Genomic DNA, 72,089 nt, shown 5'->3' with positions numbered 1-72,089 from the left:
CTTGCCAGGCGCGGTGGCTCACGCCTGTAATCCCAGCATTTTGGGAGGCCGAGGCGGGTGGATCACGAGGTCAAGAGATCGAGACCATCCTGGCCAACATGGTGAAACCCCGTCTCTACTAAAAATACAAAAAATTAGCCGGGCATGGTGGCACATGCCTGTAATCCCAGCTACTTGGGTGGCTGAGGCAGGAGAATCGCTTGAACCCAGGAGGCGGAGGTTGTGGTGAGCCAAGATTGCGCCATTGCACTCCAGGCTGGGCAACAAGAGCAAAAACTCCGTCTCAAAAAAAAAAAAAAAAAAAAAAGAATTATCCCATCTCTGAAGTCCTTGACCTGGGAAACATGGTGAATTGAAGGATCCTTACACATTCTATGTGACCAGCTATTAAACAGTATGAGAACTAGGTCTCTCTGTAACCGACTTGGAAGTTAATGAAATGTTGAGGCAGCCAGTACTGACACCTTGCAGCTTTTGCTCCTGATTTTGTTTGTTTCCAGGTGAATTAATTGCCTTTTTTACTCATGATTACATAATGCCTTCTCTTTTCACCAGCAAAGAGTGAAAGAATGAGAATGAGAACCCTAGACTCATCTGGATTTTAATGTCTTCTTGTAAGTGGGATATAGTGTTAAAAGCTTTACAGACATTCTCATTTAATCCTCATAGCAGCTCTGTGACTTAATGTAAGTGAAATTATGGACACTTTCTTTCCATTCAGGTTTTCAATATAAGCATGCAGTACTTTTATAATCAGAAAAACAACAAATATATGCACAAAAAATTATTTCTCTACAAAATTAAGGCCACAATATTGTTTCAATATTTTACTTTTTCAAACATTCTTCTCATCTCATGTGCAGATCTCCGGGTTATTAAATATTCTTTGAAAAAATTGTTTAGACTATAAATAATCCATATATGAAGGTAAAATCTTTTTATTTATTCTTATGTTATAGATCATGTAGGATAGTGGATCAACAAAAGGAATATTACAAAAGAATACTATGGAACCATTAAAAATCATGTTTTCAGAGTACTTAATCACTTTGGAAAATGTTCATGATATACATGAAAAACTCAAGTTATAAAAGTATAAAATATGCTTGCAATTTTATAAAATACAAGCACAGGTTTATTAACAGGAGAAAAAGCAGCATTGTTGACATTTTGGTGCAGTCTGGATGGCAAACTTAATGGTAGTTTTTTCTTTCATTTCACTGAATTTTAGATCTCCACAATGTCAGTACATGACATTTACATTCTGACCAAAAAAAAATTTTTTAAATATAATTGCCAGAAACGATCAGGTAGAAAATATAAAAGATTTTGGATTAAGATGGTGGACTGTGAATTTTACACAGGCTTTTTATTCTCATCTTAAATATCTTAAACTGAAAGAAAATAATTTGTATGCACAAACTCTGTGTGTGCGTGTCTTACTTTCTTTTTTTTTTTTTAAGTGAGGAATTCCTGGAAGACAGAAAGCAGATGGAGCCACTGTGTAGGAGGCTGGCGGGCAGCCGACCGCCAGAAAGGAGGAGGAGGGGAGTCGGCCTGTCTGGCTAGGGTTTGAGGAAAACGGTCGAGGGGCGGAGGAGGAAATGAGAGAGCGCGTGTGTCAATACAAACTGAACGCGGGCACGCGCGCTGACCAGCCAGGCTGCAGCCCGCGGAGCGGAAGGCGGGATGGCCGGGGGCGGAGCCCAGGAGCAGGCGGGCTCGGAGGGGGCGGGTTCCCAGGGCGGCAAAAACCCGGTCGCCAGAGTGAAGCCAAGCCAACTAGCGCAGCAAAGCCTAGGCCGCGCGGACTCCTCAGAGACTTGCCGCCGCCTCCGCCTTTGCCGCTTCAGCCATCCTTCTTACGCCTTGTCTGTCTTCCCCGTCGTCTCCTCTGTCGCCGTGCCGCAGTCGCACCAGCATCGACAACAGCTAAGTGGCCGATTCCGGGACTTGGGGTCGGGGTTGGGGAGGGCGCAAGGCACGAACAGCACACGCGAGCCCGCCATCTCTTGCGGCAGCCGCCACTGCTGCAGTAACCCTTTCTAAGGGCGAGAGAGGAAAGCGCTGTGGAGAGGCACACCCTGTCCCAGTGCTCACGGTTAGAGTTCGAGCGTTTCTGCCAAAACCTTGTGGAGAGCCTTGCACTTGGAGAAGGGAGCACAGACCAGGTCTTTGAGATCGCGAAAAAAAATAAATATCACATTACATACTGTTGACTTTTTGTCAGTTTAATCGACCAGGGCAGAGCTTTCTCCAAGCCCTCTGAATCCCTGAGCTATGTCTCCTCCGACTGTGCCTCCGATAGGGGTAGATGGCGTGTCCGCATACCTGATGAAGAAAAGGCACACCCACAGGAAGCAACGGCGCAAGCCCACTTTCCTCACTCGTAGGAACATCGTGGGCTGCCGCATTCAACACGGCTGGAAGGAAGGCAACGAGCCAGTGGAGCAGTGGAAGGGCACTGTGCTCGAGCAGGTTTCCGTGAAGCCCACTCTCTATATCATTAAATACGATGGCAAAGATAGTGTGTATGGACTAGAACTGCACCGCGATAAGAGAGTTTTAGCGCTAGAGATCCTTCCTGAGAGAGTGCCAACTCCTCGAATCGATTCGCGACTGGCAGATTCCCTGATTGGCAAGGCAGTGGGGCATGTGTTTGAAGGCGAGCACGGTACAAAAGATGAATGGAAGGGTATGGTCCTGGCGCGAGCGCCTGTGATGGATACTTGGTTTTACATCACCTACGAGAAAGATCCTGTTCTCTATATGTACACGCTGCTTGATGACTACAAAGATGGTGACCTACGCATCATTCCAGATTCCAACTACTATTTCCCTACAGCAGAACGGGAGCCTGGAGAGGTGCTCGACAGTCTCGTGGGCAAGCAGGTGGAGCATGCCAAAGATGACGGGTCCAAGAGAACTGGCATTTTTATACATCAAGTGGTGGCAAAGCCATCTGTCTACTTCATTAAGTTTGATGATGATATTCACATTTATGTCTATGGTTTGGTGAAAACTCCCTAAATTCTTTGTGCTCCTTACAGAAGTTGTGGAACTTTTATATGTAAATTATTTTGTGTCCTCGTAATTGTGAACGTAGAGAACAGGTTAGGTGTCAGAAATTTAGGAAAGTGGATAAATTGTATTGTGCCTCCAAATCTTACCTTGACTAGTTTCACAATTTTGCCTCAAGTGTACTCTGGTACTTTTGATATTGCCTAGTTCTGTAATTTAACATTTAATTTGGGTGCCAATAGAAAATTAAAAAGTGTTTGCAACCATTGAAACAATGCAAAAATCGATTAAGAAAAATTAATGGTGTAAAACCACGCCCTGTCCTTCCCACTTCCTTTCTTTACTTTGTTTCTTCCCAGGTAACAAGTGTTGAGGACACGAAGTACATCCTTCTACCTGTTTTCCCCATCTCCTTACAGAAAGTATCTTCCGATAGTTTCTGTAAAATGGCAAGCCACATACTTTTCTTTCTTGACATGTAGATGATATCTCTTCTGATCAGCAGCTTCAGTCTTTCTTGCTATTCTGGCTCCCTGGCCCTCACTCTCACTCTCTTGCACTCTTGCTCTCCCCTGCACGCCCTTCCTCTAACAGCTGAATACACAGTACATGTTGATATGCCAAAGGAGCATTCAAACATTTCATTATTGATCGTCTTTTATTTCCTTTTTTTCAAAATAACGCTGCTGTAATACGTACTGGTGCTTTTATTTTTTTTTATTTTATTTTTTTTTTTTTGGTGCTTTTATTTCTATAGGTTGGGTTCCCAGAAATGCTATGTAGGCGTATGTTTCAGAAATGTTACAAGATTACTATCCAAAATGAAAGCGCTCATTCCAGCATCCTCTCCAGCACTCTTCAATGCTTGAAAATATGAAAAGCTAAAAATTACATTGTATTGCTTGTTACTTTAATTGCCTTTTATCTGACTTAAAAGAGGTTTGTTGTTGTTGTCCTTGTTTCTATTTGGATTTTTCTCTGATTCGGCTTTTCTTATCCTTTGCTCATGTATCTATCGATGTTTTTCATTATAAATTTGTAAGAATTCTTACTACACAGTGCATATTAATCATTTGTAGCTCTAATGTTTTATAATTTTTTTTCATTTTATTGTTAATCTTGACTTTATTGATGATATCTTTTCCTTTATAATTTTTAAACTTTTTAGGTGGACCACTATCTCTTTTATAGATTTTTGTTTCCTTTCTTTATCACATGGATGCCCCCACCTAAAGTCATCCAAATATTCACCTACATTTTCTTCTAATAACTTTATTATTTTTAACGTTTAAATCTTTGATCCATCTGAAATTTATTTTTGTATATGGTGTAAGACGGGGATCCAGCTATAACGTTTTGTTCACATTGGATACCTGATTGTGACATTTATTTAAAATATTACCCATTTTCAAATTTCTGGGCCAATGTCATGATTTATTTATAGTGGCTTCACCGTAGGTTTTAGAATCTGGTAAAACAAGTCCCACTTAATTACTTTTGTTTTTTTCTTTTATATAATCTGTCCTAGACATTCATTCTTTCACGTGAAAAAATGAAATGCAGGATTTTAATACAACTCTAATTATGACAGCTGACATCACAATTAGAATTATATTATATTATATTAAAATCCTGCATTTTTGTTTAGAGAATTCTTTAATAATATTAAGCTTTAGCACTTAAGAGTTTTAGTACATCATTGAAATCTTTTGGCCTTATTATTGTAATACTCTTCACGTAAGTCCACCATAACTAATGGAATTTATTTCTAAGTATTTTTACAGTTTGATTTCGTATTTTGACATTGTGAATTGATTATTTTTTCTCCTCATTTGTAACTTGCTATTTTTGGCAATATAGACAGCCTATAGATTTTCGTATTTTTATCTTCTATCTAATAAGCTTATTTAATTATTGGAATTACAGTGGATTTTTAAGAATATATATTTTGGGTTTTCTAGATATGAAATTGCTTCACCTGCAAATATAGATAATTTTATTTCCTCTAATGTTTATTCTGATTACTATTACATTAGCTGGATTTTCCAAAGCAATGTTGAATAGTGATGATGACAGACATGACTGTCTTGATCTTAATTTTCATGGAAATGTAAGAATGCAAAATATTAATAAGGAATAGCATCCCCTATTAGTATGACATTTACTTTTGATTATTAGTAGATAGTCATTAACATGTTTAAGAGTTTCTGCTGTTCCTGTTTTACACTGCTATTACTAGAAGTGGCTCCTGGATTTTATAAAATGTCTTTTCGGCATCTATTGATAAAATTGTGTGATTTTTGTTTTCTCTTTAATTTGTTGATGTAATGAATTAGAATGGTAGGTATTTGATGTGGAGCCAAACTTGTATTTCTGGAATAAATGCTACTTGGTCATGCTGAAATAATCATTTGCTGCATTACTGGATTTTATTTACCAGAATTTAATATAGAATTATTACATTTGCATTCCAAAGTAAAATTGTATTTTGTCTTTCTTAAGCTATCTTTATCAAGTTTTGTTATTGAAGTTGTGCTAGCTTTAAAAAATACGAATTTGTGAGTTTTCAATTTTTTTCATGTGGTGTGACATAGTTTAAATAGCACTAGGATTATTTGTTTGTTAAAAGTTAGCTAGGACAAAATGTAAAACAGTCTAATCCTGATGACACTTTCGATGGTAGATTTTTAATCAGCTTTGTGATTTCTTCAATAGTTATTGGTTTATTCAAGCTTTTTATTAAAAAGGTATATACATTCTCTGTGACATACAAAGTTAAAAGTTGTCTCTCTCTTATTGCTGATTGTACTGGTTGTTGCTTGTTGATTGTACTATTCAGCTGCTTTATGCTTTTGTATACTTTATATTACCTAGATCTGTCTAACTCTGAAAACAGTGTAATAAAATCATCAGCTATAATGATGTTTTCAATTATCTTTGTATTTTATTTATTTTTCAAAATTAAATAAAAATATAGGAAAGCATGAAAGATATGACAAACATTTGTTCACCTCCACCCAAAAATAACAAGTGTCAACATTTTGGCTTATTTGATTTACACAGAGATTTATATTGTTAAACAATCAGAACATTACAAATAATAAATCTCTTCCCAGTACCATCCCACTTCCATTCTTTGAATAGGCAAACACTGTAATTAATTTGATATGATTATTGCCCATATTTTATATATGTATATATTATGTATTTACTATAAATGTCATCATAACTGATAATAGTATTGATTTTTATGTGGTTTTTAAAATTCCCCCGTGAATGATGAACTTTAAACCGTGTGGAGATTATTTTGTGTTTTGTTGTAAGTATCTGTGTTTTACCAGTTGGAAAACAGATTGTAACAACACGACCAATAGGACTGACCTTAGAATGCTAGTTACTGTTTGGGCATTTTACCATTCGATACTCAGAGAGGCTTAGCCATAACTGAGGCCCTGAGATTTAATTAAAATAAAAATGACAGAAATCTCAGTTCTCACAGAGCTTGCTTCCTGGTTATGGGAGACATATACCCACCACCCACCCCTAACGTTTAGGCCAGGCATAGGCCTTATGCTGTCTTATGGTGATTTTGGTGTTATCCCACGTTCTGACACTCAGAGGGAGGCTAGCCCTAATCCTGCCGTGGTTTCAAGTGTTTGGGGCATAGCAGGAGATCAAACAAAAATCTTCCTTTCTTAGACAATGATAACAAAAACACAGATAAATATTATTGCTTCCTAGTTCCTGTTCTCACACTAGACCCTAAGTCCTAAACCATGCATTATATTGTTCCCATGGTGACAGGGCTTGGAGATAGAACAGTGAACTATCTAGACAAAATCACTGCTGCCTTAGAGCAGACATTCTAAAGGAGAAAGGAAGACAGCCATCACTATACTTACATCCCTGGCCCTTAGGTTTTATATTGTCTTATAGTAATTGGATGTCCCACAACGTGTCATTCAGAGCACGATTTGACCCTAGTTCTAACTATGAGAGATTGCGGATGCAAAAGTGAGCTAGATGAAATCAAAATGAACATTCAAGCCTTCGTAGCTTCAGAATTCCACTGTGTGTTCTGAAATGATGTGGCATAAATGTCAGAGTCTAGAGCAAAGAATCCTGGCTGGAAGATTACAGGAGTAATTCAGACAGAAATTTTTAAGCTAATAATTTTAGAAATGAATGTCAAGGTGCATTGTGGGGGGAAGTAATATTGTAGCTGATTAATTTTGTAAGGAAAGTATGTAATAATCAAAGGCCTTCAGGATTATGAGTTATCTGCAAAAATCAGAGTTAATGTATTGGAATGGACAAGATTTTAAGAGTCAGTTTTTGTTTTTTTTTTTTTTTCTTTTATCCTTTTACCATTATGTAATGTCCCTCTTTGTCTCTTAAAGAGTCAGTTTTTAAAAAAAACAAGAATAAGGGCTAAATGAGTTAAGTATAGGTGTAAAATAGTCCTTTTTCTCTATGTTCGTCTGTATCTAAATAGGCTCAAACAAGTGAATGAAGTGTGAAATGTCTACATTGTCTATTTTTTGGGCAAAATATTTCCTTTAAAGAGAAAAATGTTTGCTACTGTAAATGCCACTGAACTAATTAATTCTAAGTATGGATTTCTTCTTTTTTTTTTTTTTAAACAGGGTCTTGCTGTGCCACCCAGGTTGAAGTGCAGTGGGCGATCATAGCACACTGTAGCCTCGACCTCCCGGGATCAAGCAGTCCTTCCAGTTCAGCCTCCTGAGTAGTTGGGAGTACAGGCACGAACCACCATGCCCACCTAATTTTTGATATTTTATAAAGATGAGGTTTCACCATGTTGCCCAGGCTGGTCTCGAACTCGAGCCCAGAGTGATCCACCAGCCTCAGCCTCTCAAAGTGTTGGTATTATAGGTGTGAGCAACCGTGCCTAGCCCTGGATTTACTTTTAACTGTATGAACTATATTCAGGACTTTTGAAAATGTAAGAAATCCATGTTTTCTTTCCGTCACAAATTTTCCACATGCATCCTTCATTCTCTTGTTAAGTGTTCATACCATAAAAGATTTAGGTTCATTTTTAAAGACATCTGGATAACTGCAAAAGGAAGCAACATAAGAGCTTCTCATAAATCAGGGTTTCTGCTGTGGTTACTTTGATTAGTACTTGTTTATTTAATCAATTATTCATGAAATAATAGCCCAAGATCCTCTGATAAAATGTGTAAGAAATTTTTCTAGGTGCCATGCTGGGAAAATAAGATGAATAACATGTGGTCTTTTATATAGTAGCCTTCAAACCAATAGCAGAGACAAAAAGTAGCCTTTAAAGCAATAGCAGAGGCAAAAAAATGGATATACAACCATGTAGAACACAGTAAAAAGAATGTGATAAATGTTATTTAAATAGTTAGAGGGGTACATATGTGCTGTTAATTCGGGTGACAAAAAGAGAGCTCATTTCATAGAAGTTGATATTCATCTTCATTATGCTACACAAGCAAGTTTCTAAGTTGATGATTTCATAGTACCAACATAGCAAATTATATATATATGTGTATATATATATATATAATTTTATTGAGGTATAATTACATAGAGCCAAAGACACAGTATCTTGAATGTATAACACACTTAAGTTTTCAGTTTTCTGTCATTGATTTACAGCAACATTCCATTGTAATCAGAAAAGACACCTTGTATTATTTTAATCTTTCAAAAAAATTTTTTTATTTACTAATGAATTTATTTGTTTATTATTATTTTTTAATTGCATTTTAGGTTTTGGGGTACATGTGAAGAACATGCAAGATTGTTGCATAGGTACACACATGGCAGTGTGATTTGCTGCCTTCCTCCCCTTCACCTATATCTGGCATTTCTCCCCATGCTATCTCTCCCCAACTCCCCATCCCCTGCTGTCCCTCCCTTATTTCCCCCCAACAGACCCCAGTGTGTAGTGCTCCCCTCCCTGTGTCCATGTGTTCTCATTGTTCAACACCCGCCTATGAGTGAGAACATGCCATGTTTGATTTTCTGCTCTTGTGTCAGTTTGCTGAGAATGATGGTTTCCAGGTTCATCCATGTCCCTACAAAGGACACGAACTCATCGTTTTTGATGGCTGCATAATATTCCATGGTGTATATGTGCCACATTTTCCCTGTCCAGTCTATCATCGATGGGCATTTGGGTTGGTTCCAGGTCTTTGCTCTTGTGAGCAGTGCTGCAATGAACATTCGTGTGCATGTGTCTTTATAGTAGAACGATTTATAATCCTTTGAATATATTGAGAATTGTTCTGTAGCCTAACATGTTTTCTATCCTAGAGAATGTTCTATGTGCACTTGAGAAGATTATGTATTCTCCTGTTGTTGGATGAGGTGTTATAAGTTTGTCAGGTCTAGTTTGTTTGTAGAATTCAAATCCTGTTTTCTATCGACCTTATTCCTACATGCTCTATCCATTTTTGAATATTTTCAGCTGAAGTCTCCAACTATTGTGTGACTGTCTATTGTTCCCGTCAATTCTTTAATCTTGGGTATCTGTTGTTAGTATATTTATGTTTATAATTTTGATATCTTCTTGATGAGCTATCCATTTACTAATAAGTAATGAGATTTCTTGTCTTTTTTGTTTTTTTGATTTAATGCATACTTTGATACTGTTACAGTGGCTGTAGGTTTCTTTTTGTTACTGTTTGTAAGAAAAATCCTTTTCCTTTTTTTTTTTTTGCTTCAAGCTGTGTCTTTTATGTCTAAAGTTAATCTCTTGTAGACAGCACTTAGTTGGATCACATTTTTAAAAATTCATTCTGCCAATCAATATCTTTTGATTGTGGAGATAATTCCATTGATATTTAAAGTAATGACTGATAAGGAAAGATTTACCTCTGCCATTTTGCTGTTTAAATATATCTTATAAACTTTTTGTCCTTCTTTCCCTCCCTTAATGTTTTGTTTTCCCTCCCTATCAAAAATCAATAGTTGATTTTTTGTTATGAAGTGATTTCCTTCTTATATTTTTGTATACATATTTTTAGACATTTTCTTTTTGGTTAATATGGGGATTAATATGTGACATCCTAAATTTGTAACAATTTAGTTGAATTGATGCCCACATAACTTTAATAACATAGAAAATCTCGGCTCCTTTACAGCTCCATTCTCCATCCTTTATGTTGTTATTACAAATTACAACTTATTCAATGTGCATCCAATAATAGAGACTCATAATTATTCTTCATAAATTTGTCGTCTTAATCCTGTGGGAAGTAAAAAGCTCTCCTCAGATTTTTGCCTTAGCAATGTACTGTTTGTTTCTATTGTAGTCTTTTGCTTCAGACGTGTGAGGATTGTATGGCTTTTAGTATTTTTAAGCAATGCTTATTCTTTTCTTGGCCTGAGTTTGACTTAGGTAAAAGAAAGATGAAAGCCTTGTGTCAGTCATCCAGTAGGGCCCAGAAAAATTAGAACAACCATATAAAATAATTCTGCTCTTCTTACTCTTGAGCCAGGGAAAGGGTGCCACACTGGGAATTCAGGCTGTGCTTGCTTCTGAACCAAGAATACTATCGTGCCAGGAAGAGGGTGGGAAAAAAGTAAGTAAAATAATCACATACTTCCCACTGTTTTGAGGAGGTTTTTTCTGTCTTCAGATTTCATTTGGTTATTGTAAATTTTGACTGTTTTTCAGAATTCTGAAAAAACTGGTTCCAAAAGAATCCACTTGTTCTATGTTTCTATGAGGGACAAGAGCCTGGAGCTGCTTACTCTTTCATTTTGCTGATGTCACATTTCTTGTCAGATACATGTATAAGTATACATATGTGGATACATACAAATTATATGTATTTACATACATACATACAAATTATACTTCATGTATGTACATATATATACATATATATATATACATATATATACATATATATATACATATATATATATACATATATATATACACACATATATATATATATATAGAGAGAGAGAGAGAGAGAGAGAGTAAACGGTTTCTCCTTGTCTGTGTGTTGCCTATTTATTTTTGTAATCTTGCAATTCAATGAGCAAACATTTTAAATGATAAAGTCCAGTGTGTGTGTCTGTGTGTGTGTGTGTGTGTGTCTGTGTGTGTGGGTTTTTTTTTTTTTTTGCATTTTAATATTCGTTTCCTAATCCAAAGGTGCAAAGATATTTTTCTATTTGTGTTATATGAACGTTATGGCTTTACCTTTCATAATGTTCTGATCCACTTTCAGTTAATTTTTGTTTATGGTGTGAGGTGTGTGTCCATATAAATAGGTAGATCAGTCAATAGACATATACATAAAAACAGTTTATTTTTCAATAGAGAATTTTAGTTATTCCAGCCCATTTGAAAAATCTTTCATTTAATCGCTGAATTTTATTAGTGCTTTTTACAAAAATTAATTTACCACATATGTGGTTTTATTTCTGTACTCTTTTCTGTTTTAATGGTCTATCTTTCTATACTTATGATAACGGCATTCTGTCTTGACTAATGTAGCTTCATACTACATTTTATAATCTGAAAATGCAAGTACTTCAACATTGTTCTTACATTTTTCCAGTTTTTGCACCAGTGTCCTTTTTTGTTTTGGATTCAAGACTCAAATCAGTACTACATTTCATTTATTCTTCATATCCCCTTAGTCTCCTCCAGTCAGTGACAGCTTTTTAGGCTTTAAGGTCTTTTATGACCTTGACACTTTTAAGAAGTATTCATTAGTTATTTTTTATAATGTCTCTTGATTTCAAGTTTGATGGTTTTCTCATGACTAGAGGGGAGTTACAGATTTTTTTTAAAAGAGTACCAGAGAAGTGATGTGTCTTTCTCATTGCATAATAACAGGGGTTGCAGTATGTCAGCATAATTTATTGGTGATATTAACATTGATCATTTTTTGTTGAGGTGGTTTCTCCTCTTTAAAGTTAGGTGAGCTTTTTCTCCCTTTTCATAGTCTATTATCTGGAATTCAGTAACTAAGTCCAGCTGACACTCAATGAGACTAGAATTAAGCTCTACTTCTTGTGAGAAGGAGTATTATATAGCTTTTAAAACTTCACACTGGGGTCAGTTGGGGGGAAATAGGGGAGGGACGGTGGGGGGTGGGAAGCTGGGGAGAGATAGCAAGGGGAGAAATGCCAGATGTAGATGATGGGGAGGAAGGCAGCAAATCACACTGCCACGTGTATTCCTATGCAACAATTTTGCATGTTCTTCACATGTACCCCAAAACCTAAAATGCAATAAAATAAATAAATGGGAAAAAAAAAAAAACTTCACAGCAATTAGTAAATATTTTGGAGGCAATATTTTGAGGCTTTGCAAATTTCTTAAATTAGCCAATGACTAAATGTAAGTTTCCAACTATTATTGTAGAATTGTCTATTTCTCCCTTCAATTCAATCAATTTTTGTTTCACATATTAGATTTGGGGGCTTTGAAGTTAAGTGTGATATATTTTCCTAAATGTTACATTTTCCGGATTGACTGTTTTATCATTATACCATGCCCTTCATTATCTAAAAGAACAATTTTTGTCTTAAGTCTATTTTGTCTGTTATAAATATTAGACAAAATAAAACAACTCTCTTTTGGGTACTATATCCCTATTATCTTTTTCCATCCTGTTACTTCCAACCTATTTATGTCTTTTAATGTAAATTGTGTCTCCTGTAGGTCACATATAGTTGTATCTTTTTAAAAAATCCATTCCACTAATATTGCCTTTTAATTAGGGTGTTTAATCCAGTTACAATTATTTTAGTAATTTATAAATTGGTATATACTGCTATTTTTCTACTGGATTCTTATATGTCTTATTTTTCGCTTTATCTATTCTTCCATCACTGCTTTTTTGTATTAAATAGATATTTTCTGGTATACTTCACCCAGCCTGGAGTGCAGTGGCATGATCTTGGCTTACTGCAACCTCCACCTCCTGGGTACAAGTGATTTTCCTGCCTCAGCCTTTGGAGTAGCTGGGATTTCAGGTGCACCACGATGACTGCCTAATTTTTTTTTTTTTTTTTTTTTTTTTTTTTTAGTAAAAATGGGGTTTTGCATTGTTGGCCAGGCTGGTCTCGAAACCTGACATCAAGTGATCCATCCACCTCAGCATCCCAAAGTGTTGGAATTACAGGCATCAGCCACTCACCCAGCCCCTAGTATACCTTTTTAATTCCTTGACATTTTATTTACTATTTAAGTTAATTTCTTCTGTGTCACTCTGGTGATTACAATTAAATTATAACAATCTAGTTCAGATTCATTTCTATTTAATTTCAGTAGTATACAAAATTGTTGATTCTATATATTTCCATTCTCTTCCCCATCCTCTATGATTTTATCATAACAATTTTTTTATGCATTGTTTTTCCATCAATGCAGATTTATAATTGTTATTTTTTGCATTTGTCTTTTAAATCAGGTAGGATGAAACACAGAGGTACAAACAAAAATTACACTTCTTTCATTTTGTGTATTTCCTTATGCAGGTACCTTTATCAGTGTTCTTTATTTCTTCATGGTCTTCAAATTACAGTTAGTGATTTTTCATTTCAGCATAAAAGTCTCTTTTTAGTCTCTCTTGTCAGGCAGACCTAGTAAAAAATTCTGTCCGTTCTTGTTTATCTGGACATACCTTTATTTCTCTTTCATTTGTAAGTTTTGCTTACAAACATTTTGATATAAAATGTTTGGTTCACATGTTTTTTCTTCCAACATTTTGAATATGGTATCCCATTGTCATCCATAATATTGGGTGAGAAATCAGTTGTTAATCTTATGGAGGATCTTTTGTATATGATCAGTTACTTCTTTTTCTGCATTCAAAATTTTCTCTTTATGTTTGTCTTTTGAGAGTTTAATTATAATGCTGTGTTGGTGTGCTTCTCATTGAGATTCCTGAATGTATGTATTAATAGACTCTGTGAAGTTTTCAGCCATTATTTTTTCAAATATTCTTTCTGCCTCTTTCACTCTCTACTTTTTCTCAAACTTCCATTGTGCATATTTTGGTATACTTGATGGTGTTCACAGGTCTCTGGAATTTTGTGCATTTTTCTTCACTCTGTTACCTTTCTGTTCCTTAGACTGGGTAATCTCAATTGACCAACCTTCCAGTTCACTAATTATTTCTTCTGCCGGCTTATATCTGCTGTGGAGCTCCTTCAGTGAATTTTTAATTTCAGTTCTTAATATTTTTCAACTCCAGAATTTCTGTTTGGTTTCTTCTTATGTCTTTATACTGATATACTACTTGATGTTATTCTCGTACATTTCTATAATTCTTTAGATAATTCTTTAGATTTATAATAGCAGATTTAAAGACACCTACTAAATTTAGAATTCATCTAAAGATCTTGCCTACAGCAATCATTACTTTGGTGTTGTAATGATTTGTTTTTTATAAAAGAATTTCCTCTTTCTTTATTAATTGAAATTCTTTGGTAAGGAATAGCTGACCTCTTCGCTCATTTATTCGTTTATTCAATCAATTATGTGTTTATATCAGTATGGACTTATGGATACTTACTTTACTATTTAAGTTATAATCCATTAGCAGCAGTATTTTAAAGATTTTAGTTTTTATTTTTGATTCAGGTGTACATGTGCAGGTTTTTATATAAGGAAACTCAAAATTTGGAGGTTTGGTGTACAGTTTGTTTTGTCACTTAGGTACTAAGCATAGTGCTCAAAATGTTTTTTTTGAACCTCTCCCTCCTCTCAGCCTCCTCTCTCAAGTAGGCTCCAGTGTCTGTTGTTCCTCTCTTTCTAGCAATGTGTTCTCCTTATTTAGCTTCCACTTATAAGCGAGAACATGGATTATTTTGTATTCTTTTTCTGCATTAGTTTGCTAAAGATAATGGCCTCCAGTTCTATCTGTTACAAAAATGTAAACCAAAACCACAATATTATATTTATTTATTTTACTCTTAGATTATTTTGGGTTTGACCATTGGTAGTTCTTTCATGTTGGCTTCCATAACATTTTTAATTCCTTTTATTTATTGTGCAGCCTTTATTGGTCATTGATCTTTCAGCAAAGTGCTGAAAGATCAATTACTTTATAGTAATACAGTTTAACTCTGGTACCCTACACTGTTGACCCAGGTGAGATGTAATGCTTCTTTAGGTTAATGCTTGTAATGTAATTCTTTTTCAGGTTAAAATGCTCCCAAACGTCATTATTGCCTGAATATTAAGTGCTGAAAAACAGCAGATACTTAATACACTAGCTTTAGGAAAAGGTTTCTGTTATCTGCATTAGCTTTTCAGTGGAGGAAAACCAAGATCTTTGCCTTTTATGTCATCCCACTTCTTCAAACATCATTCTTTAACACAGTTAAAAGATATTTAATGAAGAACTATAGATATTCTGTGCTTACAGTTTTGGATGAATATACATATAAATGACATGAAATAAAACATACCTTAAAATATACATATGGTTTTTAATAGTTAAAAATGTTTCAGCTGGGCATGGTGGCTCACACCTGTAATCATGGCACTTTGGGAGGCTGAGATGAGTGGATCACATGAGGCCAGGAGTTCAAGACCAGCCTGAGCAACAAGGTGAAACTCCATCTGTACTAAAAATGCAAAATTAGCCGTGTAGGGTGGCGCATGCCTGTAATCCCAGCTACTCAAGAGGTTCAGACAGGAGAATGGCATAAACCTGGGAGGCGGAGGTTTCAGTGAGCTGAGATCGCACAATTGCATTCAAGCCTGGGAAACAAGAGCAAAATTCCTCAAAAAAAAAAAAAAAAAAAAAAAAACCTTTCAATATTTATGGAAGTCAATCTTAGAAAAATACTAATGCCCAAATATATGTGGTGAAGTAAACCATAACTGTTTGTACAATTTGAGATTTTAGGATATCAGCAGGAAGAATTATAGAGATTTTCATATTAGCAGCTTCTCTCATGCTCCCAAATAGGTTACCATATCTTCTTTTTTTTTTTTTTTTAATACTTTAAGGTCTGGGATGTGCAGCAAACCACCATCTACATTAGGTATTTCTCCTAATGTTATCCCTCCCCTACCCCCGACAACCTGACAGGCTCCAGTGTATGATGTTCCCTTCCCTGTGTCCATGTGTTCTCATTGTTCAGCTCCCACTTATGAATGAGAACGTGTGGTGTCTGGTATAATGTTCCTATGTTAGTTTGCTGAGAATTATGGTTTCCAGCTTCATCCATGTCCCTGCAAATGACATGAACTCACAGTTTTTTGTGACTGCATAGTATTCCATGGTGTATATGTGCCACATTTTCTTTATCTAATCTATCATTGATGGGCATTTCAGTTGGTTCCAAGTATTTTCTATTGTGAATAGTGCTGCAATAAACATACATGTGCATATGTCTTTAGGGTAGAATGATTTATAATCCTTTGGGTATATACCCAGTAATGGGATCGCTGGGTCAAATGGTATTTCTGGTTCTAGAACATTGATGAATCGCCACACTGTCTTCCACAATGGTTGAATTAATTTACACTCCCACCAACAGTGTAAAAGCATTCCTATTTCTCCAAATCCTCTGCAGCATCTGTTGTTTCCTGACTTCTAATGATCGCCATTCTAACTGGCATGAGATGGTATCTTGTTGTGGTTTTGATTTGCATTTATCTAATGACCGGTGATGATCAGCTTTTTTCATATGTTTGTTGGCTGCATAAATGTCTTCTTTGAGAAATGTCTATTCATATCCTTCACCCACTTTTTGATGGGGTTGTTTTTTTTTCTTGTAAATTTCTTTAAGTTTCTTGTAGATTCTGGATATTAGCCCTTTGTCAGATGGATAGATGACAAAGATTTTCTCCCATTCTGTAGGTTACCTGTTCACTCTGATGATAGTTTATTTTGCTGTGCAGAAGTTCTTTAGTTTCCTTAGATCCCAGTGGTCAATTTTGGATTTTGTTGCCATTGCTTTTGGTATTTTAGCCATGAAGTCTTTGCCCATGACTATGTCCTGAGTGGTATTGCCTAGGTTCTCTTCTAGAGTTTTTATGGTTTTAGGTCTTGCATTTAAATTTTTAATCCACCTTGAGTTAATTTTTTTATAAAGTGTAAGGGAGGGATTCAGTTTCAGTTTTCTGCTTATGGCTAGCCAGTTTTCCCAACACCACTTACTAAATAGGGAATCCTTTCCCCATTTCTTGTTTTTGTCAGGTTTGTCAAAGATCAGAGGGTTGTAGATGTGTGGCATTATTTTTGAGTCTTTTGTTCCATTGGTCTATATATCTGTTATGGTACCAGTATCATGCTAATTTGGTTGCTGTAGCCTTGTGGTATGCTTTGAAGTCACATAGCCTGATGACTCCAGCTATGTTCTTTTTGCTTAAGATTGTCTTGGCTGTACAGGCTCTTTTTTGGCTCCATATGAAATTTAAAGTAGTTTTTTTCTAATTCTATGAAGAAATTCAATGGTAGCTTTATGGGGATAGCATTGAATCTATAAATTACTTTGAGCAGTATGGCCATTTTCACGATATTGATTTTGCTTATCCATGATTACCGAATGTTTTTCCATTTGTTTGTCTCTTATTTCCTTGAGCAGTGATTTGTAGTTCTCCTTGAAGAGGTCCTTCACATTCCTTGTAAGTTGTATTCCTAGGTATTTTATTTTCTTTGCAACAATTTTGAATGGGAGTTCACTCATGATTTGACTCTCTGTTTGTCTATTATTGGTGTATAGGAATGGTTGCAATTTTTACACATTGATTTTGTATCACGAGATTTTGCTGAAGTTGTTTATCACCTTAAGGGGATTTTGGGCTGAGACAATGGGGTTTTCTAAATATACAATCATGCCATCTGCAAACGGAGACAGTTTGACTTCCTCTCTTCCTATTTGAATACACTTTATTTCTTTTCTTGCCTGATTGCCCTGGCCAGAACGTCCAATACTATGTTGAGTAGGAGTGGAAAGAGAGGTCATCCTTGTCTTGTGCCAGTTTTCAAAGGGAATGCTTCCAGCTTTTGCCCATTCCATATGATATTGGCTGTGGGTTTGTTATAAATAGCTCTTATTATTTTTAGTTACATTCCATTAATACCTAGTTTATTGAGAGTTTTTAGCATGAAGGGTGTTGAACTTTATTGAAGGCCTTTTCTGCATCTATTGAGATAATCATGTGGTTGTTGCCATTGATTCTGTTTATGTGATGGATTATATTTATACATTTGCATATGTTGAAACAGCCTTGCATCCCAGTGATGAAGCCAACTTGATCGTGGTGGATAAGTTTTTTAATGTGCTTCTGGATTCAGTTTGCCAGTAGTTTATCGAGGATTTTTGCATCGATGTTCATCAGGGATATTGGCCTGAAATTTTCGTGTCTCTGTCAGGTTTTGTTATCAACATGATGGTGGTCTCATAAAATTAGTTAGGGAGGAGTCTCTCTTTTTCTATTATTTGGAATAGTTTCAGAAGGAATGTTATCAGCTCCTCTTTGTACCTCTGGTAGAATTTGGCTGTGAATCCGTCTGGTCCTGGGCTTTTTTACATTAGTATGCTACTAATTACAGCCTCAATTTGAGAATTTGTTATTGTTCTATTCAGGGATTCGACTTCTTTCTGATTTAGTCTTGGGAGGGTGTATGTGTCCAGGAATTATCCATTTTTTCTAAATTTTCTAGTTTATTTGCATAGAGGTGTTTATAGTATTCTCTGATAGTAGTTTGTATTTCTGTGACATCAGTTGTCATATCCCCTTTATTATTGTTTATTGTGTCTATTTGATTCTTCTCTCATCTTTATGACTCTGGCTAGCAGTCTATTTTTTTAATATTTCCAAAAAACCAGCTTCTGGATTCATTGATTTTTTTAAACGATTTTTTGTGTCTCTAGCTTCTTCAGTTCTGCTCTGATCTTAGTTATTTCTTGTCTTCTGCTAGCTTTTGAGTTTGTTTTCTCTTGCTTCTCTAGTTCTTTTAATTGTGATGCTGCTCTGTCAATTTTAGATCTTTCCTGCCTTCTCCTGTGGGCTTTTAGTGCTATAAATTTTCTTCTAAACAGTGCTTTAGCTGTGTCCCAGAGATTCTGATACTTTGTGTCTTTGTTCTCATTGGTTTCAAATAACTTTTTATTTCTGCTAATTTTGTTATTTACCCATTAGTTATTCAGGAGGAGGTTGTTCAGTTTCCATGTAATTATGCAGTTTTGAGTGAGTTTCTTAATCCTGAGCTCTAATTTGATTGCACCCTGGTCTGATAGACAGTTATGATTTCTGTTGTTTTGCATTTTCTGAGGAATGTTTTACTTCCGATTATGTGATCAGTTTTACAAGAATTGTGATATGGTGCTGAGAATAATGTATATTCTGTTGATTTGGGGTGGAGAGTTTAGTAGACGTCTATTAGGTCCACTTGGTGCAGAGCTGAGTTCAGGTCCTGAATATCCTTGTTAATGTTCTGTCTCTGATCTGTGTAATATTGACAGTGGGGTGTTAACGTCTCCACTATTATTGTGTTGGAGTCTAAGTCTCTTTGTAAGCCTGTAAGAGCTTGCTTTATGAATCTAGGTGCTCCTGTATTGGGTGGATATATATTTAGGATAGTTAGCTCTTATTGTTGCATTGATCCCTTTATCATTATGTGATGCTCTTCTTTGTCTGTTTTGATCTTTGTTGGTTTAATGTGTATTTTATTAGAAACTGGGATTGCAACCCCTGCTTTTTTTTTTGCTCTCCATTTGCTTGTTAAATCTTCCTTCATCTCTTTATTTTGAGCTTATGTGTGCCTTTGCATATGAGATGAGCCTCCTGAACACAGCACACCAGTGCGTCTTGACTCTTTATCCAATTTGCCAATCTGTGTGTCTTTTAACTGGGGCATTTAGTCCATTTACACTTAAGGTTAATATTTTTTTGTGTGAATTTGATCCTATCATTATGATTCTAGCTGGTTATTTTGCCCATTTCTTGATGCAGTTTCTTCATAGTGTTGATGGTCTTTACAATGTGGTATGTTTTTGCAGGTACTGGTTTTTCCTTTCCATATTTAGTGCTTCCTTTAGGGGCTCTTGTAATGCAGGCCTGGTGGAGACAAAATCTCTCAGCATTTGCTTGTCTGTAAAGGATTTCATTTCTCCTACACTTATGAAACTTAGTTTGGCTGGATATTAAATTCTGGGTTAAAAAATGCTTTTCTATAAGAATGTTGAATATTGATCCCCACTCTCTTCTGGCTTGTATGGTTTCTGTAGAGAGATCTGCTATTAGTCTGATGGGCTTCTTTTTGTGGGTAACCCCACCTTTCTCTCTGGCTGCCCTTAACGTTTTTTTCTTCATTTCAACCTTGGTGAATCTAATGATTATGTGTCTTGGGCTTGCTCTTCTCAAGGGGTATCTTTGTGGTGTTCTCTGTATTTCCCGAGTTTGAATGTTGGCCTGTCTTGCTAGGTTGGGGAAGTGCTCCTGGATAATATCTTGAAGCGTGTTTTCCAACTTTCTTCCATTGTCCCTGTCACTTTTAGGTACACCAATCAAATGTAGGTTTGGTCTTTTCTCATAGTCCCATATTTCTTGGAGGTTTTGTTTGTTTTCATTCTTTTTTCTGTAATCTTGTCTTCACATTTTATTTCATTAAGTTGATTTTCAATCTCTCATATCCTTTCTTCAGCTTGATCGATTCACCTATTGATACTTGTGTATGCTTCACAACGTTCTCATTCTGTGTTTTTCAGCTCCAGCAGGTAATTTATAATCTTCTCTAAACTGTTTATTCTAGTTAGGAATTTCTCTAACCTTTTTTTTTTTTTTTAAGGTTCTTCGTTTTCTTGCATGGGGTTAGAACATGTTTCTTTAGCTCAGAGGATTTTGTTATTACCTATTTTCTGAAGGCTACTTCTGTCAATTCATCAATTTCATTCTCCATCCAGTTTTGTTTACTTGCTGTCGATGAGTTGTGATTCTCAGGAGAAGAGGCATTCTGGGTTTTGGAATTTTCAACCCTTTTGCACTGGCTGTTGCTCATTTTTGTGGATTTAACTACCTTTGGTCTTTGATGTTGGTGACCTTTGGATGGGGTTTCTGTGTGGAGATTTTTGTTGTTGTTGTTGTTCATATTGACACTCTTCCTTTCTGTCTGTTAGTTTTTCTTCTAACAGTCAGGGCCCTCTGCTGTAGGTCTGATGGATTTTGTTACAGGTCCACTCCAGGCCCTCTCTGCCTGGGTATCACCAGCAGAGTCTGCAGAACAGCAAAGATTGCTGCCTCTTCCTCCCTCTGGAAGCTCCGACCTAGAGGGACATCCCCCAGATGCCAGCCAGAGCTCTCCTGTATGAGGTATCTGTAGACCCCTGCTGGAAGTTGTCTCTCAGTCAGGAGGCATGGGGGTGAGGGACCCACTTGAGTCAGTAGGTTCCTTAGCAGAGCTCGAGTGCTGTGCTGAGAGATCTGCTGTTCTCTTCAGAGCCAGCAAGTGGGAATGTTTAAGTCTGCTGAAGCTGTGCTCACAGACACCTCTTCCCCTAGGTGCTCTGTCTCAGGGAGATTGGAGTTTTATCTATAAGCCCCCGACTGGGGCTGCTGCCTTTCTTTCAGAGGTGCCTTACTCAGAGAGGAGGAATTTATATAGGCAGTCTGACTTCAACAGCTTTGCCGAGTTGTGGTGGGCTCCACCCCATTCAAACTTCCCAGCAGCTTTCTTTACACTGTAAGTGGAAAACTACCTACCAAGCCTTAGTAATGGCAGATGCTTTTCCCTACATTAAGCTCAAGCATCCCAGATCAACTTCAGACTGCTGTGCTGGCAATGAAAATTTCAAGCCAGTGTATCTTAACTTGCTGGGCTCCATGGGGGTGGGATCTGCTGAGCTAGACCACTTAGCTCCCTTTCCAAGGGAGTGAACAGTTCCTTCTCACTTGCATTCCAGGTGCCACTGGGGTATGAACAAAAAACTCCTGCAGCTAGCTAGATGTCTGCCCAAACAGCTGTCCAGTTTTGTGCTTGAAACTCAGAGCCGTGGTGGTGTATGCACCCATACAGACCAGGGAATCTCCTGGTCTGCGGGTTGCAAAGACTGTGGGAAAAGCATAGTATCTGGGCCAGGATGCACCATTCCTCATGGCACAGTCCCTCATGGCTTTTCTTGTCTAGGGGAGGGAATTCCCTACCCCTTGTGCTTCCCAGGTGAGGCAATGTCCCACCGTGTTTTGGCTTGCCCTTCATGGGCTGCACCCACCATCTAACCAATCCCAATGAGATGAGCCAGGTACCTCAGTTGGAAAAGCAGAGAAATCACCCACCTTCTCCATTGAACTCGCTGGGAGCTGCAGACCAGAGCTGTTCCTATTTGGGCATCTTGCCAGACACTTCGGTTACTGCATCTTTATAGTCTCTAATTCCTTTATTTACCCTCTCTGTAATCTTTCTTTTCTAGTACTTCTTTTCTTGTGGCATGATGGAGGCTTCAGGACAGTCTTGTATTTTTCTTGCCCCATCTTTAGAATCAACAATTTTTTGAAGTGTCCCTGGGTCATTTTTTTATAAAGTGGTCTCAGATCTGGGGGTTAGATGTGCCTGATTCTACTAGGTATTATTAATTTTATGCTCTCTAACAGGAAAGAGCTATGGAATACATGAATGCATTTTTTTTTGACAGAGTCTTGCTCTGTTGCCCAGGCTGGAGTGCAGTGGTCAATCTTTACTCACTGCAACCTCTGCCTCTGGAGTTTAAGCAATTCTCCTGCTTCAGCCTCCTGAGTAGCTGAGAATACAGACTCATGCCACCACACCTGGCTAATTTTTTGTATTTTAGTTATAGTGGGGTTTCACCCTGTTGCCTAGGCTTGTCTCAAACTCCTGAGCTCAGGCAATCCACCTGCCTCAGCTTCCCAAAGTATTGGGATTACAGTCATGAGCCACTACGCCTGGCCACATACATGAATGCATTCTAATCCATGCACACATCTGTATTAGTTTCCTATTGTGGCCGTATCAACACAAACTTTGTGCCTTAAATCAATGAAAATTTGTTATCTTACATATTTGGAGGTCACAAGTCCTAAATAGTGTGAGCTCCTTTTGGAGACTATATGAAAGCATCCATTTCCTTGCCTTTTCCAGCAACTAGAGCCTGCACACATTTTTGAGCTCATAGTATGCCTTGCATCTCTCTGATCTTTGCTTCTCTCATCACATTGCCTCCTGGTGTTATGACCCACATGCCACCCTCTTATAAGGACCTTTGAGATTATATTGCACATTGTACTCAAGTGGTTAATCCAGGATGATTTCTCCATCTCAACATCCTTAATCACATCCTCTTAGCCATCTAAGATAACTTTTTCACAAGGTCCTTGGATTAGGACATGGACATCTTTTTGAGGAGGGAGGATTATTGAGCGTACAACAATACCCATCTTTATATTTAATTTTGTGTCTATTTCTATATAATCAAATAGTCATGATTTCAAACTAATGTGTCCAACTCTAATTCAACACTACTTGTTGTAGTCTAACATTCTTGCCTACGTTGTTATTAGTTCTCACGCTGTCTAATTTGTCTGAGACAAATCAGAGACTGGGTAATTTATAAAGGAAAGAAGTTTAATTGACTCACAGTTCCACAGGGCTGAGGAGGCCTCAGGAAACTTACAATTATGGGGGAAGAGGAAGCAAATATGTCCTTCTTCACATGGCGGCAGGAAGGAGAAGAATGACTGCCCAACGAAGGGGGATGCTCATTATAAAATTATCAGATCTCATGAGAACTAACTCGTTTTCATGAGAACAGGATTGGGGAAACTGCCTCCATGATTCAGTTATCTCCACCTGGTCCCTCCCATGACACGTGGGGATTATGGTAACTAAAATTCAAACTGAGATTTGGGTGTGGACACAGTCATATAATATCAATGTATAAATTTTTCTGACATTAAGAAATCTAGTTATCATTATCTATAATGTATTTACTTGTCTATATGTATATATGTTAAGTTGTTTCAAAATTGCTAAAACTAGATCCTCTGCAAAATAAATTTAACCAGCCAGAAAGTACAGCATTTGTGTATAGCTCCTTTCATCTTCAACTTTACAGTATCTGTAAAACATGCCTTTAAAAAGTATTTTGACCAGTGTTTTTTTATTCTCACTCCCTTAAATGTGGTAACATCATACATTTGTAATACATTTAGATTCACTTATTATAGTCTGTGTGTCATGCTAAGATCCTGTAATATTCTTATTGGTTTTGTTTATTTGTTTTTAACCTATAATTTTTGCTCTTTGCTGTGTTCAGGTCTAGGGGTTTTCATGAATAGATTTATATATCTTCTACCACAATGTGATATAGTAGAGTTCCACCATCCTAATAATTGTCTTGTGTGTCTCCTTGACATTCAGACAGCCCTCCCCCAATCTTTGTCTACAAATTGTCTGTTTCCTTTTTTACTATCGTTTTGTCTTTTTCAGAATGTCATTTGAATGGAATCATACAATTTGCAGCCTTTTTATCTAGTTTTTTAGCAAATGTATTTAAGATTATCATGTGTTCTGTGAATCAATATAAATATTAGTCCATCATACAGATATACTAAATTTTGCTTATCTATTTATCTGTTGAAGGACATCTGGAATTTATCCAGTTTTTGGCAATTATGAATAATGCTACTGTAATCATTCATGTACAGGTTTTTGTGTGAATATATGCTTTCAATTCACTTGGGTAATGACCTAAAAATAAGACTGCTGACTCATATAGTAAATGTATTTTTAAATTTACTAGTTACTGCCAACCCATGTGGTATTGTCTTTTATCATTTTTTTCTCCAATTTCTGTTTTTTAGTTTATAGAAATATAAATGATTTTTTTGTATGTTGACTATATTCTGGGATGTTGCTGTATTTGCTTGTTAGATCTAATAGTTTTTGTAAATCTCTTTGAATTTTTTTTGTAAGCAATCGTGTCCTCTGTGAATAACAAGTCATTCATTACTAAGAGAGTGCCAGCAGCCCTTACTCATCTCTAGAAAAAAAGATATTCTAGAATTTAAAGATAAAACACTGTCCTTTATATTACTGAAGTGGTCCAATTTAATTAGCCTGCCACCAGGTAGCTTGCTATCCCAGGATATGGTCACACCATTGCCACTTTGTTTGTGAACCCACTGAGCAACGACGGTGGCTGAGAAAAGAGTTTGACTAGTATCCACAGAGTAGGTTATTCTATCCACCTGATTATCAAAGTCCTCCTCTGCTGATGTCATTCTTTGGAGTGTATTGACACGGGACAAAAATATTTTCATATCCTTTACCCACTCAGAGTTTTATTCACATATCACTTTTCCAAGTCAGCGTAATGTCATCAATATAACACACCAATGTGATATAGTGTCTGGGGAAAAGGCAGTCAAGATAGCTACAAACTAAACTGTAATATAAGGCTGGAGATAAGGTAGGAAAATGAAAGTATATTGCTGGCTCCGCCAGCTGAAAACAAACTACTTCTGGTGGGTTTTTTTTTTTTTTTATATATATACTTTAAGTTCTGGGGTACATGTGCAGATCGTACATGTTTATTACATAGGTATACATGTGCGATGGTGGTGGTTTGCTGCATCCATCACCCCATCATCTACATTAGGTATTTCCTCTAATGCTATCCCTCCACAATCCCCCCATCCCCTGCTATTCCTACCCTAGCCCCTACCCCCTAAACCTGGTGTGTGATGTTTCTTACACACCAGGTGTGTTCTCATTGTTCAAAACCCACTTATGAGTGAGAAAATGTGGCGTTTTGGTCTCTGTTCTTGTGTCAGTTTGCTGAAAATGATGGTTTCCAGCTTCATCCACGTCCCAGCAAAGGACATAAACTCATCCTTTTATTTATTTATTTATTTTTTTTGAGACGGAGTTTTACTCTTGTTACCCACGCTGGACTGCAGTGGCATGATCTTGGCTCACCGCAACCTCCGCTTCCTGGGTTCAAGCAATTCTCCTGCCTCAGCCTCTCGAGTAGCTGGGACTACAGGCATGCACCACCATGCCCAGCTAATTTTTGTATTTTTAGTAGAGACAGGGTATCACCATGTTGACCAGGATGGTCTCCATCTCTTGACCTCGTGATCCACCCGCCTCGGCCTCCCAAAGTGCTGGGATTATAGGCGTGAGCCACCGTGCCTGGCCAACTCATCCTTTTTTATGGCTGCATAGTATTCCATGTTGTATATGTGCCACGTTTTGTTTATCCAGTCTATCATTGATGGACATTTGGGTTGGTTCCAAGTCCTCTATTGTGGACAGTGCCACAATAAACATAACATGTGCATGTGTCTTTATATTAGAATGATTTATAATCTTTTGGGTATATACCCAGTAATGAGATTACTGGGTCAAATTTTATTTCTATTTCTGGATCCTTGAGGAATCGCCACACTGTCTTCCATAATGGTTGAATTAATTTACACTCCCACCGACAATGTTTTTACACTTTTACTTGCGTTCTTATTCCTCCACATCCTCTCCAGCATCGGTTGCCTCTTGATTTTTTAATAATCTAACTGATGTGAGGTAATATCTCAATGTAGTTTTGATTTGTTAATGACCAGTGATGTTGAGCTTTTTCTCATAGTTTGTTGGCTGCATAAATGTCTTCTTTTGAAAAGTGTCTGGTCATATCCTTTGCCCACTTTTTGATGGGGTTGTTTGGTTTTTTTTTCTTGTAAATTTGTTTAAGTTATTTATAGATTCTGGATAGTAACATTTGTCAGATGGGTATATTGCAAAATTTTTTCCCATTCTCTTAGTTGCCGGTTCACTCTAACGATAGTTTCTTTTGCTGTGCAGAAACTCTTAAGTTTAATTAGATCCCATTTGTCTATTTTGGCTTTTTTTGCCATTGCTTTTGGTATTTTAGTCATGAAGTCCTCGCCTATGCCTATATCCTGAATGGTATTGCCTAGGTTTTCTTCCAGAGTTTTTATGGTATTAGGCCTCATGTTTAAATCTTTAATCCATCTAGAGTTATTCTTGTATAAGGTGTAAGGAAGGGATCCACTTTCAGCTTTCTGCATATGGCTAGCCAGTTTTCCCAACATTATTTATTAAATAGGGAATCCTTTCTCCATTGTTTGTTTTTGTCAGGTTTGTCAAATATCAGATGGTTGTAATTTTGTGACATTCTTTCTGATGCCTCTGTCCTGTTCCATTGGTCTATATCTTTGTTTTGGTACCAGTACCATGCTGTTTTGATTACTGTAGCCTTGTAATATAGTTTGAAGTCAGGTAGTGTGATGCCTCCAGCTTGGTGGGTTTTTTTTGTTTTGTTTTGTTTTTCTGTTTCTTTGTTGTTGTTGTTGTTGTTGTTTTGTATTGCTTAAAATTATCTTGGCTATGTGGGCCCTTTTTTGGTCCCATATGAAGTTTAAGGTGGTTTTTTTTTTTTTTCAATTCTGTGAAGAAAGGTATTTGTAGCTTGATGGGGATAGCATTGAATCTATAAATTACTTTGGGCAGTATGGCCATTTTCACTATATTGATTCTCCATAACCATGAGCATAGGATGTTTTTCCATCTGTTTGTATCCTCTCTTATTTCCTAAATCAGTGGTTTGTAGTTCCTCTTGAAGAAGTCCTTCACGTCCTTTGTTAGTTGGATTCCTAGGTATTTTATTCTCTTTGTAGCAATTGTGAATGGGAGTTCACTCATGATTTGGCTCTCTGTTGGTCTATTATTGATGTATAGAAATGCTTGTGACTTTTGCACATCGATTTTGTATCCTGAGGCTTTGCTGAAGTTGCTTATCAGCTTAAGGAGATTTTGGGCTAAGACAATGGGATTTTCTAAATATACTATCATGTCATCTGCAAACAGGAACAATTTGATGTCCTCTCTTCCTATTTAAATACCCTTTATTTTTTTCTCTTGCCTGATGGCCCTAGCCAGAACTTCCAATACTATGTTGAATAGGAGTAGTGAGAGAGGTCATTTTTGTCTTATGCCAGTTTTTAAAGAAAATGCTTCCAGTTTTTGCCCATTCAGTATGATAGTGGCTCTGGGTTTGTCTTTGGTTCTGTTTATGTGATGGATTACCTTTATATATTTGTGGATGCTGAAACCAATCTTGCATCCTCTAGATGAAGCCTACTTGATCATGATGGATAAGCTTTTTAATGTTCTGTTGGATTTGGTGTGCCAGTATTTTATTGAAGATTTTTGCATCAATATTCATCATGGATATTGGCCTGAAATTTTCTTTTTTAGTTGTGTCTCTGCCAGGTTTTGGTATCAGGATGATGTTGGTCTCATAAAATGAGTTAGGGAGGATTCCCTCTTTTTGTAGTGTTTGGAATAGTTTCAGAAGGAATGGTAAAAGCTCCTCTTTGTAACTTTGGTAGAATTCAGCTATTAACCCATCTGGTTCTAGACTTTTTTTGGTTGACAGGCTTTAATTGCTGCCTCAACTTCAGACCTTGTTATTGGTCTAAGCAGGAATTCAACTTCTTCCTGATTTAGTCTTGGGAGGGTTTAAGTGTCCGGGAATTTATCCGTTTCTTCTAGATTTACTGGTTTATCTACATAGAGTTGTTTGTAGTAATCTCTGATGACAGTTTGTGTTTCTGTGGGATTGGTGGAGATATCCCCTTTATCATTTTCATTGCATCTATTTAAATCTTCTCTCTTTTCTTTTTTATTAGTCTTGCTAGCGGTCTATTTTGTTGATCCTTTGAAATAACCAGCTCCTGGATTTATTGATTTTTGAAGTGGTTTTTTTGTGTGTGTCTCTATTTCCTTCAATTCTACTCTGATCTTAGTTATTTCTTGTCCTCTGCTAGCTTTTGAGTTTTCTTGATCTTGCTCTTCTAGTTCTTTTAATTGTGATACTAGTGTGTCAATTTTAGAACTTTCCTGCTTTCTCCTGTGGGCTTTTAGTGTTATAAATTTTCCTCTAGACACGCTTTAAATGTGTCCCAGAGATTCTTGTCCCTTGTGTCTTCATTCTCATTGGTTTTGAAGAACATATTTATTTATGCCTTCATTTCATTATTTATCCAGTAATCATTCAGGAGCATGTTGTTTAGTTTCCATGTAGTTGTGTGGTTTTGAGTGAGTTTCTTAATCTTCTGTTCTAATTTGATTGCACTGTGGTCTGAGAGATTGTTATGATTTCTGTTCTTTTGCATTTGCTGAGGAGTGTTTTACTTCAAATTATGTGGTCAATTTTATAATAAGTGTGATGTGGTGGTGAGAAGAATGTATATTCTGTGGTTTTGGGGTGGAGAGTTCTGTAGATGTCTATTAGGTCCTCTTAGTCCAGATCTGAGGTCAAGTCCTGGATATCCTTGTTCAATTTCTGTCTCATTAATCTGTCTAGTATTCACAATGGAGTGTTAGTCTCCCAGTATTATTGTGTGGAAGTCTAAATCCCTTTGCAGGTCATTAAGAACCTGCTTTATGTATCTGGGTGCTCCTCTTTTGGGTGCATATATATTTAGGATAGTTAGCTCTTCTTGTTGCATTGATCCCTTTACCATTATGTAATGCCCTTCTTTGTGTCTTTTGATCTTTGTTGGTTTAAAGTCTATTTTGTAAGAGACTAAGATTGCAACCCCTGCTTTATTATTTTGCTCTCCATTTGCTTGGTAAATCGTCTTCCATCCCTTTATTTTGAGTCTATGTGTGTCTTTGCATGTGAGATGGGTTTCCTGAATACAGCACACAGATGGGTTTTGACTTTTTATCCAATTTGCCAGTCTGTGTCTCTTAATTGGGGCATTTAACCCATTTACATTTAAGATTAATATTGTTATGTGTGATTTTGGTCTGCCATTTTGATTCTAGCTGGTTCTTTTGCCGGTTAGTTGATGCAGTTTCTTCATAGTGTCAATGGTCTTTACAGTTTCGTGTGTTTTTGTGGTGGCTGGTACTGATTGTTGCTTTCCATGTTTAGTGCTTCCTTTAGGAGCTCTTCTAGGGCAGGCCTGGTGGTGATGAAATCTCTCAGGCATTGCTTGTCTGTAAAGGGTTTTATTTCTCCTTTGCTTATGAAGCTTAGTTTGGCTGGATATGAATTTCTGGTTTGAAAGTTCTTTTCTTTAAGGATGTTAAATATTAGCCCACATTATCTTCTGACTTGTAGGGTTTCTTCCAAGAGATCTGCTGTGAGCCTGATGGGCTTTCCTTTGTGCTTAACCCAACCTTTCTGGCTGCCCTTAGCATTTTTTTCTTCTTTTCAACCTTGGTGAGTCTGACAATTATGTGCCTTGGGGTTGCTCTTCTTGAGGAATATCTTTTTGGTGTTCTCTGTATTTCCTGTATTTGAATGTTGGCCTGCCTTGCTAGTTTGGGAAAATTCTCCTCAATAATATCCTGAAAAGTGTTTTCCAACTTGGTTTCATTCTCCTAGTCACTTTCAGGTACACCAGTCAAGCGTTGATTTTGGCCTTTTCACATAATTTCATATTTCTTGGAGACTTTCTTTGTCTCTTTTCACTCTTTTTTCTCTAATCTTGCCTTCTTGCTTTATTTCTTTGAGTTGATCTTCAATTTCTGATGGCCTTTCTTCAGCTTGATTGATTTGGCTATTGAAACTTGTGTATGCTTCATGGAGTTCTCGTGCGGTGTTTTTCAGCTCCATCGTGTTGTTTATGTTCTTTTCCACACTGGTTATTCTCGCTAGCATTTTGTCTAACCTTTTTTCAACACTCTTGGTTTTCTTGCATTGAGTTAGAACATGCTCTTTTAGCTAGGAGATGTTTGTTTTTACCCACCTTCTGAAGCCTGCTTCTGTCAATTTGTCACACTAATTTTTCATCCAGTTTTGTTTTCTTGCTGGTGAGGGCCTGTAATCCCTTGGAGAAGAGACATTCTGGCTTTTGGCGATTTTAGCCTTTTTGCACTGGCTCCTTCCCATTTTCATGGATTTTTCTACCTTTAGTCTTTGAATTTGGTGACTTTTGGATGTGGTTTCTGAGTAGGCATCCTTTCTGTTGATGTTGAAGCTATTTCTTTCTGTTCATTAGTTTTCCTTTTAACAGCCAGACCCCTCTGCTGCAAGTCTGCTGGAGTTTGTTGGAGGTCCACTCCAGACGGTGCTTGCCTGGGAATCACCTGCGGGGGCTGTAGAACAGTAAAGATTGCTGCCTCTTCCTTCCTCCGGTAGCTTCATCCCAAAAGGGTACCTGCCAGATGTCATCCAGAGCTCTCCTGTATGACATATCTCCCAGATAGAATACACGGGGGTCAAGAAGCCACTTGAAGAGGCAGCCTCTCCATTAAGGGAGCTCAAGCACTGTTCTGGGGTCCCCATTGCTCCCTTCAGGGCTGCTGGGCAGGAACATTTAAGTCTGCTGAAGTGGACCCCACAACTGCCCCTTTTCCCAGGTGCTCTGTCCCAGGAAGTTGAGGGCTTTGTAAGTCCCTGATGGGCTGCTGTCTTTTTTTTTTTTTTTTTTTTTTCCTGAGTTGCCCTGTCCCACAAGAAGGGAATCTATAACAGTCTGCCTGCAGGGGCCTTGCTGAGCTTTTCAGGGGAATGGGAGGGTCTGTCTCACTGGTGTTCCAGGTGCCACTTGTTTAAACCAGGTGCCCAGTTTTGTGCTGGAAACCCTGGGCACTGGCGTTGTAGGTACCAGAGGGAATCTCCTGGTCGTCAGGTTTTGTAGACGGTGGGAAAAGCACAGTATCCAAACCAGAGTGTTGGAGTGTCAGGAAAAGTCCCTAATGGCTTCCTATGGCTGGGAGCCTCTGGTGGGTCTTATGCGCAGGGATGAAGAAAAAGGTTTTTGTCAGACCAATAGCTGCACACCAAGTACCAGAAGTTGTGTTAATTTCTTCAAGAAATGAAACCACATCTGATACAGCAGCTGCAATTGGAGTCACCCCATTTAGTTAAGCTTACAGTAATCCACTGTCATTCTCCAGGATTCATTTGTCTTCTACACAGGCCAAAAAGGAGAGTTGAATAGAGATGTGGTGAGAATCACCACTCCTGCATCTTTGAGGTTTTTGATGGTGGTGTCAATCTCTGCATTACCTCCAGGATTGCAGTATTGTTTTTGCTGCACTATTTTCCTAGATAGAACCAGCTCTAATGGTGGACATTTGACCATTTCCACTTAATAGTCTTCACTACACTGGTTAAAAAATCAGTGTGGAGATTCTGCCAGCTGCTAAATATGTATATTCCAATTGTGCATTCTGGAACTGAAGAAATAATCACAGAATGAATTCAGAAACCCACTGGACCCACTGTGAGTTGAATCCGAGCTAAACCTGCATTAATCACCTAACCTCCATAAAGCCCTACTCTAACTGGTGGGTTACAGTGATGTTTGGATCTTATGGAATTAGTGGTAGTTCAGAGCCAGTGTTCCCTAGTCCCTGAAAAGTATTATTTCTCTTTCTCCACTGCAGTTACCCAGGTAAAGCATCATAAGTCCCTTTGAGAAAAAAAATGGAATAAAGATGAATGGTACAGATTTTTGGTAGTATACCGGTGTCATTCCTGGAGGGGACCTGGTTTCTCTTCCATTCAAGGTTTCCTAGGTCTGTAAACTGGCTCAAGTATGGGAATCGCTTTAGAACCCATTGTTGTCTGTTTTTATTACTTGGGTTAGACTTTTATTCACGTAACTTGAAAGTTTTCTGCTTATACAGACAAAGTAAAAATGTAGTAGTTTTCCTATCTCCATCCACTTCTAGGAATATCATGTTTAGCCAATGCCATAGATCCATGAAAATTAGACTATTCTGCTTGTTGTTTTGCCTTTGCTGTCTATTATGGTAACCATGCACACCTTATCTTTGAGGACTGAGTGCCACAACATGGCCTCTACCACCTCAGAATCTAATTATTCCTATTACTTTTAATTTTTTTAAATGATTGACTGAGGATCCCATGGTAAGGTCCAGCCTACAAGGAAGTGCAACCATGGAGCACTTCAGGGATATTGGGTATTCCCTCATAAACCTATTTCACAAGGTATTGGTGAAAGTTATGTCTTCTGAAATTTCCTGGTGTAGGTGAGATTTTACATGGCAAATCCACTCTAGTATTCCAATATCCCTACAGCACTGAATCCCTTTCTCTATGATAAGTCAAGGGAAATGGAGCCTCTCCAACGTGCTTATCATGGACCATATTTTGATATCTGTTTCAGCCAATGAACTAGAAAAACTTTTAGCACTTTTTCTACCTCCCCAAGTCTGTAACATTAAATGCGGAATATCTGCTTAGTGAATACATATCAATATATTAAGCCTGATCCAACTTTATGTTTCTTCTACAATAATTCCACACTCTTAATATGCATTACCCTACATGTTCTCTGGGTTTCTGCTTGTATAAATTTAAAAAATCAAGTAGCTCTTTGGGATGTAGTATACCCCCTCATAGATCACACTTTTTATCTCATCTTTAGGAGCCTATTATGACTTGAGACTAGTTTATAGGTCTAAAAGCAAAGAGGTGTGGTGAGGATCAGTCCCAAGAAGAATCATCATCTTGCTTGGCAAATGCCCCAGGGGAGGCCATTGCCGTTTTCTTAGGCAATGCAGAATTAATTCCCTGAGACAGAAGTGGAAAGGCATACACCACTGTGGGTGGGATTGCTCAAGTGGGTGGGAGCGAGGAGGTTACTTCTGCCAAACAAGACTCATCAGAATTTAGATGGTCAATGCCTTCAGCTTTATCAAGTGTTAGCACAAATTGCTATCCTAACTTTTTTTCCCCAATTCATACCATCACTTTAACAGCAGATATTCTACAAGGATGAGAGTTCAACTTTTCTTGTAGTTCACCTAATGGGATGATGAGGGCTTGTGTTCAGTTTTCAGCAATTTTAGCCTTGTGGGTATAGGAGAGAAGATTCTTACCAGAGCACACTTATATAATTTTATATTATGTATGTAGAGCTGAAGCCATAAAATATGAAGCTGATTTTTTTTAAGCTTATTACTTACTTTCCATTTTTTACTTTTATTTTAAGTTCAAGGTACATGTGAAGGATGTGCAGGTTTATTACATAGGTAAACGTGTATGATGGGGATTTGTTGTGCCAATTATTTTATCTCTTAGGTCTTAAGCCTAGTATCCATTAGTTTTTTTTTCTGATCCTCTCCCCCCTCCCACTCTCCACCCTCCAATAGGCCCAGCGTGTTCTTCCCCTCTATGCTTTCATGTGTTCTCATCATTTAGCTCCCACTTATAAGTGAGAACCTGTGGTATCTGGTTTTCTGTTCCTGCATTAGTTTACTAAAGATAATGGCCTCTAGCTCCATCCATGCAAAGGACATAATTTTGTTCCTTTACGGCTGCATAGTATTCTATGGTGTATACGTGCCACATTTTCTTTATCCAGTTTATAATTGATGGGCATTTGGGTTGACTCATTTTCTTTACTATTGTGAATAGTGCTACAATGAACATAGGCATTCATGTGTCTTTATAATAGAACGATTTATATACCTCTTTGGGTACATACACAGTAATGGGACTGCTGTATCTATTGGTATTTCTGACTAATACCAGGGTCTTTGAGGAATTGCCACACTGTCTCCCACAATGGTTGAACTTATTTACACTCCCACAAACAGTGTATACACATTTCTTTTTCTCAATAACTTTGACAGCATCAGTTATTTTTTGACTTTTTAATAATAGCCATTCTGCCTGGCATGAGACGGTATCTCATTGTGCATCTGTTTTGCATTTCTCTAATAATCAGTGATGTTGAGCTTTTTTTCCTATACTTGTTGGCCACATATATGTCTTCTATTGAAAAGTGTCTGTTCATATCATTAGCCCACTTTTTAATGTGGTTGTTTATTTTTTGCTTGTAACTTTGTTGAATTTCCTTATTAGACCTTAGTCAGATGCATAGTGTGCAAAATTTTCTTCCATTCTGTAGGTTGTCTGTTTATTCTGATGATAGCTTATTTTGCTCTGCAGAAGCTTTTTAGTTTAACTAGATCCCACTTATCAGTTTTTGATTTTGTTGTAACTGCTTTTGGCATCTTTATTGTGAAATCTTTGCCCATGGCCATGTCCTGAATGGTATCGCCTGTACTGTTTTCTGGGGTTTTTTATAGTTTCGGGTTTTACATTTAAGTTTTTAATCCATCTTGAGTTAATCATTGTATATGGTGTAAAAAAGGGGTCCAGTTTCAATTTTCTTTATATGGCTAGCCAGTTCTTCCAGTACCATTTATTGAATAGAAAAATAAAATTTCCCCAGTGCTTGTTTTTGTTGGATTTGTCAAAGATCAGATAGTTGTAGGTGTGCAGTCTTATTTCTGGTCCTCTATTCCGTTCCATTGGTCTATGTATCTGTTCTTGTCTCAATACCATGCTGTTTTGTTCACTGTAGCCAAGTAGCATAGTTTGAAGTTTGGTAGTGTGACACTCCCAGCTTTGTTCTTTTTGCAGGAAACAAAGGCATACCATGATGTTGGTTGGTGACACCTAGGATTGCCTTGGATATTTGGGCTCTGTTTTGGTTCCATATGAATTTTTAAATAGTTTTCTCTAGTTCTGTGAAGAATGTCATTGGTAATTTAATGGGAATAACATTGAATTTATAAATTGCTTTGGGCAGTATGCCCATTTTAACAATATTGATTCTTCCTAAACATGACATTGGGATGTTTTTCCATTTGTTTGTGCCATCTCTGATTTCTTTGAGGAGTGGTTTGTAGTTCTTTCTGCAGGGACTCATAATTTTCTTTCATCCCTTTGTCCGGTGATACTAGGAGCAACCAACCAGCATCATTATATATCTTTGTTTATTGTAAATGTTAAAAAGTATCATGTATAGAATCACTAATTTTGTGCCTCTGATAAGTATTAAATTAGGAGTATCAGATTGATTTATTTTGTGTATCTCTATAAACAGTTTATGCCACAGGCTATTATTGCATTCTGTACTATTAGAAATAGAGGTCTTAGTATTTTTAAATCTAATCAGATTAGAGCCACGTCCAGATACCCCAAAACCAATGAAAGAAAAAGGATCCATAATATTCTGTTTCTCTAGAGCCACTCCTGGTACCTAAGTCTGTATTAGAACTATCCAGAGAGGCAGAACCAATGAGATATAGACATATAGATATAAATAAATAGATATATTAGATAGGCAGATAGATACATGGGAAGTTTTATTAGGAGAATTGGCTCACATGATTATGGAGCCAAAGAAATTACATGACAGGCTGTCTGCAAGTTGGAGATCCTGAAATGCTGTAGTGTGGCTTAGTCTAAGTCTGAAGGCCTCAGAACTATGAAAGCTGGTGGTGTAACTCTCAATCTGATGTCAAAAGCCTAAGAACCCATGGGGCCACTGGTGTAAGTCCTGGAGTCTTAAGGCCAGGGAGTCTGGAGTTGTCCAAGGATAAAAGGGGAAGATTGTATTCTAGCTCAAGAAGACACATAGACATATTTAACCTTTCTCAGTTTTTGTTATTTCAGGATCCCCAGCAGACTGGATGGTGCCCTCTCGCATTGAGTGTGGATCTTTTTTACCTAGTCTACTCAACTCATAGGTTAGTCTCCTCTGAAAACACCCTCACAGACAGACCCTAAAATAATGCTTTACCAGGTTTCTAGGTATTTCTCAATCCAGCCAAATTAACACCTAAAATTAATTATCATAGATATGAATGACAAAAATTAAAACTTGCAATGTTGTTTTGCAATTTTTATCTCATTTAAAATGCATGTTTAATACAATTCCACAGAAGATATTAATTTTTAAACACATCTGTGTTAGAAACACTTTCAGCCCTTATCTTAGCTTGATAATGTTAATATAGAAAAAGAGATCTAGATTAGCAGCCAATACAGAGGTTGATACTTTCCAGGGAATATTTTGGGATGCTAATGAGCTGTGATGGTTAATATCGAGTGTCAACTTGATTGGATTGAAGGATGCAAAGTATTGATTCTAGGTGTGTCTGTGAGGCTGTTGCCAAAGGAGATTAACATTTGAATCAATGGGCTGGGAAAGGCAGACCCACCTCTAGTCTCAGTGGGCACCATCTAATCAGCTGCCAGCGTGGCTAGAAGATAAAGCAGTCAGAAAAATGTGAAAAGACTAGACTGGCCTAGCCTCACATCCTACATTTTCTCCCATGCTGGATGCTTCCTGGCCTCAAACATTGGACTCCAAGTTCTCCAGTTTTAGGGCTTGGTTCTGGGTATATACTAGAATATATACACAGAACTAATAGGAGATATATATCTTTTTTAATTTATGGGCCCACTAAGTAGGGTCTCTGAATTTAATGCTGCAGCTCAGGGAGTTAGAACAGGTTCTAATAATCTATTTTCTTGGTTAGTTGAAATATGGATTAAGAGATGGCCCACTGTGGGTGACCTGAGATATATATCTCCTATTAGTTCTGTCTCTCTGGAGAACCCTGACTAATACAGATTTTGGTATCAGGTGTGGTTCTGGAGGAACGGAATATTAAGGATGGAGTTCCTTCATTGGTTTGGGAGTTCCTGGAGTTGGTTGCTTTATATTATTAGACCCCAAAATGCTAAGAACTCTGCTTCTAATAATATGGAAAACATTGATAGCTTGGCATGAACTATTTAGATAGTTATGCAAAATAAATGCATTTAACACTTGATTTACTGCTTGTGAGAGACAAGGAACTCAGTGACTCTGTACATAATACCTATGACCATATGTGGAGAACCAAGGAATATAATGAAGCTGGTTAGTTGCTTCTAAGTTCAGTGGACATAGTGATGAAAGAAAATGATGAATTCAGGGATTCTAACTCCTGGCTTCAGAAGCAAATACTGAGCCTCAAATCTGCTAAGATCGCCCTTAGTGACAGTCTTATCTCCTGTAGAAAATGAGCTGAAATTGTAGAAAAATAGACATAAGCTATTATCATGCAAGTGGTTGACTTGCAACGAAAAATGCATGCACAGCTTTGCCAGGTGTCTACTGTTAAGTGAGGGCATTGATTGGAAAAGAATGAGATCCTGCAACTTGGAATGGGAATGTGTTGGGGAACTCTGATGAAACTAAGGGAGTTTGCAAACTCTGATGAACCTTTTTTACCAGAAGAAACAGCTTCTCCATCCCCAGTAGTGGGAACATCCCCTCCCTGACCCACGCTGCCATCAGCCTTTTCACCTTTGTGGAGATGAAACCTGTGCTGCCTGAGGCAATAGTGATGGCCTCCCCTGAGGCAGTTGCCAGGCAAGATAATGTTGATTCTCCTCAGGAGCCACCCCAACATCACTGTTTGCTTCTAGACCTATAACTAGACTAAAGTCCCAGTGGGCCTCTAGAGGTGAGGTTGAGAGTGTGACCCATGAGGTGGTGCACTGCACTCGAAAAGAACTACTTAACTTTCTAGTTTAAATAAGCAGAAATCTGGATAACAGGCATGGGAATGGATATTAAGGGTGAGGGATAGTGGTGGAAGGAACATAGAGTTGGATCAGGCTGAATTTATTTACGGGCCTATTAAGTAGGGACTCTGCATTTAATGTTACAGCTCAAAGAGTTATAAAAGGTTCTAATAATTTATTTGCTTGGTTAGTTGAAATATGGATTAAAAGATACCCCACTGTGAGTGAGCTGGAAATACCTGTTATCCTTTGGTTTAATATAGAGGAAGGGATCCAAAGGCTAGTGCGGACGAGTTACTTTTGACCTACTTATTCCAGCTGGGAGGGTCCAGAAAATATACTCTCAACCAATGCCTTGCAAAATATATTTGTGAGGGCAACACCTGTATCTTTGAAGAGCCCTCTAATTGCTCTTCTCTATGGGTCAGATCTAACAGTGGAAACTACAGTCACTCAACTACAAACTTTAAATGCAATGGGAATAATTGGATTTTGAGGTGGCAGAGGCCAAGTGGCAGCACTCAACTGTCAAAGGAAAGGTAGGCATAGCTACTATAATGGACACCAGAGACAAAGTAGCAATCAGAATAGTCTTACTCATGTAGAGCTCTGGGATTAACTAATTAATCATGGTGTTTCTGGAAGTGAAATTGATAGGAAGCCTACTGCTTTTCTACCTAATTTATGTAAGCAGAAAACTTTTAGGTAGAATGGACAAAAAACTAATTTGAATTGTAAAAATGGAGAATCATGACTCCTCAATCAATTTCCAGATTTGAGCCAGTTTACAGACCCTGAACCCCTTGAATGAGGGGAAGGCCAGGACCCCTTGAGGAAGAACCCCCAACACACTACCAACAATATATGCTGTTAATCTTTCTCCTATCCTTCCCCAAGGAGACCTCCAGTCTTTTACCAGGGTAACTGTGCATTGGGGAAAGGGAAATAATCAGATATTTCAGGTACTCCTGGACACTGGCTCTGAGCTGATGTTGACTCCAGGGGACCCATAAAGTCATTGTGGTTCTACAGTTAAAGTAGGGGCTTATGGAGATCTGATAATTAATGGAGCTTTAGCTCGGGTCTGACTTACAGTGGGTCCAGTGAGTCTCTAGACTCATCTTGTGGTCATTTCCCTAGTGCCGGAATGCATAATTGGCACAGACCTACTTAGCAGCTAGTAGAACTCCCAGATTGGCTCCCTGACAGGTAGGGTGAGGGTTATTATGGTGGGAAAGGCCAAATGGAAGCCATTAGAGCTGTCTCTACCTAGAAAAAATGGTAAAGCAAAAACAATATCTTATCCCTGGAGGGATTGCAGAAATTAGTGCCACCATCGAGGACTTGAAAGATACAGAGGTTGTGATTCCCACTGCGCCGCTGTTCAACTCTCCTATTTGGCCTGTTGTGGAGGAAAAGTTAAATATTAAATTTGAACTCAATTGAGCATGAACACAAACAATGGTCACCATATCCTGGAACAGGTTGTGTGAGCCCCTTGAGGTGTTCATCCAGCACTGTTTCAGAGAAATCTACATTAGTTACTGGAAAAAAATAGACAATCACAAAAACAGGTTGACCTTTTTGTGCTCCTTGAGCCCAGTCATGAATGGCTGTCATGACTGGGCCTCATGTCAAATGACTCATTACAAAAAGGGCTAGGGTTCCAGACTGCACTGAAGCTTCATGAGACCTCTCCTTGTCTGTGCATGAATGGGCGTCTGACTCTGGAGCCCAGGCTGTTGCTTCCCAGTCTGGTGGTGAATCCTCCATAGACTGGAGAGTATGGTGTTTGACTCTGGAGCCCAGGCTTTTGCTTCCCAGTCTGGCGGTGACTCCTCCATAGTCTGGTGAATGTAAATATATATATATATATATATATCTTTTCCCTTCTCCCCTTTCCATTGCGATTTGCTTATTATATTAATTTGCTTATTATATCATGTGCTTATTATATTATTTGTTTATTATATCTGCATTACAATTTACATGGGATAAAGCTAATTTACCCTTAAAAATATTGTGTGTGTGCCTTTTCCTCTTCCCTGTGCGTTTCCCACACAGAACATTTTTGGATTCACAAACAGGACTTAAAAACAAAAGTGTGCCACTTTTTGGCCACAAGGACAGGGCTGGAAGCATGGGGGCTTCCCACATCCTGGGATGGGAACTCCCTCAGTTTTTCTGTTTTTTTTAATATAATTTTGGTCCTTTATTATTTTAATATGATATATCGCATTTATTGATTCACACATGTTGGACATCCTTGAATTTCTGGAATAAATCTTACTTGATTATGGTGATGATCTTTGTAGATGCTGTGGAGTTCAGTTTTTTATATTTAATTTTTTATTTTAGGTTTAGGATACATTCACAGGTTTCCTGTATAGATAAGTTCATGTCATGGGTGTTTCTTATAAGGATTATTTTGTCACCCAGGTGCTAAGCCTAGTACCCAGTGTTTCTTTTTCCCAATTCTCTCCGTCTGCTCTCAAGTAGGCCCTAGTATCTGTTATTCCTCTCTTTGGGTCGATAGGTTCTCATTATTTGGCTATCACTTATAATTGGAATTGCTCGGTATTTGGTTTTCTGTTCCTGAATTACTTTGCTTAAAATCATGGCCCCCAACTCCATTTCTCTTACTGCAAAGGAAACTATTTCATTCTTTTTATGGCTGCATAGTATTTCACACTGTATATGTAACACATTTTTTTAAATCTGGTCTACAATAGATGGGCATTTAAGTTGATTCCATGTCTTTACTATTGTGAATAGTGCTGCAATGACAAATAAGAGTTCTGTTTTTAGCTCTTTGAGAAATTGCCACGCTGCTTTCTACAATGGCTGAACTAATTTACACTCCCACCAAGAGTGTATATACATTTTCTTTTCTTTGCAGATTCACTAGAATCTTCTCTCTGTCTCTCTCTCTCTCTTTTTTTTTTTTTTTTGACTACTTATTAATTGTCATTCTGATGAGATCAAGTGCATTCAGGGTGGTATGGCCACTGACAGCACTAGATAGATTATCAAGACAGAAAGTCAACAAAGAAACAGTGGACTTAAACTATACCCTAGAACAAATGGACCTAACAGATGTTTTAAAAACATTATACCCAACAACTGTAGAATATACATTTTATTCAGGAACACATGGAATATTCTCTAAGATAGATAGACCATATTATGAACTACAAAACAAGTTTCAATAAATTTAAGAAAATTAAAACTAAAACTATACCAAGTACTCTTTCAGATCAGTGGAATAGTACTGGAAATCAACTGCAAGAGGAATGTGCAAATACATGAAAATTAAGTAACCTGCTCCTAAATGATCATTGGGTCAATAATGAAATCAAGATGGAAATTTAAAAACAATTCTTAGAACTGAATGATAATAGTGACACAACCAATCAAAAGCTCTCAGATACAGCAAAGGTGGTGCTAAGAGAAAAGTTTATAGTCTTAAATACATCAAAAATTTTGAAAGAGCACACATAGGCAATCTAAGGTATCACTTAAGGAACTAGAGAAACAGGAACAAATCAAACACAAACCCAGCAGAAGGAAAGAAGTAACAAATATCAGAGCAGAACTAAATGAAATTGGAATTTTAAAAATACAAAAGATAAATAGTACAAAAAGCCGGTTTCTTGGAAAGATAAATGACACTGATAAATCATTAGTGAGATTAACCAGGAAAAAAAGAGAGAAAATCCAAATAAGCTCAATTAGAAATGAAACTGAAAATATTACAACTAATACCACAAAAATATAAACATCATTAAAAGCTACTATGAACACCTTTATTTACACAAACTAGAAAACATAGAAGATATGACTAAATCCTGAAAATATACAATTCTCCTAGATTAAACTAGAAGAAATAGAATCTCTGAACTAACCAATAACAAGCAGTAAGATTTAAATGGTAATTTTTTTTAAATGCAAAAAAAAAAAAAAAAAAAGAGTCCAGGACCAGAGAGATTCACAGCTGAATTCTGTCAGACATTCAAGGAAGAATTGGTACCAATTCTTTTGACTGTCTTCCAAATGATAGAGAAAGAGGAAATTCTTCCTAAATTATCCTATGCAGCCAGTATCACCCTAATACCAAAACCAGGAAAAGACATAATAGAAAAAGAAAAGTACACACCAATAGATGCAAACATTCTCAACAAAATAATAGCTAATCCAATCCAACAGCATATCAAAAAGATAATCCACCACGATCAAGTTTGTTTCATACCAGGGATGCAGGGATGGTTTAACATAGACAAGTTCAATAAATGTGATAAATCACACAGAAGATATTTATGCGGCCAACAAGCATATGAAAAAATGCTCATCATTACTGGGCAATAGATATATGCAAATCAAAACCACATTGAAATACCATCTCACACCAGTTAGAGTGGGGATCATTAAAAAACCCAGAGACAACAGATGCTAGAGAGGATGTGGAGAAATAGGAACACTTTTACACTGTTGGTAGGAGTGTAAATTAGCTCAACCATTGTGAAAGGCAGTGTGGTGATTCTTCAAGGATCTAGAACTAGATATGCCATTTGACCCAGCAATCCCATTACTGGGTATATACCCAAAGGATTATAAATCTTTCTATTATAAAGACGCATGCACATGTGTGTTTATTGTGGCACTGCTCACAATAGCAAAGACTTGGAACCAACTTGAATGCCCATCAATGATAGACTGGATAAAGAAAATGCAGCACATATACATCATGGAATACTATGCAGCCATAAAAAAGGATGAGTTCGTGTCCTTTGCTGGGACATGGATGAAGCTAGAAACCATCATTCTCAGCAAACTGACACAAAAACAGAAAACCAAACACTGCATGTTCTCACTCATAGGTGGGTGCTGAACAGTGAGAACACATGGACACAGGGAGGGAAACATCACACACTGGGATTTGTTGGGGAGTGGGGAGCTAGCAGAGGGAGAGTGGGGGGTGGGTAGATTAGGGAGGGATAACACTGGGAGAAATACCTAATGTAGTTGACAGGGGGACGGAGGCAGCAAACCACCATGGCATCTGTATACCTATGTAACCATCCTGCAAGATTTGCACATGTACTCCAGAACTTAAAGTATAATAAAACATAAATTAAAACATCCTATGATCACTGTTCACTGACAATATAATCATATACCTCGAAAACTCTAACAACTCATTCAAAAAGCTCCAAAAACTGATAAATGAATTTAGCAAAATTTCTAGATACAAAATTAATGTACACAAATAAGTAGCACTGCTATACAGCAACAACTACCAAGCTAAGAATCAAATCAAGAACTCAGTCTATTTCACAATAGCTGCAAAAATAGCAAATAAAATACTTAGAAATATACCTATCCCAGGAGATGAAAAACCTCTACAAGGAAAGCTACAAAACACTGCTGAAAGAAATCATAGAGAACACAAACAAATGAAAACACATCCCATGCTCATGGGTGGGAGCCAATATTGTGAAAATAACCACACTTCCAAAAGCAATCTAAAATTCAGTTCAACTCCCACCAAAATATCACCATCATTCTTCACAGAACTAGAAAACTCAATCCTAAAAGTCATATGGAAAAAAGAAAAAAAAAAAGCCCCTGCATATCCAAAGCAAGACAAAGAAAAAAAATCTGGAGGCATCACCTTACCAGACTTCAAATTATAATACAAGTCGATAGTCACCAAAACAGCATACTACTGCTATAAAAATAGAGAGATCTTTAACAAAGCAAACAAAAACATAAAGTGAGAAAGGACACCCTATTCAACAAACGGTGCTGGTCTAATTGGAAAGCTTCATGTAGAAAAATAAAACTGCATCCTTATCTGTCACCTAATACAAAAATCAACACAAAACGGATTGAAGACTTAAATCTAAGACCTGAAACCATAAAAAGTCTAGAAGATAACATTGAAAAAATTATTCTAGACAGTGGCTTAGGCAAAGATTTCATGACCAAAAACCCCAAAGCAAATGCAACAAAAATGAAATAAGTAGATGGGACTTAATTAAACTAAAAACTTCTGCATAGCTAAAGAAATAATCATCAAACTAAACAGACAAACCCCAGAGCAGAGAAAATCATTGCAAACAAAGAACTAACATCCAGAATCTATAAGGAAGGCAAACAAATCAGCAAGAAAAAAAAAAAAAAAAACTATTATATAAAAAAATGTGCTAAAGGCATGAATAGACAGTTCTCAAAAGAAGGTATACAAATGGCCAACAAACATATTCAAAAAACGCTCAACATCACTGATTATCAGGGTAATGCAAATCAAAACCACAATGCCATACCACCTAAGTCCTATAATAATGGCCAAATAAAAAATAAAAATAAATAGATGTGTATGTGGATGTGGTGAAAAGGGAACACGTTTACACTGCTGGTAGGAATGTAAACTAATAAAACAACCGTGGAAAACAGTGTAAATATTACTTAAAGAATTAAAAGTAAATCTACCATTTGATTCAGTAATCCCACTTCTGGGTATCTATCCAGAGGAAAAGAAGTCACTTTACAAAAAAAGATACTTTCACACACATGTTTATAGTAGCACATTTCTAAATTATAAAAATATGGAACTAGCTTAAATACCCATTAATCAATGAGTGGATAAAGAAAATGTGGTACATATATATTGCATTTCTTCCAAGTTTACTGGTTTATGTGCATAGAGTTGTTTGTAGTAATCTCTGATGGTTGTTTTTATTTCTGTGGAATCAGGGGTGATATCCCCTTTATCATTTTTTTTTTGCATCTATTTGATTCTTCTCTCTTTTCTTTTTTATGAATCTGGCTAGTGGTCTATTTTGTTGATTTTTTCAAAAAACCAGCTTCTGCATTTATTGATTTTTTGAAGGGTTTTTTTGTGTCTCTATCTCCTTCATTTCTGCTCTGATCTTAGTTATTTCTTGTCTTCTGCTAGGTTTTGAGTTTTTTTGTTTGTTTGTTTGTTTGTTTGTTTTTTGTTTTTTTTATCTTACTCCTCTAAGCTCTTTCAATTTTGATGATACGGTGTCGATTTAGATCTTTTCTTGTTTCTCATGTGGGCATTTATTGCTATAAATTTTCCTCTAGACACTGCTTTAAATGTGTCCTAGAGATTCTGGTATGTTGTGTCTTTGTTCTTGTTGTTTAAATAGAACATCTTTATGTCTGCCTTCATTTCATTGTTTATACATTCAACTTTCAAGAGCCAGTTGTTCAGTTTCCATGAAGTTGTGTGATTCTGAGTTAGTTTCTTAATCCTGAGTTCTAATTTGATTGCACTGTGGTCTGAGAGACTGTTTGTTACGATTTCCGTTCTTTTGCATTTGCTGAAGAGTGATTTACTCCCAATTATGTGGTCAATTTTAGAGTAGGTGTGATGCGGTCCTGAGAAGAATGTATATTCTGTGGATTTGGGGTGGATATTTCTCTAGATGTCTATTAGGTTTGCTTGGTCCAGATCTGAGTTCAAGTCCTGGATATCCTTGTTAATTTTCTGTCTCATTGATCTGTCTAATATTGACAGTGGAGTATTAAAGTCTCCCACTATTATTGTGTGGGAGTCTAAGTCTCTTTGTAGGTCATTTAGAACTTGCTTTATGTATCTGGCTACTCCTGTATTGGGTGTGTATATATTTAGGATCATTAGCTCTTCTTGTTGCATTGATCCCTTTAACATTATGTAATGTCCTTCTTCATCTCTTTTGATCTTTGTTGGTTTAAAGTCTGTTTTATCAGAGACTAGGATTGCAACTCCTGCTTTTTTTTGCTCTCCATTTGCTTGGTAAATCTTCCTCCATCCCTTTATTTTGAGCCCATGTGTGTCCTTGCACATGAGATGGGTTTCCTGGGTAAAGTACATTGATGGGTTTTGACTTTTTACCCAGTTTGCCAGTCTGTGTCTTTTGATTGGGATATTTAGCCCATTTATATTTAAGGTCAATATTGTTATGAGTGAATTTGATCTAGCCATTTTGATGCTAGGTGGCTGTTTTGCCCATTAGTTGACACAGTTTCTTCATTGTGCTGATGCTCTTTACCATTTGGTATGTTTTTGGAGTGGCTAATACTGGTTGTTCCTTTCTATGTTTAATGCTTCTTTCAGGAGCTCTTATAAGGCAGGCCTGGTGGTGACAAAATCTCTCAGCAATTGATTGTTCATAAAGGATATTATTTCTCCCTCGCTTATGAAATTTAATTTTTCTGGATATGAAATTCTAGGTTGAAATTTATTTTCTTTAATGATGTTGCACATTGGCCCCCATCTCTTCTGACTTGTAGGGTTTCTGCTGAGAGATCCGCTGTGAGTCTGATGGGCTTCCCTTTGTGCGTAACCCGACCTTTCTCTCTTTTGGCCCTTAGCATCTTTTTAATTGCATTTTAGGTTTTGGGGTATAGGTGAAGAACATGCAAGATTGTTGCATAGGTACACACATAGCAGTGTGATTTGCCGCCTTCCTCCCCATCACCTATATCTGGCATTTCTCCCCATGCTGTCTCTACCCAACTCCCCACCCCCTGCTGTCCCTTCCCTATTTCCCCCCAACAGACCCCAGTGTGTGATGCTCCCCTCCCTGTGTCCATGCGTTCTCATTGTTCAACACCCACCTATGAGTGAGAACAGGTAGTGTTTGATTTTCTGTTCTTGTGTCAGTGTGCTGAGAAGGATGGTTTCCAGGTTCATCCATGTCCCTACAAAGGACACGAACTCATCGTTTTTGATGAGGGAAAATGTGGCACATATACACCATGGAATACTATGCAGCCATCAAAAATGATCGCCAGCTAAAATGGCGCCTGGACCCATGTATTTTGTATGGAGAACTGCCGTGCCGGGTCGCTGACAAAACAACCATGCCAGCGATAACAGCCGCTCTGACCAAACAGCCGTGCTGGCCAAGACAGCCATGCCAGCCAATCCAGCCACGCTGGTGACCTGTGGGGCTCCTCTGCCTTGTAATCTCCTGGTCTGTGGGCAATAAAAATCTGTCTTAAAATGCGACATCCACTCACCCTTCGTGCTTTCACTGCGAGCTGTAATCTTGAACTGCTCCTAATCGGCCATCTTGAATCCCTCTGTCCTTAGCATTTTTTGCTTCATTTCAACCCTGGTGAATCTCACGATTATGTGCCTTGGGGTTTCTCTTCTTGAGGAACAGCTTTTTGGTGTTCTCTACATTTCCTGGACTTGAATATTGGCCTGCCTTGCTAGTTTGGGGAAGGTCTCCTGGACAATATCCTCAAGAGTGTTTTCTAGCTTGGATTCATTCTCCTGGTCACGTTCAGGTATACTTATCAAACGTAGATTAGGTCTTTTCACATAAACCCATATTTCTTGGAGGTTTTTTTTTTTTTTTTCATTTCTTTTCACTCTTTTTTCTCTAATCTTACCTTCTTATTTTATTTCATTTAGTTGATCTTCAATCTCTGATATCCTTTCTTCTGCTTGGTCAATTCAGCTATTGAAACTTGTGTATGCTTTGTGAAGTTCTTATGTTGTGTTTTTCAGCTCTGTCAAGACATTTATATTCTTCTCTAAGCTGTTTGTTCTTGTTAGCATTATATCAAACCTTTTTTTCAAGGTTCTTAGTTTCTTTGCTTTGGGTTAGAACATGTTCTTTTACCTCAGGGAAGTTTATTATTGTCTACCTTCTGAAGCCTATTTCTGTCAATTCATCACACTTATTCTTTATCCAGCTTTGTTCTCTTGATGGTGAGGAGTTGTGATCCCTTGGGGGGAGGAGAGGCATTCTTGTTTTGGGTGTTTTCATCATTTTTTCACTGGTTTCTTCCCATCTTTGTGGGTTTATCTACCTGTGGTCTTTGTAGTTGGTGACTTTTGGATGGGGTCTCTGAGTGGACGCCCTTTTTGGTGATGATGAAGTTATTTCTGTTTTTTAGTTTTCCTTCTAACAGTCAAGCTCCTCTGCTGTAGGACTGCTGGAGGTCCACTCCAGACCCTGCTTGCCTGCAGACCACTTTCAGCAGCCTCTGCATTGTTCATGCTGGTATCTGCCCTCCTGAGCTGTTGCCATTCAGGCATCTTGGATCCGTTCCCTCTCTGATTTTTTTATGGAAGGCAGAATAAAGAGTGACAAGCTGGTATATCCAGTGAAAGAAACATCTAAGTAGCAAAGAATTCAGGCTGTTATATGGCTAATTTTAACTGCTTATATAAAATAAGGGAGGAAAGAGTATAATTTTAAAAGAAAACATAGTAGAAAGAATTAGAAAATTTGCAGCCTAGTCATATGGTAGAGCACTGAAGAACATTTTTAGTAGAGGAAACCAAGAGCGTGACCAAATGACCTATTGATAAAGTTAGCATGAATAGAATAAAACCAGGGGCTATTCATCAGAATAGTGGGAGAAAACCCTTAGGTATTTCAGATATATTTGAGGTGGCCCCTCCTATCACAGGCTCAGAGCTCTAGGAGGGCAGAATTCATTTAGGGGATCGGCCCCTGCTTTTAGTTGCACAGGTGTCTTCTCCCAGCATTCCAGAAGTACAGCAGTTTTTAGCCACCCTAGCTCTGACTCAAATAGCTGCAGGTGGTTTTACTTGCTACTCTGAAAGTTGCAATTCATGAACTTTGGCAGCATCTCTGTGGTGCTAAAACTGCAGATATGCAGAATGAAAAAATTGTGGGGATATGGGTTTCTTTATTTTGATTTCAAAGAATATAACAGACAGCCTGGTGACCAAGGAAGAGATGTCACCAAAGCAAACACACCACAGAGAGCCTTCACCAAGGCAATGCTTAGGGGATCCATGGGAGCAAGGCCATTGCAGAGTCCTCACTAGGATAATGCCTAATGGAGCCTTGGGAGCAGCACCGCCACAAAGACCCTGAATTATGGAGCTATTAATGTTCAAAGCCAACTCAGGAGAGCTTAACTGTGGGCTGAGTCCAGCAAAGTGGTGTATGGAGGTGCTTCCTTAAGGACTTGATGTCACAACACCCATATCAGTGCGCACAGATGTATGCATGCAGTCAAAAGAGATTATCTTTCAACTTTAAGACCTAATATGGTTTTTCTTGTTGGGGTTTATACTTACTTGGGACCTGTAACTATATTCATTTTGCCCATTTCCTTCTTTGGAATAGGAATGTCTGTCACATGTCTGTCCCACCATTTTATTTTTGAAATAGATAACTTGTTTAATTTCACAGGCTAACAGCTGGAAGAAAATTGCCTTAAGATGAATTGTGCCTTCAGTCTTACCCACATCCAATTCTGATGAGGGCTTTTGAGTTGGTGCTAGAAAGAGTTAAGTCTTTGGGGCTATTGATATGGAATGAGTGTATTTTGCATGTGAGAAGAACATAAATATTGATGAGTGGAGTAGAATGCAATGGCTTAAATGTGTCACAATTTACTGTGTTGGAAACATAATCCTCAAATTTATATATCGATTGGAGGTAAATCCTTTGGGAAGTGTATTAAATACAGTTGTCAGGGTGAGGCCTTCATGATGGAACTGGTGCCTTTATGAAAACAGAAAGAGAAACTGAACTGACATGGACATCTGCTCTCTTTCCATGTAATGCCCTTTATCATATCACAACACAGCTGCAAGGCCCACACCAGATGGCAGCACCATGCTCTTGGAGTTCCCAGCCTCAAAAACCATAAGCTAAATGAACTTATTTTCTTTATAAATTACCCAGTCATAGGTATTCAGTTATAGCAAGAGAAAATGAACTAAGACAACCATTTAATATGATATGTGTTTTTTATTAATGTATTTTATCCAGTAAGGACTTTTCTGATATTCTAAGCCTGATAAGATATTTTATAATGAATGAATGTCATATTTTGTCTAATGCCTTCGCTGCATCTATTAAGATGCTCACTTAACATTTTTTCTGTGTAGTATTAAGGTGTTGTGTTTTATTAATTAAATGTGAGGCAATTAATGTAACCATGCACTACAATAATAAATGTAACCAGAAATGATGTAATGTATTATTTTCTGTATATACTGTTGTATTTAATTCCCTTTATATACTGATGTGTTATTTTCTTTACATACTGTTGTATTTTGTTAAAGATTGCTGCATCTCTATTAATGAAGGATATTGAAATGTTATATTTCTTCTTTGACATGCCTTAGACTGGCTTTGGTGTCAGGATGATATTGGCCTCATAAAAAGAGTTGAGCAATATTCTGGACTCTTGTATTTCTGAAAAATGTTTTTGAGTAATGGAATTGTTTCTTTACGTATTTCATAAAATTGACCAGTGAAAACATGTAGTATTTGGCTTTTCTTTGGGCTGAGATTTTTAATATCTAAGAAAATGTCTGTTTTATCTCTATTATAATCTTAATTCCTGAGTCATTTGGGATACAGTAGTAATTTTGCAAAAGTTAGCCTATTGTATCAAAGTTGTTTAATTTATTGGACTAAAGTTTCCCGTAGTATTTATTCTCTTGCACTTTTAACTTCCAAGGGGCCCCTTGTAATATCTCCTTTGATTTCTAACTGTCACAATTTCCTTATTTTTCTTCTTATTCTTTTGTAGATATTTAAAAAGAGCCTACAAAGTTCAATCAATTTTAATGTTGCTATGATTTCTACTTAATAATTTTGGGGGTGGTTTTTATAATTTTCTTTTTCATGCTTGTTTTTTGTTGGTTTGCCCTTCTTTCCATACATTTTATGTGAATGCTTAGATTTTTTTTATTTCAAAATTTTTAAATAATTTTAACTTTTTTTGTAAGATACAGGGGCTATAGAAGACTTAGTGGGGATTGATCCAAGATGGCCGTTTAGGAACAGCTCAGGATTGCAGCTCCCAGTGAAAGCGCAGAGGGTGAGTGGACGCCGCATTTTTATTGCCCACAGACTAGGAAATTCCCAGGCAGAGGAGCTCCACGGGTGGCCAGTGTGGCTTTTTCAGCCAGCTCGCGTGTGCCGACCGGCGCCGCTGCTTTACCGCACGTGGCTGCTTTGTCCGCACCCCAGAGCAGCAGTTCTTTGTACAAAATACATCAGTCTGGGTGCCCTTTTGGCTGGTGATTGGAGCCAGGGGAAGTCGCCCATTCTTCTGTTTAAAAAGGGGACTGAGCAGGGAACCAGGACAGTAGATTCCAGGGCAATATAAGCGCCACGAATCTCAGTGCCGCTGTTTAAGCCAGCACAGTGAGTTGTCGCACGGGAAAAAACACACACCGCTGCACCTCTTAAACAGGCGACTGGAACACCAACTTTAAAACAAAAAAAAAAAGGCTCTGAGGCAGGGAGCCAGGCGATCAGGCTCGGCTGATCCCACCCCCACAAAGAACAGCAATAAATCCAGAGAGTTTCACAGCAAGCACAGCTGAACCCAGGACGGTCCAGCTCTGTGGGGGAGGGGCGTCTGCCATTACCGAGGCAGCCCACCACTACGGAGGTAGTCAGCTAATGCTGAGGTAGCCCGCCGTTGCCAAGGCAACCTGCCATTGCTGAGGCAGCCCACCGTTGCCAAAGCAACCCGCCACTACAGAGACACTCTGCCCTAACAGAGGTGGGTTACCCTTGCCAAGGCAGCTCTAACTACACCAATATAAACAGGACTGCAGGGAAGTTCACTCGGCAGCTGGGCGGAGCCCACAGCAGCTCAGCAAAGCCTCTACAGGCAGACAGTGACTAGACTGCCTCTTTGCTGGGCAGGGCAGCTCTGAAGGAAAAAAAAGAGAAGGCAGCAGCATAACGGAAACTTATAAGGCCCTAAATCCCTGGGACAGAGCACCTGGGAACAAAAAGCAGTTTATGAGTTCTGCTGCAGCAGACCTAAACGTACCTGCCCAGCAGCTCTGAATGAACAACGGAGCTCACACCTAAGCATTTGAGCTCCTATAAAGAAGACACTGTCTCCTCAAGCAGCTCCATGACCTCTGTATATCTAAAGAGCCACCTCAAAAAGGAGAGATCAGATTGACACTTGGCGGGTATTCTTCTGGGACAAAGATAGCAGAAGAAGAAAACTGGTAACAACCCTTACTGTTCAGCAGCTGCTGCAGGTGATCCCCAGGCAAGCAGGGCCTGCAGTGGACTTCAGAAGACCTACAGCAGAGGGGCCAGACTGTCAGAAGGAAAACCAAGAGACAGAAATAACCTCATCATCAACAAACAGAATGTCCACTTAGAGACCCAATCTGAAAGCCAGCAACTACAAAGACGACAGGTGGATAACTCCATAAAGATGGGAAGAAACCAGCGCAAAAAGGATGAAAACACCCGACACCAGGACACCTCTCCTCCTACAAGGGATCACAACTCCTCACCAGCAAGGGAACAAGGTTGGATGGAGAACGAGTGTGATGAAATGACAGAATCAGACTTCAGAAGGTGGGTAGTAAGAAACTTCTGTGAACTAAAAGAACATGTTCTAACCCAATGCAAAGAAATTAAGAACCTTGAAAAAAGATTTGACGAAATGCTAACGAGAATGGACAAAATAGAAAGGAATATAAGTGAATTGATGGAGCTGAAAAACACAACACGAGAACTTCATGAAGCATGCACAAGTATCAACAGCCAAATTGACCAAGCAGAAGAAAGGATATCAGAGGTCGAAGATCAACTCAATGAAATAAAACGGGAAGGCAAGAATAGAGAAAAAATGGTAAAAAGGAATCAACAAAGTCTCCAAGAAATGTGAGATTATGTGAAAACACCTAATCTATGTTTGATAGGCTTATCTGAATGCGACGAAGAGAATGAATCCAAGCTGGAAAATACTCTTCAGGATATTATCTAGGAAAACTTTCCCAACCTAGCAAGGCAGGCAAATATTCAAGTCCAGGAAATACAGAGAACACCACAAAGATATTCGTCAAGAAGAGCAACCCAAGGTATATAATCGTCAGATTCACCAGGGTTGAAATGAAGGAGAAAATACTAAGGACAGCCAGAGAGAAAGGTCGGGTTACCCACAAAGGGAAGCCCATCAGACTCACAGCAGATCTCTCAGCAGAAACTCTACAAGCCAGAAGAGAGTGGGGGCCAATATTCAACATCCTTAAAGAAAAGAATTTTCAACCCAGAATCTCCTATCCAGTCAAACTAAGCTTCATAAGTAAAGGAAAAATAAAATCCTTTGTGAACATGCAAGTACTCAGAGATTTTGTCACCACCAGGCCAACTTTACAGGAGCTCCTGAAAGAGGCTCTACACACAGAAAGGAACAACCAGTACCAGCCACTCCAAAAACATGCCAAATGGTAAAGAGAATCAACACAATGAAGAATTTGCATCAACTAATGGGCAAAACAGCCAGCTAGCACCAAAATGGCAGTATCAAATTCACACAAAACAATATTAACCCTAAATGTAAATGGACTAAATGCCCCGATCAAAAGCCACAGACTGGCAAACTGGATAAAAAGCCAAAACCCATCGCTGTGCTTTATCCAGGAAACCCATCTCACATGCAAGGATACACAAAGGCTCAAAATAAAGGGATGGAGGAAGATTTACCAAGCAACTGGAGAACAAAAAAAAGCAGGAGTTGCAATTCTCGTCTCTGATAAATTAGACTTTAAAGCAACAAAGATCAAAAGAGACAAAGAAGGACATTACATAATGGTAAAAGGATCAATGCAACAAGAAGAGCTAATGATCCTAAATATATACACACCCAATACAGGAGCACCCAGATACATAAGGCAAGTTCTTAATGACTTACAAAGAGACTTAGACTCCCATACGATTATACTGGGAGACTTTAACACCACACTGTCAATATTAGACAGATCAACCAGACAGAAAATTAACAAGGATATCCAGGACTTGAACTCAGACCTGGACCAAGAAAACCTATTAGACATTTACAGAACCCTCCTCCCCAAATCCAAAGAATATACATTCTTCTCAGCACCACATCACACCTACTCTAAAATTGACCACGTAATTGGGAGTAAATCACTCCTCAGCAAATGCAAAAGAAGGGAAATCGTAACAAACAGTCTCTCAGACCACAGTGCAATCAAGTTAGAACTCAGGACTCAAAAACTAACCCAGAACCACACAGCTTCATGGAAACTGAACAACTTGCTCTTGAATGTTGACTGGATAAACAATGAAATGAAGACAGAAATAAAGATGTTCTTCGAAAGCAACGAGAATGAAGACACAACATACCAGAATCTCTGGGACACATTTAAAGCAGCCTCTAGAGGAAAATATATAGCAATAAGTGCCCACATGAGAAGCAAGGAGAGATCAAAAATTGACACCCTATCATCAAAACTGAAAGAGCTGGAGGAGCAAAATAAAAAAAAAAAAAACTCAAAGTCTAGCAGAAGACAAGAAATAGCTAAGATCAGAGCAGAACTGAAGGAGATAGAGACACAAAAAACCCTTCAAAAAATCAATATATCCAGAAGCTGGTTTATTGAAAAGATCAACAAAATATACAGACCACTAGCCAGATTAATAAAAAAGAAAGGAGAGAATAACCAATTTGACGCAATAAAGAAAGATAAAGGGGATATCACCACAGATTCCACAGAAATTCAAACCATCATCAGAGATTTTTACAAACAACTCTATGCACATAAACTAGTAAACCTGGATGAAATGAATAAATTCCTGGACACATGCCTCCTCCCAAGCCTAAACCAGGAAGAAGCCAAAACCCTGAACAGACCCATAACAAGGTCTGAAGTTGAGGCAGCAATTAAGAGCTTACCACCCAAAAAAAGCCCAGGTCCAGACGGATTCACAGCCGAATTCTACCAGACATACAAAGAGGAGCTGGTACCATTCCTTCTGAAACTATTCCAAACAATACAAAAAGAGGGAATTCTTCCCACATCATTTTATGAGACCAACATCATCCTGATTCGGAACCCGGCAGAGACTCAACAAGAAAAGAAAACTTCAGGCCAATATCCGTGATGAACATAGATGCAAAAATCTTCAATAAAATACTGACAAGCCGATTGCAACAGCACATCAACAAGCTTATCCACAATGATCAAGTAGGCTTCATCCCAGGGATGCAAGGCTGGTTCAACATACGCAAGTCTATAAACGTAATTCGCCATATAAACAGAACCAAAGACAAAAACCACATGATTATCTCAATTGATGAAGAAAAGACCTTTGACAAAATTCAACAGCCCTTTATGCTAAAAACCCTCAATAAGCTAGGTATTGACGGAACGTATCTCAAAATAATAAAAGCTATTTACGACAAACCAACAGCCAATATCATACTGAATGGGCAAAAACTGGAAGCATTCCCCTTGAAATGTGGCACCAGACAAGGATGCCCTCTCTCCCGCTCCTATTCAATATGGTCCTAGAAGTTCTAGCCAGAGCAATCAGGCAAAAAAAAGAAACAGTATTCAAATAGGAAAGGAGGAAGTCAAATTTTCTCTATTTGCAGACGACATGATTGTATATCTATAAGACCCCATCATCTCAGCCCCAAATCTCCTGAAACTGATAAGCAAGTTCAGCAAAGTCTCAGGATACAAAATCAATGTGCAAAAATCACATGCATTCCTATACACCAATAACAGACTCAAAGAGAGCCAAATCAAGACCAAACTTCCATTCACATATGCCACAAAGAGAATAAAATACCTAGGAATACAACTAACAGGGAACGTAAAGGACCTCTTCAAGGAGAACTACAAGCCACTGCTCAAATGAATAAGAGAGGACACAAACAGATGGAGAAACATTCCATGTTCATGGTTAGGAAGAATCAATATCGTGAAAATGGCCATACTGCCGAAAGTAATTTACAGATTCAATGCTATCCTCATCAATCTACCAATGACCTTCTTCACAGAACTGGAAAAAATCATCTTAAACTTCATATAGAACCAAACGAGAGCCCGCATAGCCTAGTCAATTCTAAGAAAAAAGAACAAAGCGGGGGGCATCACACTACCAGACTTCAAACTGTACTACAAGGCTACAGTAATCAAAACAGCATGGTACTGGTACCAAAACAGAGATATAGACCAATGGAACAGAACAGAGGTCTCGGAGGCAACACAACATATCTACAACCATCTGATCTTTGACAAACCAGACCAAAACAAGCAATGGGGAAAGGATTCCCTGTTCAATAAATGGTGTTGGGAAAACTGGCTAGCAATGTGCAGAAAGCAGAAACTGGACCCCTTCCTGACAACTTACACTAAAATTAACTCCAGATGGATTAAAGACTTAAACATAAGACCTAACACCATCAAAACCCTAGAAGAAAATCTAGGCAAAACCATTCAGGACGTAGGTGTAGGCAAGGACATCATGACCAAAACACCAAAAGCATTGACAACAAAAGCGAAAATAGACAAACGGGACCTAATCAAACTCCACAGCTTCTGCATGGCAAAAGAAACAGTCATTAGAGTGAATCGGCAACCAACAGAATGGGAAAAAATTTTTGCAGTTTACTCATCTGACAAAGGGCTGATATCTAGAATTTACAAAGAACTAAAACAGATTTACAAGAAAAAAACTAACAAGCCCATTCAAAAGTGGGCAAAGGATATGAACAGACACTTTACAAAAGAAGACATACATGAGGCCAACAAACATATGAAAAAATGCTCATCATCACTGGTCATCAGAGAAATACAAATCAAAACTACATTGAGATACCATCTCATGCCAGTTAGAATGGCGATCATTAAAAAATCTAGAGACAACAGATGCTGGAGAGGATGTGGAGAAATAGGAACACTTTTGCACTGTTGGTGGGAGTGTAAATTTTAGTTCAATCATTGTGGAAGACAGTGTGGCGATTCCTCAAGGACCTAGAAATAGAAATCCCATTTGACCCAGCAATCCCATTACTGGGTATATATACAAAGGATTACAAATCGTTCTACTATAAGGACACGTGCACACGAATGTTCATTGCAGCACTGTTTACAATAACAAAGACCTGGAACCAACCCAAATGCCCATCGACGATAGACTGGACAGGGAACATGTGGCACATATACACCACGGAATATTATGCAGCCATCAAAAACGATGAGTTTGGGTCCTTTGTAGGGACATGCATGAACCTGGAAACCATCATTCTCAGCAAACTGACAGAAGAGCAGAAGATCAAACACCACATGTTCTCACCCATAGGTGGGTGTTGCACAATGAGAACACATGGACACAGGGAGGGGAGCACTACTTACTGGGGTCAGTTGAGGGGAAATAGGGTAGGGACGGTTGGGATGGGAGCTGGGGAGAGATAGCAAGGGGAGAGATGCCAGCTGTAGGTGATGGGGAGGAAGGCAGCAAATCACACTGCCAAGTGTGTACCTATGCAACAATCTTGCATGTTCTTCACATCTACCCCCAAACCTAAAATGCAATAAAATAAATAAATGGAAATAAAAAAAGATACAGGGGCTATATATAAAGGTTTGCAACATAGCCATATTGCACCCAGGTAGTGAGCATAGTACATAATAGGTAGCTTGTTTTTTTTTTTTTTTTTTTTTTTTTGAGATGGAGTTTCACTCATGTTACCCAGGCTGGAGTGCAATGGTGCGATCTCGGCTCATCGCAACCTCCGCCTCCTGGGTTCAGGCAATTCTCCTGCCTCAGCCTCCTGAGTAGCTGGGATTACAGGCACACACCACCATGCCTAGCTAATTTTTTGTATTTTTAGTAGAGACGGGGTTTCACCATGTTGACCAGGATGGTCTCAATCTCTTGACCTCGTGATCCACCTGCCTCGGCCTCCCAAAGTGCTGGGATTACAGGCTTGAGCCACCGCGCCCAGCCAATAGGTAGCTTTTCAACCCACATCCCCTTTCCTCCTCTATCCCACTTCTAGTAGTCTACAATGTGTACTTTTCTCATGTTTACGTACATGTGTGCTTAATCTGTAACTTCCACTTGTAAATGAGAACAAGTATCTACAAAATTTTCTGCATCTGTGTTAGTTTGCTTATGGCTTCTACGTCCATCCATGTTGCTACAAATGACATGATTTCATTTATTGCTACTGCTGCATAGTATTCCATGAGGCATATGTACCATATTTACTTTATTCAATTGACCACTGATGGGTACCTGGGTTCATTCCATGTCTCTGCTTTTGTAAATAGTGTAGCCATGAACATATAAGTACATGTGTCCTTTTGGTATAATGACGTATTTTTCTTTCGGTATATACTTAATAATGCATTTCTGGATCAAATGGTAATTCTGCTTTAATTTCCTTGAGAAATCTCCAAACTAGCATCCAAAGTGGCTGAACTTATTTATATTCCCACCAACAGTGTATAAACATTTCCTTTTTTATCCAGCCTCATGAACATCGGTTGCTTTTTGACTTTTTATATCAGCCATTTTGACTAGTGTGAGATGGTGTCTCATTTTGGTTTTCATTTGCATTTCTCTGATGATTAGTGATAATGAGTATTTTTGATGTTTTTGACTGCTTATATGTCTTCTTTTGAGACATGTCTGTTCATGTCAACCTCAATTTTAATGGGGTGGTTTATTTTTTCTTCTTTATTTGATATCTATAGATTCTGGGCAATAGGCCTTTGTAGGAATGCACAGTTTGTGAATATTTTCTTTCATTCCCTATGTTGCCAATTTACTCTGTGCAGCATTTAATAAAGAGTAGAAGCTCTTTATTTTAATTAGGTCTCACTTGTCTATTTTCTGTTTTTGTTGCAATTGCTTATGGGGGTTTGGAAAAATTTTTGTCAAAGCCAACTGTATTTTTTAATTTTAACTATTATTTTAAATATAGAGGGTATATGTGCAGGTTGTTACATAGGTATATTGTGTAACAGCATCTATTTTCTAGTCAGTTTTATAGGACATGCAAATTTTTCTAGCTTTTTTTAATCAACTTTTATTTTAAGTTTCAGGGTACATGTGTAGGCTGTGCAGGTTTGCCACATAAGCAAATTTGTGCCATGGTGGTCTCATGCACAGATGAACTCATTACCTAGGTATTAAGCCCAGCATCCACAAGCTATTCTTCCTGATACTCTTCCTCCGCCCAACACACAACAGGTCCCAGTGTGTGTTGTTCCCCCCATTTGTTCATGTGTTCTCATCATTCAGCTCCTACTTATAAGTGAGAACATGTTGCATTTGGTTTTCTGTTCCTGCATTAGTTTGCTGAGGATAACGGCTTCCAGCTCCATTCATATCCCTGCAAAGGACATGATTTTATTCCTTTTTATGCCTGCATAGTATTTCATGGTGTATGTGTACCACATGTTCTTTATCCAGTCTGTCACTGATGGACATTTGAGTTGATTCCATGTTTTTGCTATTGGGAATAATGCTGCAAAGTACATACACATGTGTTTATCTTTATAACAGAATGATTTCTATTCCTTTCTGTATATACTTAGTAATGGATTGCTGAGTCAAATGGTTCTGCTTCTAGATCTTTGAAGAATCATCACACTCTTCCATAATGGTTGAAATAATTTATACTATCATCAGCAGTGTAAAAGCATTCCTTTTTCTCTGCAACCTCAGCAGAATCTGTGGTTTCTTGACTTTTTAATAATCACCATTCTGATCGGCAGGAGGTAGTATCTCATTATGGTTTGGACTGGCATTTCTTTAATGATCAGCGATGCTGAGCTTTTTTTCATGTTTGTTGGCCACATAAACGTCTTCTTTTAAAAAGTATCTGCTCATGTCCCTAGCCCAGTATTTAATAGGGTTTTTGTTTTTTTTTCTTCTTGTAAATTATTTTAAGTTCCTCTTAGACTCTGGATATTAGACTTTGTCAGATGGATAGAGTGCAAAAATTCTCTCTCATTCTGTAGATTGTCTGTTGACTCTGATGATAGTTTCTTTTGCTATGCAGAATCTCTTTAGTTTAATTAAATTCCATTTGTTATTTTTTTCTTTTGTTGCAATTGCTTTTGGTGTTTTTGTCCTGAAATATTTGCTCATGCCTATGTCTTGAATGGTATTGTCTAGATTTTATTCTAGAGTTTTCATTGTTTTTGGTTTTACATTTAAGTCTTTAATCCATCTTAAGTTAATTTTTGTATATGGTGTAAGAAAGGGATCCAGTTTCAATTTTCTGCCTATAACTAGCTAGTTCTTCCAGCACAATTTATTAAATAGGGAATCCTTTCCTCTTTGCTTGTTTTTGTCAAATTTGTACAAGATCAGATGGTGTGCAGTCTTATTTCTCAGTTCTCTGTTTTGTTCCATTGGTTTATGTGTCTGTTCTTGTACCAGTACCATGTTGTTTTGGTTACTGTAGTCTTTTAGTGTAGTTTGGAGTTGGGTAGTGTGATACCTTCAGCTTTGCTCTTTTTTAAAGCCAATGTTAAGAAGGGTATTTTCTAGGTTGTCTTCTAGCAATTTTGTAGTTTGAGGTCTTATATTTAGACTTTGGAACCAATTTGAATTAATTTTTGTATATGATAAAAAGTAGGGTCCAGCTTCTATTTCTTGCCTGTGGCTAGCCAGTTATCCCAGAGCCATTTGCTGAATAATAAGTCTCTTTCTCACTGCCAGTTTTTGTGACATTGTCAATAATCAGATGATTGCTGGTGTGTGGTTTTATTTCTGAGTTTTCTATTGTCTTCCATAATATTGATTCTTCCAGTTCATTGGCATGGAATTTTTTTAAACGTATTTGTATCATCTCTGATTTCTTTCAGCAGTGTTTTGTAGTTCTTTTTGCAGAGATCTTTCACCTTCTTGGTTAGATATATACCTAAGTATTTAATTATTCTTTGTATCTATTATAAGTGAAATGGTGTTTTTGATTTAGCTCTCAGCCTAGACATTTTTTGTGTATAAAAATGCTACTGATTTTTCTAATCCCAAAACCTCACTAATATCAATGATCAGTTCTACTAGCCTTTTGACAGAGCCTTTGGGGCTTTTTTAGATACAGAATTATATTATCAAGCAAGAGAGATAGTTTGACTTCTTCTTTTACTACTCGGATGTCTTTTTTTTTTTTTTCTCTTGCCTGATTGCACTGACTAGGGCTTCCAGTACTATGTTGAATAGAAATTGTGAGAGGGGCCATCTGTGTCTTGTTCCAGTTCTTAAGCGAAATGAATGGTTCCAGCTTTTGCCCATTAAGTGTGATTTTGGCTGAGGGTTTTTAATAAATGACTTTTATTATTTTGAGGTATGCTTTTTCAATGCCTAGTCTGCTGAGGCTTTTTATTATTAGGTGATGTTAGATTTTATCAAAAGCTTCTCCTGCATCTTCTGAGACAATCATTTGGTTTTTGCTTTTAATTTTATTTATGTAGTGAACTGCATTTATTGGTTTGCATGTGTTGAATCAGCCTTACATTTCAAAATAAAGCCTACTTAATCATGGTGAATTAACTTTTTAATACGCTCCTGAATTCAGTTTGTCACTTTGTTTCAGAATTTTCATGTCTATATTTATCAGAAACGTTAATGTGAAGTTTTCTTTTTTCACTGTGCTTTTCCCTGATCTTGATATTAAGTTGATGCTGGCTCCACAGAAAGAGTTAATGAGGAGTCCCTCCTCCTCAAAATTTTGGAATAGTTTCAGTACAATTGGTATCAGTTCCTTGTACATCTCTTAAAATTCAGCTGTGAATCCATCTGGTTCAGGGTTTTATTTGATTGGCAGGATTTTTGTTCCTGATTCTATTTCAGAGCTCTATATTGGTCAGAGCTCTATTAAGGATTTCTATCTCTTCCTGATACAATCTTCAGAGATTGTGTGCTGTCAGGAATTTGCGCATTTTTTTCCACATTGCTTAAATTGTGTGCACAGTTTCATAGTGTTTTCAGCTATAGTATTCAGTGCAGTGATGGGAGAGGTAACCTCCTTTCCAGGTACACTACTGGGCTTTGAGTTTCCACCCTCCAATCACTGGCACTAAGACCATGTTTCTTTTGTTAGGTGTTCCAGGCTGTGGGATTCCCTGGAGCAGAGTCCACTGCATGGTTATAGGCCCCACCATTTCTAGGTTGCCCTTGAGGAAGAAGGCAAGCCCCACTCCTATGGTAGCCCATGAGCTCATGCAACTCACACTTATCCATGATCTGACATTGTGGGCTCCTCTTCTAACTTGAGTACCAACCGCATATTTTAGCTCCACACTCCCAAGCTGGGAACCATAGCCCTGGGGCAAGCTAGGGTGTTTTGTTCCCTCCCAGCTTGGGGCAGCTGTGGTGGGGTCTATGGTAGTGGCAGTGGCAGAGGGCCTGTCAGTTGACTTGGAGGTGGGGCTCCATCTCAAAGAAATCCAGAGCCACAACTGATTGAAGTAATTACCCAGGAAGGGGAAAGCTGTGTTCTGGTCGCAAGCTGGGGAAACCTGCCTGGTGAAGAACAAAGGGGAGAAATAGGCTTTTGAGAAAAACAGTCTCACCTCCTCTCCTAAGGGCAGTATGCTGAAGGTGCAAGCAAAACAATCAGACTTTTATTTATGTCCCCAGCCAAAGAGCAGCAAGGGCAAGTTATCATGGCAGAGGAGCTGTCAGTTGACTCTGGGAACTCCACCCCAGAGAACTACAGAGCCCACTGGTGGATCTGGGATGATCAACTGAAGGTGGGGTGGCTGTGCTGCAAACTCAAACCAGACAGCCAGGCCTGAAGAAGAGCAGAGGAGTCAGGAGATTGCACAGAAGATAGTCTGACCTCCTCTGCATAGGATAACTGTAGCATGCAGTAAGCATTGAAAGCAATTAAGATGTTTGTTCCGGGTGGGGGGGGTTCCCTCTTTAGACTTGAAACCTCCCTTCCATCTGTCTTTGTATGGGGGAATTTCTTCCTTCTTTCTTTCCTATTAAACTCTCTCCACTCCTTAAAACAAACAAACAAACAAAAAAATGATATTTGTTCCTTCCGTAGCCTGGGGGCAAGGGTGGTTACTGCAGCAACTGCAATGGCTAAGGGCTTGTCTGTTACCTCTGGGAGTTCCCTCCCAAAGAAATACAGAACTACAACTGGCTGAAGTACTGAAGTGGGGATGGGATGGCTTCAGTGGTACCACAGGCCAGTGGGCCAGTAGGCTTTGCCTCCTGGTGCAATGGAGGTAGGGCCCTGAGCCTGTCTGCTCCTCTGCACTATGAATGCAGCCCTTATTCTAGGGGTATGTGAGAGAGCATGGTCTCCCTCGTTGGCCGGCTATGACAGCTGGCTCCAGGCTTCTCAGGGATTCAAAGACTGTGAAGTTAATGTATTCTTGAGTGGTGGCTCTGCCCAGTCTTCATGCAGTTGACTGCCACTCTGGAGGTGGGCGTGAGGGCATGGGGTATGGGGGGATGAGCAGGGTTTGAGAATTCTCCTGTGCCCAGGTTTGCAAAGGTCCATGGCAGAAGTGGTCTCCAGGGGCTCTTAGTCACTCACCCTTTCCCTGTGATAGGTAGCCTCCCCTGGCTCTGTGCCAAATCTGGGTGGGCAGCTGTCTTGCCTTGCTATTCTCTGCTCTCTGATGGCCACAAGTGCTTCCTTGATAAATCCCAGCTTGGCTTTCTGGACGATCTATTTGAACAGCTAGTGTTACCCGCAACTTTGTCACCTCTCCCTGAGAACTGCACATTAACTGCTTCTAATCAGTCTTCTTGGTGCTTCTGTTTTTTCTTTTCTAATATAGGCATTGAAATTGCTTTAGTTCCAACCCATTAATTTTGATATGTGAGCGATGACTATCTGTGCCAGTGGCATAAGGGAATCAGAATTTACCAAGACTGTTGTAGGCAGTGAAAGGCAGATTTATTAGAGAAAATATGAAAATATATTGCAAGAAGGCAATGGGCAGTATTAGCAGAAGGGAGTTGACTACCAGAAGACAAAGGCTTGCTGAGGATTTTGTAGAATGGAACTTGGAAACTTGCATTCTTCTGTCAGCTGGGATGTTTAATAAATTGAGGAATTTGAAGGTAAGCAGGAAATTTATGATTTAAGTATGTTATTTGTTCAGGAGGGCTATATGCCCTGGGACATAAAAAACAAAAAACAAAACAAAACAAACAAAAAAAAACAGACCTACAATTCATCTGCTTCCTCTTTTTGTTTATATGTCTTGAACCAGGAAGAAATTCATAGTTGTAGCTTATTTGCTTTATCTTTTTTATTTTACCTGCTCCTGTCAGCCTGATTCCTTTTTCCTAATTAGGACTCCACATTTCCCCCATGACAGAGTAACAATGACAAACCTTTGGCATGAGGGTATAGGTCTTATCTTCCAACTGCTTCCTGCTGACCAGCCATGTAGAGTGGTCTCTACCTAAGACTGTAACTCAGTTTAGGCATTGCATGGGCCTAAATCCTTGGGTTTGGAGTTAAATTTGGCAGAGCTGTTGTGGGACTAATGGGAAACAGCATTTGCAGCCTAAAATGTGATGCTGCTGCATCCAAAGGAGGGTTACAGAGTTCTTTTAGTGACTGATATCCTCACTCCAGTAATATCTGGGTTTGAATTTGTTGTATTTTAAAAGACATAAATTTGACTAGTAAATTAAATATACAAGGTATGAAAAGAAGGAATAATAAAATACCTGTTGTGGCCCTAGGAATAAGAGCAGTCAGGAGATACATTCCCAAGTAGATGCCCATTAATACCATCCTTGTGACACCTTTTTCTCAATTTCAGCCTCTAGCTTCCTGAGGTTTTTGACACGAGCCCACAATATTTCTGATTGATTAACATAAACACAACATTCCTCTTTAAAGGCTAAACAGATGTCCTTTTGGGCTGCCATAAGCAGATTTAGGCCACAGCAGTTTGGAGAACAATTGCTGCTAGGAAGTCAACTTGATTTTGGAGGACTTCCAAAGTCTCAGAGATGCATTTGAACTCACTGGCGTGTTCGATTGAGAGGATATGATAAATATGCTCTGTGAGGCTCGTACCTTTTATTTTCATGCCTAATCCAGTGACAATCCCTCTGCCAAGGAATAAGGGAATTAGATGGATTGGCCATTTTGCTCTGCTAGAATTGTAAAGTAGGATTGGGAAGAACTATTTGGAAGGGACAATTTGGGTGTCTGGAGCCAATTAAACTAGTGTATGTCTTCCAACCCGGTTGGCTGGAAGACAACCATAAGCATTGGATTGGCAAAGGAAGAATGCTCCCTCAGATTTAAAGCAAAAGAATAGAGTTAGAGTGAAGAAATGGAGTGTGTTTTGGCTTTCTGGTCTGGAGAAGTATTGAGTAGCTAGCATAGTAATTGTAAAAGGTTGTAAGCGGTAGATGTCAAAATTTGCATTTGGGTGGGTTCTGTTTTCCCTAAATAAATGAATGCATTGTGTGTCTAGAAACATTGGGGTTGCTAAGTGTGAGAATTTGTAGGTAATTTTTAGGGGAATTTGCAACGTCACAATTTTTCCTTGGAGTTAGGTGAGGACAAGTGTCTAGAGAGGGGTGCCCTATACAGAAATGAGAGTTTATATTTTGGAGATTTGGGGCATTGTGATTGGCTAAGCCTGATATTCTAACCAGTACCATATTGTTTTTCCCTTGTTATGTATTTTCTGTTGGTGTGATTTATAGTTACAGTGTAGTTGCAAAGGGGCTTAGAAACATCACCCATGGAGTTGGAGTAATGATTGTTGTCTGTTGCTTTAGGCAAAAAGCTTGACGTTTGAGCTGGACTTGTTTAAAAAGGGAGGCTACAACAGGGTAATTGAGTCTACAGTTGTCTCTTGGGTCAGGGGACCAGTCCTTTGAGGGAGTTGTTATTTGTAGCTTGGTCGTGTATTGGCTTAAATCAGCAGAGAATGCAGCTACCATTACACATGTATGATTTTGGGGTTCCATGGAAGTTGGGGGAACAAGAATTTGGAGTGCAAGATGATGTTAAAATGGATCCAATAATGAGCATAAATAAAATATGCAGAAGCGTACCATTTAGGGGCTAAGGGTAAGCAAAGCCAACAAACTTTTGTACACAGAAAATGCTGTTTCTTTAATAGCTTATGGGCCCCTGCAAGTAGGGTGTAATCCAGGAAGCTTGGCAAAGTAAAGTTCATTGTAAGTGTTAACACTAAGTGTAAAGCTGTCCAAGTAACCTGGCATGTTAAAAGCGGCAAAATAGAGTGAATTAAGGACATAGGATAGGAGAAGGGATATAAAGTATATAAGAAAAATAGTGAGAAAAACACTTTAGTACCACATCACATCATCATTGTGGTGTGGTGTATATGACATTACTAGAACAAATATAAAGAAATTTCATCTGGGTGGTAATCTGGAAGTCCTCCTGCAAATAGCAATCATATGCTACCTCCCTTGTAAAAGCATTAATATGAAGAGTAAAGCTGCTTAAGGTAGGCAATTGAGTAATTACTTGGAGTCTGTATGAATTTTTTAAAAATCATCCCTAACAATAAAATCTAAAAGAGCCTCTCCAAACTGTTGTGGGCTATCTCTAAATCCTCAGGGGAGGACTATCCAGGTTAATTGTTGAGAAGTATGAGTGGAAGGATTTCACCATTCAAAGGCAAATAAAATCTGTGAATCTGGATGTACTGGAATGCTAAAGAAGGAATCCTTTAAGTCTAATACTGTGAACCAAAAAGTGCTAGAAGGAATTTGTTCTAACAGGATGTAAGGGTTGGGAACAATGGGGTGTATAGGAACTACAGTCTCATAGATGGCTTTTAGGCCTCATATTATTCTATAGGTGTCATTTAGATTTCTGACAGCTAGGGTGGGTGTGTTACATGGTGAGTTACAAGAGTGAATTAACCCTGTGACCAGAAATTTTTCTATTAAGGGCTGTAAGCCTAATTGAGTTTCAGGATTTAGAGGGTATTGGGATTTCCTAGAAAAAAAGTCAAAGCCCTTAAGGATGACATTTATAGGACTGGTACACAAAGAACATCCTGGAGTGGATGAGTTCCATACTTAAGGGGGAATTTGTTGTAAAATAAAAGGTTTTATGATATTGGAGCCCTTAGTATTAAAAGTTAATAATGCCACTATTGAACAAGCCTGGTTGGAAAACTGAAAGCTTGTTTGAAGTTTTGCCATTATATGCTTCCCAAGCAAAGGGATGCTTCAAGTGGGCAAGACCAGAAATGAATGAGTGAAAACATTTTTTCCCTAGTTGCATACCAAAGAGAGAGTAAAATAACTGTTTCAGTTGGCGCTTCTTGCCCGTGAGGAGAATTGAGGACCAAAAGGTAGGTCCAGATAATTTAGGAAAGTACAACAAGCTCCTGTGTCAATTAAAAACTCAGTTGTATATCCTGCCACATCCAGGGTTACCTGACTCTCAGCATTAGTGATGGAAAATACAGGAGCCTGGATGGCCTTTGGGACAATGAGGAAATTGACACTTTTGGGGATTTTTTTTCTAAGTTGTCCTCAGCTTTTTCATAACTGAGGAACAAAGTTAAGGGCATTTGCCTTTGCTTCCCTCCCAAGTTGGCCCATATTTGATACTTGTTTGGAGATGACTACCTATCATGAGGGAGCCAGGAACATTCCAGCTTCCAGTATCCTGGTTGCTTGCAGTATTGGCAAGGGCCAGGTGGTGGCAGTAGCAAACCAGGTAATACTCGTGGAGGGTTTTTGTTTTTTCATTTTTTTCTTTTTCTTTTCCTTTACTTTCTTTTTTTTTTTTTAAATTGTACTTTAAGTTCTGGGGTACATGTGCAGATTGTGCAGGATTGCTACATAGGTATACACATGCCACGGTGGTTTGCTGCCTCCATCCCCCAGGTCACCTTCATTAGGTATTTCTCCTAATGTTATCCCTCCCCAATCTCCCCGCCCCCGGTTATCCCTCCCCTACCCCCCCTCCACCAACCAACAGACACCAGTGTGTGATGTTCCCCTCCCTGTGTCCATGTGTTCTCATTGTTCAACACCCACTTATGAGTGTGAACATGCAGTGTTTGATTTTCTGTTCTTGGGTCAGTTTTCTGAGAATGATGCTTTCCAGCTTCATCCACATCCCAGCAAAGGACATGAACTCAGCCTCTTTGTGGCTGCATAGTATTCCTTGGCGTACATGTGCCACATTTTCTTTATCCAGTCAATCATTGATGAACATTCCAGTTGGTTCCAGGTCTTTGCTATTGTAAAAAGTGCTGCAATGAACATACATGTGCATGTGTTTTTATATAGAACGATGGGGACTGCTGGGTCAAATGGTGTTTCTATTTCTAGATCCTTGAGGAATTGCCACACTGTCTTCCACAATGGTTGAACTAATTTACACTGCTACCAACAGTATAAAAGCCTTCCTATTTCTTTGTGGTGGGCTTTGGGTGTTTCTGTTAACATGTCAGGGCTGATGACAACTATAACAAAGAATGGGCCTTTTATTGATCAATGAGTGGCATCCTGATGCTTGGTCTGTAGTCCCTGGTTTGGCCAAGGAGGTAGCAATGGCAGCAGCCATATATTGAGCTTGCTGCCTGTCTCTTTCTCTTTCTTTCCTATTAAAGGCCATGTATAGCAAAGTAAGGAAAGGGGTCTATGGCCTTTGAACTAGTTTTTGAAGCTTATGTCTAAATGTCTGGAGAGGCCTGACTAATAAAATGCACAGCCAGAATAGTGAGGCCCTCTTGGCTCTAGAGATCCATATTAGTACATTTTTTCATAGCTTCAGTTATCCTAGAATGGAATAGGGCTGGGTTTTCATTTGGCTCCTGTGTAACTTCTCTTAATTTAGCATAATTTACAAGTTTAATGACAACCGTTTTTATCCCCTCAATCAGGCAAGTGATCATATAATTGCGGTGGACTCTATCAGGGTCTCCCTCTTGACAGCCCCATCTAGGATCAGTATCATGAACAACTGTTCTTCCCAGGTCAGAGTCTCAAGTGCTCCAGGCATAGAATTCACCTGTCTATCTGTAGGGTAGAGACCAAATATGGGTTCTTTCCTCATGAGTGCAACAGGTGGTAAAAGTAACATAAATATTTTGCCAATTGAGATCAAAGGAAGCTGCACGCCTCTTGAATTTTTTCATAAAATGAGAGGGATACTAACTAAAAGAACCAAGCTTTACCTCTATTTGAGACAAATCAGACATAGGGGATGGGACACAGGCCCTGATAATTTCTACATCCCCATTTGGCCACTTCCCAGGGTGGCAAAACTTTATCTGATGATGGGATAGAATCAGAGGTGACTGCTCATCTGGTATGGGGAGGAGAAGTGGTTCTCAGTATGGAGGAGGCAAAAAGGGAGAGACAGAAGGTGTAGCTGAGGGAGGTGTTGAAGGGGAAGATGTGTAGTCAGGGGAAATGAATGGAGAGACCAAAGCGGGGGAGGTCTGGAACGTGAGAGTGTAAAAGAGGAGTCATCCAAAATGTCTGGGAAATCTAAGGGGCTTAAGAATTTTGCCAGTCCCATTCTACAGTTGTCTCTAAAGTCTACATTTTTTGATAAAAAACACAACTTGAACATAGGGCACCTCAGACCATTTAGAAGAGTTATGACAATAGAGACCAAGCTGTAAAACAATATTGGAGTCTAGGCTCCCATTCTAGGGCAAGTTCAATTTCTCTGGGAGTTGATAAGGAGGCCGTTCTGTGCTGCAAAGAAAGATTAGGTGTTTCTTTTTGAAGTTTGGGGGTCAAATTTGTCCCAATTCTTCAAAATACAGTCTAGAGGTGAGTCTACAGGACTAGATGGGGTTTGTGGGATGAAAAAACCTGCCACTTGGGGGCAGTTCCACTTGGGGCATGAACCACATTTTCTCTCAAGACATCTTGTCAAGACAAAAAGAAGATTCCATTTATGTCCACGGAGGGACTTGGGGTGTACTTTCTAAAGGAGTGTTTCACCTATTAGAAAAGTACTCTTGACTGATCAGGGGCTTCATGCTGGATGGCCAGTCAGGGTACTCATTTATGTTAGGTTATCAGCTCTGGTTTGAAGAAAATGGGCAAAGGAAGATCTGTCTGGTGTTGACCCAGGAGAGTGGGTAGTTAAGGGAAGACTCACTGTTCTGAGGCTGTCTGCGATCACCTGATTCAGCAACCTCCAGAGCAGGATGATTGGCTCACTCCACAGGATAATTTAGAGTGAGTAAAAGGGTCTGAGTTAACTAAAACGTGTGTGAATTCACCCTGAACAAGCTTCCATTGTCAATTGCATCACATTTAGGCATCAGGGACTTTTGATCAGAAAAAATAAGAGCCTTTCTTTCTTCTAGGCAGGCAGCCAGTCTGATTCACTCTTTGGCTTTCAGGCAGCACCACAGACTGGTCCTGCCAGTTACGTTAAATTGCCGGAGAGCTAATAGAAGCTGGTGGACACTAACGACTGAAAAGAATAAGTAGACTCAGGTCCATCCCTAAGGGCAATGGTGGTCAGATATTTCCACATAGACACCTTGTGTTCCTACCAGAGTGTAGCTCCAGTTACATTGCAATTGCCTCCATGCTTAGACACTGTCCACTAATGGGTCTGAAGTTTGAGGAAAGAGAGGGTAGAGAGTTCCCCATGAAGAGAGAGAGTTCCCATATGGGCCACCAGAATTTTGCTGGTGAGCGATGACTATCTGGGCTGGTTGTGCAGCAGTAAAAGAGTTTACCAAGGCCGGACACAGTGGCTCACGCCTATAATCCCAGCACTTTTGGAGGCCGAGGCGGGTGGATCACCTGAAGTCAGGAGTTCAAGACCAGCCTGACCAACGTGGTGAAACCCTGTCTCTATTAAAAAAAAAAAAAAGAAAGAGAGAAAAAAAAGAATTTAACAAGACAGTTGTAGGTAGAAAAAGGCAGATTTATTAGAGAAAGCATGAAAATACATTGTGAGAAGGCAACAGACAGTATCAGCAGAAGAGGAGCTGACTGCAAGGAGCAAAAAAGGCTTGCTGAGGATTTTATAGAATGCAACTTGGGAACTTGCACTCTTCTGTCAGTTGGAATATTTGATAAATTGAGGGATTTGATGGTAAGCAGGAAGTTTGTGAGTTATGTGTGTTATTTGTTCAGGAGGGCTACATGTCCTGGGCCATAAAGAAAAATAGACCTATAATTTATCAGCTTCTTCTTTTTGTTTATATGTCCTGAACCATGAAGAAAGGCATAAGGCATAGCTTATTTGCTTTATTTCTTTGCTTTCCTCTAGTCCTGCCTGCCTGACTCCTTTTTCCAAATTAGGACTCCACAATATATTGTATATCTGTATTTGTCCAGATAATACTTTTATAATATTCTGTATAATTTTTTTCACCAATACTTTATTTATAAATGTCTTTTTAAATTTTCAATTATTTTATGATTTAAAAGGTTTTTTGTTTTCTGATTTAACTCTACTGTGGTGGAAGAACATATATTTTATGATTTCAAGCCTTTACTATTTACTGATACTTGTTTCTGAGACTAGAATATGGTTTGTCTCGCAGAATATGTTTTGTTGCATAGAAACAAATGTATATTTTGTTGTTGTTGTGTGGAATGTTTTATAGATGTCTGTTAGGTAAAGTTAGTTAAAAATGTTTAACGTTTCTGTGTCTTTGCTGAATTTCTGTCTAGTTCAGTTACTAGAGTGCTTTAGTCCCTATTATTGTTGAATTCTCTACTTCTTTCAATTCCTTCAATTATAGTTTTATGTATTGGGGACACTGTTTTAGGGACGTGTATGAGTTGTCCTGCCTTTCTGAACTAAATCGATGTATTTCTTAAATGTTTGATTGATGTCTCAGACCTCCCTAAAATATATAAAACAAAACTGTACCCCAACAATCTTGGGCTCATGTTCTCAGGACCTCCTGAGGGCTGCGTCGTGGGCCATGGTCACTCATATTTGGCTTAGAATAAATCTCTTCAAACATTTTACAGAGT

At 38.4% G+C, this 72,089-nt stretch overlaps 1 protein-coding gene and 1 long non-coding RNA gene across 2 annotated transcripts; both read left to right on the top strand.

Annotated features, from left to right (window-relative positions):
* The first annotated feature begins 1,687 nt into the window (after nucleotides 1-1,687).
* Nucleotides 1,688-3,972, top strand: SPIN4 (spindlin family member 4). Its single transcript, XM_032255768.1, has 2 exons — nucleotides 1,688-3,443; nucleotides 3,779-3,972. Exon 1 carries the CDS (start codon nucleotides 2,281-2,283, stop codon nucleotides 3,028-3,030), a length of 750 nt encoding a protein of 249 aa, XP_032111659.1. The 5' UTR covers nucleotides 1,688-2,280; the 3' UTR covers nucleotides 3,031-3,443; nucleotides 3,779-3,972.
* A 14,237-nt stretch (nucleotides 3,973-18,209) lies between these two features.
* LOC116534970 lies at nucleotides 18,210-28,176 on the top strand. The gene is made up of 3 exons (XR_004261979.1): nucleotides 18,210-18,248; nucleotides 21,880-21,882; nucleotides 28,115-28,176. It is a non-coding gene; the product is annotated as an uncharacterized LOC116534970 (long non-coding RNA).
* The last annotated feature ends 43,913 nt before the right edge of the window (nucleotides 28,177-72,089 follow it).

Source organism: Sapajus apella, unplaced genomic scaffold (assembly GCF_009761245.1).
Source record: "Sapajus apella isolate SASKATOON/1434 unplaced genomic scaffold, GSC_monkey_1.0 scaffold91, whole genome shotgun sequence".
Taxonomy (NCBI): Eukaryota; Metazoa; Chordata; class Mammalia; order Primates; family Cebidae; genus Sapajus; species Sapajus apella.
Note: the sequence above shows the minus strand (reverse complement) of the source record. Positions and strands in the feature narration are given on the sequence as shown.

Bases quoted from the DNA above. Each gene is read 5' to 3' on its own strand.
- SPIN4 (XM_032255768.1), top strand. From the start codon at position 2,281: ATGTCTCCTCCGACTGTGCCTCCGATAGGGGTAGATGGCGTGTCCGCA.